This window comes from Rana temporaria, chromosome 2 (assembly GCF_905171775.1).
Source record: "Rana temporaria chromosome 2, aRanTem1.1, whole genome shotgun sequence".
Lineage (NCBI taxonomy): Eukaryota > Metazoa > Chordata > Amphibia > Anura > Ranidae > Rana > Rana temporaria.
In genome coordinates, this window is record NC_053490.1 from 174,519,593 (window position 1) to 174,591,681 (window position 72,089).

General features: G+C 41.5%; 1 long non-coding RNA gene across 1 annotated transcript; it reads left to right on the plus strand.

The window, feature by feature from the left end:
- The first annotated feature begins 26,665 nt into the window (after window positions 1–26,665).
- Window positions 26,666–48,665, plus strand: LOC120928576. Its single transcript, XR_005747236.1, has 3 exons — window positions 26,666–26,699; window positions 38,933–38,986; window positions 48,606–48,665. It is a non-coding gene; the product is annotated as an uncharacterized LOC120928576 (long non-coding RNA).
- Window positions 48,666–72,089: the final 23,424 nt, after the last annotated feature.

Sequence of the window (72,089 nt, forward strand, 5' to 3'; positions counted from 1 at the left end):
GGTGAGTGTACTAATCCTGGAAGTAATATTGCCTGGGTTAGCCAGCCCCTATTGCTAGTGAGTAGGGATGAGCTTTGTGTTCGTCTCAAACATCGTATGTTTAACCGTTTGTCGAAATACGAATGTTACGGGCCGTTCGCACCAAATTCAAGTGGCGTGTGTACTGTCAGTGTCCTCTGCACAGTGTGCACCTAAAGCTACATAAAGATGGTGTTTGTCATATTAATTCCTAGAGGCAGGGATCTGCTCATATTAATACCATTGGCAGGAGACCATTCTGCAAGTACTTTCACGTGGTGTACTGTCTTTGTCCTCTGCACAGTGTGCACCTTAAGCTACATGGTGTGTGTACTGTTTGTGTCCTCTGCACAGTATGCACCTAAAGCTACGTAAAGCTGGTGTTTCTCATATTACCAGCACCAGTGCCTAAGGCCCAATTTTTCTGCCCCTGTTTAACAGGGGCGTGTAATTACAATTTTTGATGCAATACTTTGCAGCGGGCTCATTCATGCGCTCCAACTAGAGTATCTGTGAGGGGTTGCAGTGTTGTGGCACCAGCACCAGTGCCTAAGGCCCAATTTTTCTGCCCCTGTTCAACATGGCATGTAATTACAATTCTTGATCTAATATTTCACAGCAGGGCCCATTCCTGCACCCAACAAGAGTAACTGTGAGGACTTACAGTGTTGTGGAACCAGCGCCAGCACCAAAGGCCCAATTTTTCTACCACTGTTCAACAATGGCATGTAATGACAATTCTTGATATAATAGTTCACACCAGTACATTCCAGCGCCCACCAAAACTAACTGTGAGGGCTTACAGTGCTGTGGCAACACTAACATCTAGGGTCCAAATTTATGCAGAGTATATACGGCAGGCCCCTACTTTCAAACATACAACTTACAAATGACTCCTACTTGCAAACGGAAGGAGACAACAGGAAGTGAGAGGAAATATACCCCTAGGAAGGGAAATTCTCTTCTGTAAGAGGTGTCTCCTGTCCACTGATGCTGTATCACCAATCCTTGTTTCACTAAAAAACCCAATAGCATTTGTCATTGGGACAGAAAGTGAGGTGCAATCTTCTGAACAGATGCACACAGACAGCAAAACAAACGTTACAGGGGTGATAACCCTTCTCTATCTTTTCCAAAAAGCTTAAAAATATTTTTTTTACACTTTAAAAAACTACCAGTTCAAAATTACAAACAGATTCTACTTAACAACAAACAAGTATAAAGGGCCAAAGGAGCTGGTAATGACCTGGGGGGAGGGGGGGGGATGCTATTTTTCTCAATGATTTTCATCCATATTGCAGGGACCAGACATTACAATAAAGCCGCAGGCAGTTTTAAATGACTTTTTTCTTATAGTAATATCATTTTGTGCAGGGACAGTTCTAAACACGGTAAACACGTGCCACTTCACAGGCATACTAGAGACACCCAGCAGGTACGATATTTAAAGGAATTAAAAAAAAATTCACGTTAAGCATCATTAAAATCACTGCTCCAGAAAAAAACGTCCGTTTTTAAAAGTTTTTTTTCCATTGATACATGTTCCCTGGGGCAAGACCCGGGTCCTCAAACCCATTTTACGACAATAACTTGCATATTAGCCTTTAAAATTAGCACTTTTGAATTCGAAAGTTCGAGTCCCATAGACTTCAATGGGGTTCTAAAAGGTCACGAGAATGTTCGGTCCGTTCGAAGGTTCTGGTGTGAACCGAATGGGGGGGTGTTTGGCTCATCCCTACTAGTGAGAGCAGTGTGTGTGATCTTTGAAGTCTGTACGCTAATCTACTAAAGTGCAGAGTGTACTGACCCAAGGCTTCATGAGCACAGTTTCATGCAAACCTGTTATTTATGGGTGGTGACAGCTATGTTATGTTGTTGCCTACGGGTGTTACCTGTGCCTGGATTTGGGGAACTTGGGGTTCATGCAATATTTTTTCAGCTTGATGGTTTATTTCCAAGAATGCTCAAGGGACATTAATACCTTGTGTGTCCATCAGCCTCCCTCGTCTCTGTACCTTTTGTACTTCTGTTTATGAGGTATCAGGATTTTCCCAGGGGCCACTGTTAGGTTTGCATTGATAATGACAGAATCCCTAGATCTTTAATTATATACTGAATGACCTCCAAAGTCTAATAGAGGTTAACATTTAGCATTAATCACACTTTCTAAATGTAACCCTGTCTCGGCGGCTGTTGGTGTCCCTTTAAATGCGCTTTAATGCCGGGAGGCGGAGCAGCTTCTTAATAACGTGATTGGTTCTCATGGTATGCACATTATCAGGAGCCCAGTGGCTCCCAATCAGAAGCTGCAAGCAACAACTCCGTCTGTGTGCTGGGAGCTCACAGTGAATGCGCTCCCAGCACACAACTTTAGACCACTGTGCACCGGCCTGGCGTTAAAGCCCATTTTTTCCTGCTGCTGCATATATGCATTAAGCTATTGGTAAGACATTAACCTTACACTATCTCTACTGTCAAGAGGATGTATATGTACAAATATCATGGTTTTCAAGATTTTCCAACTGTTAATCCTAAAAAAATGTAAAAAGTATCTTTAAAAAACAGAAGTTGACATTCAGCTTTTTTTTGCTGCTTTCCTTTTCATCAATGTAATTTGATTGCAAAATATTTTTAGCTTGAAAGCTCTGCTATTCTTCATATCACCTATAAAATATACATAAAACTTGTCTTTTTATTGAAATTCAATAGTCAGTTATTTAGGTGTGCTTGTTAGAAAGTCAAACAATCTAAATCCAATACAGAAAAGGAAGTCTAGCTTTCATTTTGATTGTACTATTAGGGTATTGGTATGAATTTCAATATTCTTTCATCTTAAACCACAAAGGTTCTAAGTTGTTTCCAAATCCAAAATCTGTTGTTTTTTTGTTTTTAAAACAGGAAAGCGTTTTTATTGCTGATTTTTCCCATATTTTGGCAAAATGAACCCTCTCTTAGGCCGGGTACACACGAGAGGATTTATCTGCGGAAACGGTCCGGGGGACCGTTTCCGCCGATAAATCCTCTTGCGGATTTTGATCTCATGGTTGTACTAACCATGAGATCAAAATCCCCGCGGAATTCCGTCCGCGGTGACGTGTCGCGCCGTCGCCGCGATGATGACGCGGCGACGTGCGCGACGCTGTCATATAAGGAATTCCACGCATGCGTCGAATCATTACGACGCATGCGGGGGATGGATTCGCACGGATTGATCCGGTGAGTCTGTACAGACCAGTGGATCAATCCGTTGGAATGGATTCCAGCGGATCGATTTCTTAGCATATCAAGAAATTTTGATCCGCTGGAAATCCATCCCCGGGGACAAAAATCCGCGGAAACAGATCCGCTGGATCGTACACACCAGGGGATCTATCTGCTGGAGCCGGTCCGCAGATCAATTCCAGCGGATCGATCCTCTCGTGTGTATGGGGCCTTAGAGCCCATTTCTACCACTCAGAAAGTGATAAAAAAAATCCACAATGTTACAGCCATCTCCAAAAACAGGAGGTGATGGAAAATATTTTAATTGGGCAAATCGTCTAGTGACAACTGTTAAGAAGTAGTTTCCCTCATTTTGTAGACATGTCTACTTACTTCTTAATGTGTCTCCAGGAGAGTAAAAAAAAAGTATCTGGGAAAAAAACTCAACAGTTCTAAACGTTTGCTACTTTTATGTTCTATACATATTTACATCTAGTTTAAATCAGTTTACTTGTGAACAGCTGATTTTGGTATTTTATTGCATCCTATTAAAAGTAAAACTAAATGAAAATGTATAGGGTCTGGATACTATTTCCAAACATGTATGGGTTTGCAGTTTACATTTTTGTATGCAATCATTCATTTCCTATACAAAGGGACTAGTAATCTATTCAACTCTTTCTTGCAAGCTAAGATTTTATTCGGGATATATTTGGACTACTTTGCACATTTGGCTAGAGGGAAAATTGCTTTTGTTGGAAATTAGTACTTGGCAGTATATGATGACTAGTAATTGGCCTGTAATGTTCCCATTGAGTTGTGTGCAGGAACATAAGGTCATTTAAGAACTTGAAAAAATTGGAATTGCTGTGTTTATGGTTCCTTTGTGACACCATATTTCTGTTTTGTAATGATTGTCATTATGTAGAGAGTGTGCATTTCTGAAGGTCTTCGAATTTTGGGAGGTGTCCACTGTGAATTTGGAGACATCTTGGATGTTAGGATAATAAGGATAGCTAGATGTGTAAAACATAATAAACAGCCCATGATGTCTAAACAACAGAACCTATTATAAAGTGCTTTTTTGTATCCTGTTTATGTGCAACAATATTTCTCTTTTTGGGAAGTGATTAGTTCTTGTGAAAAGGCTGTTTCAGTACTATCTATGTGAAATGCAGTGGGGGTGGGGTCAGCCTGCAGTGGGTACCGTCACTTGCTCCCACCTCTATAGTTTTGGCACCTTTGCCGTGATACCCAGCCGGCACTCCTGATATAATTTCCTGACAACAGCAGAAACAGCACATCAGCTGGGTGGGAGAGAAAGATGAATGTCTCTCAGTGAGCAGTGAGCCTGTAATTGCTGCTTCACATACTGGACACCGGTTAGGAGAACTGCTCAAATGCGCTGCCTATTGTCCACCCACCTAAGGATGACTTTCACTACCCCAGACATTATTTCCATCCTCACTGCTCATTTATTGTCAGCTCATATTCTAAATGGTCATTCTGTTTGTAGTGCTACATTACAAGTGTTTGAGACTGAGTTCAGTGTCTTGGATGCAGAAGAACACCTCTGCAATTAAACCTTTAACTTTATTTTTTACCAACACGATTATATATAAAACATTTAGACAAATACAATCTTCTGTGCCTCAAATTATTAGTAATCTTTTAATTAAATAATTACTACTGAATATAATTATTATGTATAGAGGAATTTGTGTGTGTTAAAAAATAATCTACCTCAGGTGTCAACTTTTCTATGCCTGCCACTGATTGATAGTGTCCTTAATGCAATTTGAGCCCAAGATCCAAAGCTGCAGCTTAGCTATTATGCTGCTCAATATTCAGAAGTGGGGTATTCAAATGATGCATAGGAGTTGCATAGAGAGGCATATTTGGCATTCAACATATTGGTGCTAGTGGTGATGTGAAGCTTAGTGTTCCTCTGCACCACTGCTGGCATGTACAGTAACAGGTATGTTGTAGGTCTTTCAAGTATATAGATGGCCAGAGGCAAAGGTCATAGAAAGAGTTGCCGACATCCAATATAATCGTGGAAACAAAAATACTCACCAGATAGATGAGACTTTCAGGGCAACTTAAAAAGTAAACTGTGTATGTTAAAGTAGCAATATTTTATTTAGAAAATATAGTGATACCCTGGTTCACAAACTTAATTTGTGAAACGACTCTGGTCGCAAACTAAATTGGTCGCGAACTGAGGCAAATTTTCCCTTAGGGTCAATGTAAATCAGGTTAATCTGAACCTTTATTTGTTTTTGAACCACGAAAAATATAAAAAAGTACAGTATGAAGAGAGAGAATACTAACCTTGCTTGAGACCTTCTAATCGTCTTCTTCTAACCACCATGCTTGCTCTGAAGAGTCTTGTCACCTTCATTACAGCTCCGCATTTTCTTCTTACCACCATGATTGCTCTGAATTTAGTTTGGAGCCATACTGGATGTCCAGTACAGAACTGTATGTGATAAAAAGCACACAAAAAAGCTGTACAGCAAGTGTGCACAGGTAGGTCTTCACAGTACACTTTCAGTGTCTCTCTGTGACTGCAATCTCACCAACAGGAAGTTGAGACCACGTGTCAGAGCAGGGAAGATGGCCGCCACTCATGTTCATGAACTGAAGCGGAGTTTACATACCCAAACACATTTTTGTGAACTCTTCTGTTCGTGAACCGAGCGTTTGTGAACCGAGGTATCACTGTAGTTAAAAAATACACAGAGTAAAACATGTACAAAGAGGCTGTATGTGTAAACATGTTCAACAAACAGTGTTCAATGCTGTATAGCAATATTTGCATCACAGTCCTCCTAGTCCCACTGTGACAGTCATGTATTGCTATATAGGATACAGTAGGGAAGTAGACCTAATTAATATAATATAAATATATAAGGCAGGGGTGGACGGTCCATAAGGGGTGCAGGGGGGTTGCCTCTCTAATCTCCTTGCACCTTCTCCTACTCTCCATGCGGAGCGCCGACTCATAGGTTTCTATGAGTTTTTTCTTTCTTCTGAAGCACATGATTAGAGCCTGAGGCTCTAATTGGCTTCAAAAATGTGTGTGGCTCCTATGATAGACTTTGATTTCCCAGCATTGGACCAGTGTGGTGTTCATCATAGGAGCCAATTTAGGAGGCGGGACTTTGTTTGACAGCGGTCGGTGTCTCAGCTCTAAGCCGTGATAGATCCTCTCTCTGTCTGCCCTGGCCAGCTTTCCTCCCCGTTCAGGCTGTGATCAAATGCAGCGTGTAATCTTCCCCGCTGTTTTATTTAACCACTTTACTACCGGCCGCGGTCAATTGACGGCGGCACGATAGTGCTCTTGTTCTGGGAGGACGTCATATGATGTCCTTGCCTTGCTGAGCCACTAGGGGGCTCACCTACCGCCTTACTGGGAACCCGATGCGCGTGCCTGGCGGCCGCGATGTCGCCGGGCACCCGCGATTGCCCAGAAACTGAGCAGGACTGTGGATCTCTGTGTGCAAACACAGAGATCCACGTCCTGTCAGGGAGAGGAGACCGATGCTGTGTACCTTGTACATAGAAACACAGATCGGTCACCTCCCCCAGTCAGTCCCCTCCCCCTACAGTTAGAATCACTCACTAGGGTACACATTTAACCCCTTGATCGCCCTGTAGTGTTAACCCCTTCCCTGCCAGTCACATTTACACAGTAATCAGTGCATATTTATAGCACTGTTCACTGTATAAATCTGAATGGTCCAAAATAGTGTCAAAAGTGTCCAATGTGTCCGCCTCAATATCGCAGTCACGAAAAAAATCACTGATCGTTGCCATTACTAGTAAAAAATAAAAAAAAATGCTATAAATCTATCCCCTATTTTGTAGCCGCTATAACTATAACCAATCAATATACGCTTATTTTTTACCAAAAATATGTAGAAGAATACGTATCTGCCAAAACTGAGGAAAAAATTTGTTTTTTTTATATATTTTGGGGGATATTTATTATAGCAAGAAGTAAAAAATATTGCTTTTTTTTTTTTTAATTGTCGCTCTTCTTTTGTTTATAGCAAAAAAAATAAAAAACGCAGAGGTGATCAAATACCACCAATAGAAATCTCTATTTGTGGGAAAAAAATTATTAAAATTTTATTTGGGTAAAGTGTTGCATAACTGCGCAATTGTCATTCAAATTGTGACAGCGCTGAAAGCTGAAAAATGGCTTGAGCAGGAAGGGGGTGAAAGTGCCCAGTATTGAGGTGGTTAATGAATGATCGCTTCTCCTTTTGTGGGTGCCTTAAAGTTTTTTTTTTTATATAAATACTTTGTTTATGGCTCTTTTTCAACTCGGTTCATTGTTTATTTTTCACAGCTTGAGAGCCCATTCACGCTATGAATCACAAAAGAGCGCGCTGGGCATTCCTGTGCGATTCACATGTGATCCGAGTGCAGTGCAGTACAATGGGCTGAAATCATACCACACAACAAATGCACTACAACTGGATCACATTGTACTTCTGTACCATGCAATCTGGTTGGGGCAAACGCACTGCATTTGGCCTGTCCTGAACTTTGCATTGACACCCGCTGCAGATCGCAAAGGCAGTGCATTTTGGATTGCAATGCAGGAAAAATGCAGGGAATGTGGGTTTCCCGGATCGTGTACCAATGTGAACAGGCCCTGAGAGAGTTCCCCTGCTCCACTACTTCACTATTACAGATTTAGGGTCTTTCACACTAGAATGTGGTAAGAAAAAAGCCATGTTCCAGTGTGGCTTCCCACACTGCATTCCAGTTGCACCTTGTGATCTGCTGTAGGTGTCAGTGCAAAGTTAACAAATACCCCAAACGCAGGTTGCAAAAATTATTGGGGGGGGGGGTGACACCATGTTTTACCTCACCAGGTGACACCAACCCTAATGGCATCACTGTATGCAGTGACTGAAAGTCACTGCTCTCTGCTCAAAAAGAACTCAAGAACCAAGCAATCAATAGTCTTTGATCACTAAGTTATGGATGTAGAGGCATGGTGAACAGCTGAAGCTCAAATCAATGCTGCAGCTATCTAGGTGAGTATGAATGTTTGTTGTTTTTTTATTTACGTACTTCTCTTTTGATGCAAATACATTTTAGTTCTTTAGAGCATTAGTTCCACATAATTTAGGAGTTGTCAAAGTGACAAGTAATCAAGGGAGTTTTTTTTCACAGCTTTCTAAATCTATTGACTATTCCATGAAAAGATATTGCTTGTGCTGCTTAAAAATAATTAAAGCTTCTCTAATATAAAATATTGTGTGTCTCTGTGTGGTGCAACTAGTGCTGAAGGGCAAGTGGTACTGGCAGGCAAACAGCTGGTATCAGATGGTTGGGGCCCACATGTTTACAGCCCTCAAGACATAAGAATATCAACCCATATGGTGGTGTGCTGAGCTGGTAATGTTCCCGTGGCTGGCCTGCACATCTTCATCATTTCTGCTGTAATTGTTTAAACACGATTAAGATAAAATGCAAAAAAAATAAAAAAAAAACATTTAATTGCATATGGTAACTGTACTGTCTGCCCTCATATTGTAAAGTGCTGTGCAAACTGTTGATGCTATATAAATACTGTATAAAAATAATAATATGGCAGGTTACATACAAGCAGGTTTACTTGTGGGAGAAGACATATCTCCACAAGACTAGATTTGTAGTTACCCATCAATTTTTAATCACTACCACATTTCTGTAGCAAATTTATTAAAATGTAATTATTAGATACAGTATAAACGGCTGCAATATATTAAGTGGGAAATCTTACAAAGTAAAGTCCTACTGGAAAATTGTTTACAAACTGTTCTAAATTGTTGTAAAGGCCTATAAACCAATAACGGTAAATCATTTTTTTAATCCTTTACTGAAGTCAAAACTGACCATAAGGACCCTTTCACACAGGTACCACCATGTAGTGGATTCTACTTGTTTAGCAGGGGATCGCTCTGATGATCCCTGCTGAGCAGGTGGTTGACAGGCCTGTGTCTGCTCCACTGTGCAGAGAGGACACAGTCCCACTCTCCTCTATGGGAAATCAAATGGAAACGGACCGCATGTCCGTTTCCTTCCAATCTGTAGCTCCCCAGTCCTTAGATGTGGTGGCTGAATTAATTTTATTTTTTAGAATTGTATCCTTTTATTTTCACCTTGGGATCCTGCCAGGAGTACATTTATGCCGCGTACACACGATCGGTCAAACTGATGAGAACGGTCTGATGGACTGTTTTCATCAGACCAAACCGATCGTGTGTAGGCCCCATCGGTTATTTATTCATCGGTTAAAAAAATTCAATCTTATTTTAATTTTATTTTAAATTTAACCGATGGATACCTAACCGATAGAAAAAAAAACGATCATTTGTAGGCACGTCCATCGGTTAAAAATCCATGCATGCTCAGAATCAAGTCGACGCATGCTTGGAAGCTTCGTTTTTTTCAGCAAGTCGTTGTGTTTTACGTCACCGCATTCTGACACAATCGTTTTTTTAACTAATGGTGTGTAGGCACAACTGACCATCGGTCAGCTTCATCGGTTAACTGATGAAAGCGGTCTATCAGACCGTTTTCATCGGATGGACCGATCGTGTGTACAGGGCATTAGAGTGGCATTGGCTACACTCAATGCTTCACTGTATTTCTGGTGGAGCAGTTTAGCCACTCTTAGGCCTCATACACATGACCAAGGAACTCGTCGTAAATGAAACCAAATCTCGTTGTTCTCAAACGCGGTGACGTACAACACATACGACAGCAGGGGAAGTTCGATTCCACTGGCACAACTCTTGGGGCTGATTTTGCTAATCTCATGTTACTGCGTGTTAAGTAAAAGTTTGGTAGGAGACGATTTTCACTTTTCAGTCTGTTACAGCGTGACGAATGTGCTATCTTCTTTACAAACGCTACTTTTACTGAAGGTACGCTCCCGTCTCATACTTTATTCTGAGCATGCGCGGGTTTCTAAGCATACACATGAACATGTTTCTCGTCGAAAACCAGCCTGACGAGGAACACGACGAGGAAATTGAGACTCCCGACAAGGAAAAAGAGAACTTGTTCTCTTTTTTTCTCGTCGAGTTCCTCAACAGTTTTCTCGATGAAAAACATACACACGACCGTTTTCCCCCGGCAAAAAAGCTCTGCCACCAAGTTTCTTGATGGATTCTGTTGAGGAACACGGTTGTGTGTACGAGGCCTTAGACAACAGCATTGTCAATTTGTGGAAAAGGTAATGTTAGATGAAGTAGTGCATTTACCCATATGAATTAATGCTGATCATTGTAGATACCATTGTCATGTGAAATGGTTTGTCTCAACTCTAGCTGCCATTTTGTTTCTGGATAGTTTGGCCTGCTAAAGGAAGTTTAAAAATAACAGTTCTATGGTCAGGATCATCTGGTAATACTTTTATCATTCCGAGGAAAGATGGGAAGGAACACATATATACAGAAATTGTTGTGCTAATACTAGTGGTAGATGACATTACATACTTTTTTTTTGCATATATTTCCACTTAAAGCATTGCAGGGCACTTAAGCCTCGTACACATGCTTGGTTTACTGGGCAAGAGCCAGCAAGAAAACTGCTGGCAGAGCCTTCTTGCCGAGTATACTGAGTGTGTGTACGAGGCTTTCAGGTTTCTCGACAAGAAAACTGCCCAGAATCTAGACGAGAAAAATAGAGAACATGTTCTCTATTTTCTTGTCGTGAGATTCTCTGCAGTTTTCCTGCTGAGAAACCCGAGAGTGTGTATACTTACTTGTCGTCGTGGAATCACCCAAGTTCCAGTGCACCCACTATGATTTTTTATTTAAATTGTATCTACTATTGCCATATAATATACCTACGGGTACCTTACAAGTATTATTTATATTATTTATATGATCTACTTTTAGCCTTATTACATATTTATTAGAATCCGGTACTTTCTTCCCCAACATATTTGCCAACACTAGTGTAAGGCTCCCATACCATATGGAGTGCACTTGCATCTAGCCCCATTAGGTGGGGATACCACCAAGGCATATAAAAAGGCTGTACACAGCCAATAACAAATCAGCTTGAGAAAGGTGCGCGCAGTAACTCTTATCACCTCACTGCGCATGCACTGAAGCGCTTTGCAACCTGGTCCTGACGTCATCCCGCCTCACGCAGCCGCAGCGAGACCTGGATATCATCCATTCTGAAAGAAAACCGGCTTCTCTTCATGTGGCACAGCCCAGCTAGGATTTACGGCTTTAGGGACCACCAACACGAGCAGGGATTGTCTGTCGATTGGACTCCTATATGCCTACATACAGTAACCACATAGGGCCAGATTCACAGCCGGGATACGACAGAGTATCTCAGATACTCCGTCGTATCTCTCAGAGTATCTATGCGACTGATTCATAGAATCAGTTAGGCATAGATAGCCCTTAGATCCGACAGGTGTAATTGTTTCACACTGTCGGATCTTAGGATGCAATACCGCGGCCGCCGCTGGGGGGAGTTTGCGTCGTAAACCAGCGTCGGGTATGCAAATTAGTAGTTACGGTGATCCACAACGGTTTTTCGCGTTCGCTACGTTGCTGCTAGTCTAGTTTCCCGTCGCAAAGTTAGTCGTCGTTTTAGGTGCCCTAACTTTACACAGCACACGTATGTGCTGTATAAAGTATGACCGTCGTTCCCGCGTAAAAATGTAAACATTTTTCCTTCTTGCGCAAGACGTCTGGGAATACGGAAGTACGCTACACACGTCGCCGTTCGAAAAAATGACGTCACTTCGCGCAAAGCACGGCGGGAAATTCAAAAGGGAGCATGCGCAGTAGGTCCGGCGCGGGAGCGCGCCTAATTTAAATGGCACACGCCCCTTTGAATTACGCGGGTTTACGCCGGAGGCCGCCGGCGGAAGTTTTCTCGCAAGTGCTTTGTGAATCAGACACTTACGATACGTTACGCCGCCGCGATTCTATGTGAATCTGGGCCTAAGTGAGTGCTTTAAAGCTTTTTATTATTAAAGATATACAGTTTTACCTAAGTGGCGCCTACTTTCTGCTTCTCTGTGGGATATAGTATACGGATTGATTACATTCACTAAGACTTACACCAACAAAACATTTTAATATAAAAACAGTACAAAATATATCATATGCATTGAATGCAGATGGCATCTGAATAGAATCATTTTTATTCTCACATACACAGGGCATTTAAAAAACATTTCTGAACGCTGGAAATTTGACAACTGGAATTTATGTCCTTTTTTCCCCCCACAAATAAAGCTTTCTTTTGGTGGTATTTGGTGGTATTTGATATAAATAAAAAAAGACAGGCAATTTTGAAAAAAACACAATATTGTTTAATTTCTGCTATAAAACGTGTCCAATAGATAAAAAAATAAATAAAAAAAGCAAATTTCTTCATCAATTTAGGTCATTATGTATTCTTCTACATGTTTTTAGTGAAAAAATCCCAATAAGCTATATTGATTGGTTTGCACAAAAGTTATAGTATCTACAAACTATGGGATATTTTTATGGAATATTTATTTATTTTTTACTAGTTTTTACTAGTAATGGCAGTAATCATTTTTAGCGGGCCGGCGACAATGCGGTAGACAGATCGGACACCTAACTGACACTTTTGACACTTTTTGGGAGCCAGTAAAACTAATACAGTGATCAGTGCTAAAAAAAATGTACTGGTGTCTTTTTTTTTTTTTTGGGGGGGGGGGGGTGTGACAAACAACCTGCACCCCCAGCCACCCTCTTGCAGTCAGTCAGTCATCCAGTCATCCAGCTCCGCACTTACCCCATCTAGGTCGTGGGCGGGCAGCATTCCATTGCGTCTCCTCCTCCTCTACATCACAGTGGCTTCCACCATGCTCCTCCCTCCTCCTCCTAGGCATCCAATAGGATTGCCTGTCCTTTCGGCCTATCGGGTGACTGGTCTCAGGACTCGCTTCCAGATTGGTTGGGAGGAGAATCGGTGTGACAAGAGCAAATATTCATTCGCTTTGTCACATAAGTGGATGTGCTTGGGGCGCAGTGCTCTAGAAGCAAAGTGCATAGAATGCATTAGGGTGAAAAACCTTGAGGGTTTGCAACCCCTTTAACCTATTCATGCCAGTTAAAAGCATTGTTGGTCCAATGATCTTAATTTTACCACCAAAATGTAATACGTTACTATGGTAACATTGAACTACTCTAATAAAAGTAAAAAAATAATGTAAAAAAAAAAACATTTAAAATATTGAATAAAAAAATGTTTTATTAATTTTTATTTTTTATATGCTGTCATTAGTCAGTGTCCCTGATCACTGCCACACCAGTCATATGATGATGCTCTACTGCACTCGTGATGGTATGTAAAATTAAAAAAAATGTGAAACAAAAACAAATGTATTCTATTAAATTAAACTTTAAAAAGAACTTGACATATCGCTTACTAAATGCCTCAAAAATGCAAAACGAGGCATTTAGGGAGCTGTTTGTACTCTCCTGACATTTGAATGGCCTCAAGGTTTGATTGACCATATTTTAACCACCTCAATACATGGCACTTTCACCCCCTTCCTGCCCAGGCCATTTTTGAATAGCAATTGTGCGGTCATGCAACACTGTACCTATATGAATATTTAATAATTTTCTTCACACAAAAATAGCTTTCTTTTGATTGTATTTAATCACTGCTGTTTTTTTTTTTTTTTTTTACAAAAAGAAAGGAAAGAAAAAGAAAAATTATGAAAAAAAGTTTTTGTCAGTAAATTTTGTAAATAAGGAATTTTTCTCCTTCACTGATGTGCGCTGAGGAGGCGGCACTGATGGGCACTAATGGGTGGCGCTGATGGGCAACACTGATGGGCACTAATGGGAATAGATGAGCAGCATTGATGGGCACTAAAAGGCAGCACTGACTGGCACCAGTAATGGGCACTGAATTGTGTTACTGATGGACACTCATGGGCACTGATTGGTGGCACTCATGGGCATTGATTAATGGCACTTCTGGGGCTTTACTGTAATCAGGGTAGTGATGCCCTGAATACATGCCCTGTTCTCCCCTGCAAGAAGATGCCGCTGATTGGCTCTTCTCGCCACATACTCTGTCAGTGTGAGACGATGAGAGACGATTACCCCCACTTCCCGTATTTATATGTGACCGGCTGTGATTGGACACAGTCGATCACATGGTTAAAGAACTACGTCAGCAGCTCTTTACAGAGATCAGGGTCACGCCGTGTCCTAGCAACACAGCATGCCCACGATCGTCGCGATGCGTGCACCCGTGGGCACATGGGAGTGGCCATTCGGGTGCGCCATCATATGACGTCCACCAAGAACAAGAGCCGCATTGTCCCTCCGTCATTGGACAATGGGCGGGCGGCAAGTGGTTAAATGTATACCATATTTTGTGGACACATCAACTTTCCTGCAGACTAAATAATGTACACTTTTTTTTTTTTTTTTTACCAAAGATATGTATCAGAATACATTCTGGCCTAAATGTATGACGAAATTAGATTTTATTGGATGATTTATGAAATTAGAAAATATCATTTTTTTTTTTTGTTTCATTTACAATGCAAAAAATAAAAAAAATGGGTGATGATCAAATACCAGCAAAAGAAAGCTCTATTTGTGTGAAAAACATAATAACATTTTCATTTGCGTACATTATTGCATGACCACGCAATTGCCAATTAAAATAGCACATTGCTGAATAGCAAAAAATACCCTGGTAATGAATGGGGTAAAAACTCCCAGAGCTGAAGTGGGTAATCCATTACATCTTTAGAAATCTTTGCCACTTTGTCTGCTCTTGACAGGGGAAAAACGAAAACATCATTAGATGGTAAGTCAGGCCTCCACAACATGCTTTGAGAAAGGTTTCAACTGTAAAATATTACTTTACAAAGACTGATTGTTTGAGCTAAAGTTATAGAATGTCAAGTATTAGATGAAATCCATTGAGATTTTATTTAATCTGTAATTTACTAGTTATTCATTCTTTGATGAAATAAAAGGTTACCATTTTAAACTAAGGTTGCCATGTGAACGTGTCTGATTTTCAGGAAAAAAAAAGCCATGCATCTGAGCACTCCATCATAAAGATAATTGAAAAACGTGTTTAAAATATTTTTTTGCTGTAGGGTATACACTCCAGTGATTGCATGTACACATGCTAAATGGTGGTGTACCTAGAATAAAATTGTGATTTTCTTTAATGTCTGTCTAGCTGAAGTCAGCAAGTTTAAATGCACATCTCATGCAGGAACAAAGCTGCCTGAAATACACAATGATAGTATTAACGGTAGCTGTTGAAGCTCAACTCCAAGCAGATATAAAAATGCAATTAATGCAGCTCTGTACTCATTACAACATCATTAAATGTATCCCACTTTAAGACCAGGCGTTTTTTTTTTTTTTACTTTCTGCTTACAAGTTTAAATTAGTAATTTTTGCTAGAAAATTACTAATGCCTTGTACACACGATTGTAATTTCCGATGAAAAAAGTCAGACGGAATTTTTATTATCGGATATTTCGATCGTGTGTGGGCCCCATCTGACTTTTTCCCGTTGGAGTTTAGAAATAGAACATGTTTTATTTTTTTCCGATGGAAATTGCGATCGTCTGTGTGGAACTCCGATGGAGAAAAAACACGAATGCTCAGAATCAAGTCGACGCATACTCGGAAGCATTGAACTTAATTTTTCTCGGGTCGTGGTAGTCTTTTACGTCACCGCGTTTTGGACGGATGGAATTTGGTCTGACAGTGTGTATGCAAGACAGCTTGAACGGAATTCCGAAAGGAAAATTCCATCAGATTTTTTCCCAACGGAAATTCTGATCGTGTGTACAGGGCATTAGAGCTCCAAAACATTATATATTTATATATATATATATATATAGATATATATACATTTATATATATATATTAGCAGGGACCCTAGAGAATAAAATGGCGATGAGTGCAATATTTTATGTCACACCATATTTGCACAGCGGTCTTACAAACACGTTTTTTTATTAAAAAATACAATAAAAAAAAAAAAAAAGCAAAGCTGTAAAGTTATGCTTTAAAAATGCACACAGGGGTGGGATTTGGCCTGCGGTTTGGGGCAATCATCGCTACCTCCCACCAAAGCACCATTTTGGTGAGTATGCATATATTGATACATCTGATGTCTATATATTTATAGAACATGTTTTATTTTTTTCCGATGGAAATTGCGATCGTCTGTGTGGAACTCCGATGGAGAAAAAAACACGCATGCTCAGAATCAAGTCAAAGCATGCTCGGAAGCATTGAACTTAATTTTTCTCGGGTCGTGGTAGTCTTTTACGTCACCACGTTTTGGACGGATGGAATTTGGTCTGACAGTGTGTATGCAAGACAGCTTGAACGGAATTCCGAAAGGAAAATTCCATCAGATTTTTTCCCAACGGAAATTCTGATCGTGTGTACAGGGCATTAGAACTCCAAAACATTATATATATATATATATATATATATATATATATATATATATATATATATATATATATATATATATATATATTTTAGCAGGGACCCTAGAGAATAAAATGGCGATGAGTGCAATATTTTATGTCACACCATATTTGCACAGCGGTCTTACAAACACGCATTTTATTAAAAAATACAATAAAAAAAAAAGCAAAGCTGTAAAGTTATGCTTTAAAAATGCACACAGGGGTGGGATTTGGCCTACGGTTTGGGGCAATCATCGCTACCTCCCACCAAAGCACCATTTTGGTGAGTATGCATATATTGATACATCTGATGTCTATATATTTACATCCTAAATGCAAGCTACCTGGTAGCTCTTTTAGTCTATTGGTATTATGTATTTTAATTAAAGTTTATTTCTCTTAAAAATCTATAATCTCCTGAAGAAGCAATATATTTGAAATAACGAAACATGTAGAGCTGCTTTTTAATGTTCTAAGACCTCAATCGGTTTTATCCAGGATTTACTAGTGTACCCAGCGTGAGATCTGTACCACGTTACAGCCAGCCTTGAGGCTATTCTTGGAAAGACCCTTTTTGCCTTTTTTTCTGTATATTATGATTTATTATTTGTAGATGCATCTCTGTATTTATTTATGCAATATTAAACTTACAATTTTTTATTCGTATGTGCCTACAAAGTCCAACTTCTTTTTTTGAAAAAACACTACAATGTTTTCTTCTGCAACCCATTAAAAACAAGGGACAGGGCGATTAAAAAAATATATATATTATTATTTATTTTACTTTTTATTTTTACACTGTCCCTTTGATTTTTTTTTTTACCACTTTTATTTCTATTACAAGGAATGTAAACATCCCTTGTATTATAAACAAGCATGACAGGTCCACTTTATGGAGAGATCTGGAGTCAAAAAGACCTCAGACCATGGGTTATGACTAAGCCCTTATAGGCTAAAATACGTCAACCATTCCATGGGTTGTGACTAAGGCCTTATTGGCTGAAACACGTCAACCATTCATATTTGCATTTGTCCACTGTGGCTTGATAATAAACACTACTAATTTTTAGGAGCAACGGCCGGAGTGCAGATTTTCTTTTCTTCATTACTCTACTCAGCCACCGACTATGGATCGAGCACCTGGGAACCTTGCTTTGCATGTAATGTATGGGTAGCAGCACTGACTTTTTCATTTATATTCTGAAAAGTCCAAATACCTGTACATATGCTGTTTTCTTCCTACAGCAGCACTGTGTTTCTTTAACCTGCTACTTTGCTTGATGCATTTTCATTTCATTTTTTTTTTTGCTTCAATCGTTTATTGTATCGAAAGATAAGAAATACAAAGGATAAAAGGTAGTAACACTGAAGTGCTGATAGGCATATTTGCGGACGCAGCCGCAACGTCACAGGAAACAAGTGAACAATAAACAAAGGAATCTATAAGGTACAACATTTGAAGCTAACCTGGTAGAATGGTTGCCCAAGTGCGCCAATATGCTTCATGGGAAACGGGGGGGGGGTGAATTATGAGGGTGTGAGAACAACCTTGAATTGTAGAGACATTAAAAATAAGGTTGAGGCGTCTGCTAGTGAGAAAGAGCGGGGTGTGTTATCAATAGGGAGATGTGCGGGGATCGAGGTGTGTACGGGGGGGGATTATTATAGGATGAGTGTACAGGAAATTCCAGATGGCTCAAGGTACACTTGATATGTAGAAACCTTGCAAGCTACCGATCAGGGGATGGCGGAGCAGAAGCACCAAAAGAGGGGCGGGGGGGGAAGGGGTCCAGAATGGGATAGTTAGATAGGTGTGAGAAAGGTAAGGATTCCCACCACAGCTCTCGGACATCTGCTAAGACATTATTCGTTTATATTCATCTGTCAAGGTATAGTGCATCCAGCAAGCCCAAGACTTCAAGTAATTAGACGGTGTATCGTGAGCCTGGTGGATCAGGTTTTCCATATCTGAAGTGTGATTTATGCGTCTGAACCATTCGGCCACAGTTGGATGTTCTGGGGAATGCCACTTCACGGGAATGCAGAGTTTCGCTGCATTAATTAAATGCATCGCTAAAGATCGGAAATAGACCCTAGGGGGTATGTTGGAGTGGTGGAGCAGAAACTGCGCTGGTAAGAAGTCTAGATTATAGGTCGTTACGGAGTTGGTGATACGATAGACTTCAGTCCAAAATGGTTGTAGCTTAGAGCACGACCACCATATGTGCAGCAAGGAGCCCGGTTCGGCTCCACATCTCCAACACAAAGGGGAGACAGAGGGATAGATGGCGTGTAGTCTCATGGGAGTCTTGTACCATCTCGTGAAAATCTTAAAGGCATTCTCTTGAGTGTGCACGTTCACTGTCCCTTTATGAAAGCATGAGTACATAGCTTCCCAATCATGGTCCGTGAGGTCCAAGGAAAGGTCCACTTCCCATTTCCTACTAGCCCAGTTGTCTTTAGGTTTGCAATCAGGGAACAATAAAGCGTAAGTGGAAGAGATAAGATGCGTCAAAGGGTCGGGATTCGAGCACAATGTTTCAAAGGGGGTGAGCTGGCGGGACCATGCTGGTTTCGGGCGAGGCTTGTCGAAAAAGTGCCTGAGTTGGACATACGTCCAAAACGGGAACATTTGGTTCCTCATCTTGGACATAAGGGTCTCATAAGGAAGGCATTTTCATTTCATAGCTCAGTGACAGTCATGGTGCTTGTCACCTTAGTTTTACTTACTATATTTATTGGCGTATAACACTCACTTTTTTACCCTGAAAATAGAGGGTAAACTGTGCCTGTGTGTTATACGCAGGGGGCTGTGGAATGTTTTTTTTCCTGAAACTTCCCTATTAAAGTTGGGGTGTGTGTTATACGCCTGTGCTTGTTATACGCCGATAAATACGGTATTTATTTGATATATTCAGGTAAAAGGTACACTACAATCTGGGACTGCACTGCATGCACTTATCAGTGTACAGTATTCTTGGTACAGGGATCCATTTGCTAAGCTCGCATACATCCACACACTCATGCAATACTGCAATAAAACCATACCACAACAGTTTCTTTCCTGTTCTTGCTCATTTACCTTCAGTATTTCAGTCCCGGTGTTTTAAATGTCTCTTTCCTAAGAAGTGCTGTAGTATGCATGTTGCAGCTCAAAAAAGCATGAAGGAAATACATAAAATGCTAGTTATCAGTCTATATATAAAGCTCACAAAAAATGTATATCTTTCAATCTATCTACTCATCCACCCATTGCTTACGATTTGGTCTGGTCATCCAACCATAGCAAAATATAAAAAATGAAATAAAATAGACATAGGTCATATTATGCGGCTTTTTCTGTAGCTCATGGCTGACATACAGTATTTACCCGATTTTAGAAAAGGCCATTCCATGCTTTTTGCCATTATGATCTTGTTCTTATTAACACTGTATGCTGAATATTATCTACTGCCTATATATAGGGAAACGTTTAAACTTTCACTTAGGTAAGCCATTACAAAATATTGTTGCAAGTCTTGCTAGTACATTAGACTGATAATGTTTTTGATTTAGTTACCACACATGTTGATATCTATCTATCTATCTATCTATCTATCTATCTATCTATCTATCTATCTATCTATCTATCTATCTATCTATCTATCTATCTATCTATCTATCTATCTATCTATCTATCTATCTATCTATCTATCTATCTATCTATCTAGCATTCATACTAATCAGAATACATATGCATCAAGATAAGACTCTGTATCCCACTAGGGAATAGTCTGCAATATTAGATATAAAGTAACATTAATAAGCCACTAGATGGCAATAACAATCTGTCAGTGATTTGCCCTCCACTTCACATTGCAAAAACACTCCCAAGTTTCATTTTTTTTCAGTAGAAACAAATATTCTTTCATACTGTATCTTACTGATTTGTATCAGGGAGAAAGGAAGGACAAAGCGGTGCAGCAATAATTCTTCCATCAGGAACACACTTGACAATGCAGGCAGACTTGAACATTTCTGGATTCACAATGATGAATCAAAATAGGAAAGTAAAAAAAAAAAAAAAAAAAACTGTTATGACTGGAAATTAAAGTGTATATTTATTCTATGCTTACATATTACATTGTTATCCACTGAAGACATTGAGTGGAAAAAATGCCATGGCAACACAATGAGAGATGCCAGCTCTAAAGTATATCTAAAACCAAGAACAAAAATGTTATATACTGAAGCTTACCAGTTCTTAAATAGGATGGCTGCATTTGTTTTCTTCTTTTTTTTTTCACAAATAAGTACCTTTTTTTGTAAGTATAGATGATTACATGTATATCTTGCCAATGAGCTTGTGTCCTTATAACTTCCTGTGGCCTGAACTGAAATCTTCAACAATGTTATCAGCCCTCCTAGCTCTCTTTGAACATCTCCTCCCCTGTGTAATGGAGATAAGGAAAGGGGTAGGTTTTTTAATCTAAATCCATAGTTGCCAACAGTCCCGAAATGCCTGGGTAATTCATGGAATTCAAACCAATGTCACAATCTGACCGTGTCATGGGCGAAATGCTGAAAAATATGCTTTGTCCCCGGGCAGGGGCGGACTGGGCCTGCGGGTCTGATCCCCCATAATAAAGCCCCATTGCTCCGCTGTCACCAGGTGCAGTGTGAGCATGATCGGCAAATGTGTTTTCCAGAGCCACCCACATAGTAAGCTGGGTGGGCTGGGTGGTGGAGGGAGAGGAAGGGATGTCACTGGAAAACTTTAGCCAGCTACTGGGTGTGCTGTTCACTGCCCTGTTACTGCCCGTGTTTTGGCATGGAGCTGTCTTGGAAAGAAGCTAGCTGTGTTTTGCTGATTGAGGTGAACTAGAACAAAGAACACTGGGCCTGATCCACAAAAACCCGGCGTAACTTAATTTTTCCCGTTTAAGTTATACCGCCGCAAAATCTCTACCTAAGTGCCCGATCCACAAAGCACTTATCTAGAAATTTTGAGCGGTGTAACTTAAATCCATCCGGCGCAAGGCGTTCCTAATCTAATGGGGCGAGTCCCATTTAAATTAGGCACGCTCCCGCGCCGGACGTACTGCGCATGCTCCCGACACGATTTTCCAGACGTGCAATGCGCGAAATTACATTACGCCGAGTTTTGTGAATCAGGCCCACTGTTTTTTACGGCCGAACTGTAGAGCAAGGTGCATTATGTCCGAGAACTCAGCTCGCTTTTTCTCTCTCTCCTTATTTCTTTCTTTCCTTCCTTCTCCCTTCCTCCATTCCTCTTTCTTTCCTTCCTTCTCTCTCCCTCCCTCCATCTTTCTTTCCTTCTCTCTCCCTTCCACCATCCCTCTTTCTTTCCTTCTTTCTTTCCTTCTCTCTCCCTCCCTCCCTCTTTGTTTCATTTGTTTTTTCCTTCTCTATCCCTCCTTCCCTCCCTCATCCCTCTTTCTTTCCTTCTCACTCCCTCGCTCCCTCTTTCTTTCCTTTTTTTTCTCCTTCTCCACATCCAGAACACGACAGCCAGACTGGTAACAGGTAAAAAAACGTGGGAATCTATCGCCCCGGTCTTGAGGTCCCTCCACTGGCTAGTCGTAAAGGATCGGATCACATTCAAGACACTCTGCCTAACTCACAAATGCGCACAAGGAAGCGCTCCGCAATACTTAAACAAGAAAATTAAACCCTACGTCACCAATCGGGTGCTCCGATCAAAGCAGATAACCTACAGAATAAAAAAGTGGTAGCTCCAATTTTTTATGTCACACGCTGTTACCACAAAGGTAAAAAACACACTAAAGTGAATTTTAGGGCAAACAAATGCAATAAATTACCCAACTTGTGGGGAAAATATTAAAGACAGTGGGCCGGATTCAGATACATTGTTGTATGTGCCGGCGCGGCGTAACGTATGTCAGATAGCCGTAACTTAGGGCGCAAGTTCCGTATGCAGAAAGAACTTGCGCCCTTAGTTACGGCGGCGTAACGTATGTGTGGCGGCGTAAGCCCGCCTAATTAAAATGGGGATGATGTGGGCGTGTTTTATGTTAATTCACTGTGACCCCACGTATTTGACGTATTTCACGAACGGGGCATGCGCCATCCGTGGAATATACCAGTGTGCATCGCTCTAAAGTACGCCGCAAGGACGTATTGGTTTTGACGTGAATGTAAATGACGTCCAGCCCTATTCGCGAACGACTTACGCAAACGACGTAAAATTTTCAAAACTCAGCGAGGGAACGACGTCCATACTTAACATTAGCTACGCCTCATATAGCAGGAGTAACTATACGCCGAAAAAAGCCTAACGTAAACGACATAAAAAAATGCGCCGGCCGGACGTACGTTTCTGAATCGGCGTATATACCTAATTAGCATATTCCTTGCGTAAATATACGGAAGCGCCACCTAGCGGCCAGCATAAATATGCAGCCTAAGATCAGATGGTGTAAGACACTTACATCGGTCGGATCTTAGGGAAATCTATGCGTAACTGATTCTCTGAATCAGTCGCATAGATACGACGGCCCGCACTCAGAGATACGACGGCGTATCCAGGGATACGCTGTCGTATCTCGTATCTGAATCCGGCCCAAGGTTTTTCTGAGTAAATAGATATGCAACAAGCCAACCCTTAAATTTGCGTGGGCCCGTGAAATGGCGACAAACTTCAGTACCCTATATTTTCTATAGGCAACGCTTCAAAAGATAGGTATCAGTTTAGTGCTACAGAGGAGGTCTTGTGCTAGAATTATTGCTCTCACTCCAGAGTGTGCAGCGACATGTAACATGTGTATCGCAAATGTTTTCACACGTAGGCGCCCCTGATGTGTGTGTTTACTTTCATATGTGCGTATATGTAGAGGTGGGGGGGCCCTTAACATTTTTATTGGAGGGGGGAGGCTTTTATGTGCTTTCTTTTATTTAACTTTTTTTATCACATAGGAGACAAAAAGTCCCCTATGTGATGTTTTTTAGGTGACAGGTTCTCTTTAATGAGATAAGCAGGGTCTAAAGTACCCTGCATGTCTCCTTTGGACTCCATTAAATGTTTTGCAATGCAGATAGGATTGCAAAACATTCCCTCCTGGCTAAACTAGCAGGGGACACAAAGATGCTGACCCGGAAGTGACATCTTGGATGTCGCTTTCTTGGGTCACAGCAAGAAGGGGAGGAGAGCAGATGTGTGTCTGCTCTTCTCCCCCCCCCCCCCAGATGGTCCTGGGCCTGCAGATGGGCAAGCGAAGCCTGGAAAACATGGCGGGGTGTGGCAGTGCAGGGGGACTCCGGTACTGGGGGTGTGTGAGCAATCAGGCGGCAGTGCACCTGATGGACATAAGCCACCAGATTGTGTGTAAAACCTCCTGCTGTCAGGTTTGTACGGATCTGGCAGGGAAAGGGTTAAAGGACTAAAAAAGCGCACAAAAAATATATTGTGGGTGCATTTTTGCCACATTTTTGTCGCATTTTTACCGCACTTTGCATTACTTTCAATGGGAAGGTACGTTTTTAATGCGTTTTTTTAGCTTCCCAAACATGCTCCAAAAATGCTGTAAGCAGGATTTTTTCACCACAACGTAAGCGCAAAACCCCAGTGTGAACACATTTATTGACTTTACAGTAAAGAAAAGCATTTTTCTTGAGCTTTCCAGGTACTTTTTTTTAACGCAAAAGTGCTTGAAAAACTTCTTAGTGTGAAAGCAGCCTAACCCAGCAGGAGGTATTCCTCTGTCCATGTAGTTTGTAGATGGAGGAATCTGTTAAATTAAGTTTAACACTCGTCCTGTACTGGGGTTATGATGCTCACTCACTGTACTATATTTATGGAGGAGCAACATTGTCTGTCTAGGTTACTTGCTCCTAAATTGGACCGATCAGACATGCAAATCCCGTGCCCCCAGGCCACACCAATTTGACACAAAACCCCACAGTCTCTCCTCTGGCCTTGTACCCAGCTCCCCTGGCATGCCTCTTTCAGAAATCCACTGTGTCACACTCACTGACCTTCTCCTGCCCTGAGTCCATGATGGAGAACTTAACTGGACATGCGTTCCAATAGCTTCTCCAGCCCCTGTGTTCCAGGACACCTTCTCCATCACTGTGTAAAGATGAGGCTCCCTCCCAGCTCTCCCGGGCTCCTCTGCCGAGGACGCATTTCCCCAGATGTGGATGGCCTCCTGCTGCTCTCTAGCACTACATTCTCCACGTCTCTCAGCCGACAACTCCCCTCCAGTGGGCTGTACCTAAGCTTATATGGGAGGCCTGCCCCCTGCCAATTCCATTTGGGGATTGGTCAGGGCTCCTCACATGAGCTCCCTGTCACTCCAGTCCTCAGCCCTGCTCCTCTTCCAGAACATTCTCCCTGGAAGCAGGGGAGGCACCCAAGAACTGAAGCACAGGTGGTCACACCCACTGCTACACTAACCGCTCCCTGCCCCCAGATCAAAACAAAAAGGGCCTAGCCTGAAGCATAGGCCTGCCTAAATTGACCTGCTCTGACAGCTTACCACACAAAAATCCTCACTCTAGCACTTACCTATGGTAGAGGGTGCTACAATTGGATAGATTGATAGCAGCACAACCATTAGCCCTTGCTACTGTCAATCAAATTCAATGACCCAGGCGCTGGGGGGCGGGCCGAGTCCGGAATTTTGTGTTTATGCACGCAAATGCTGGACTCGGGAGCACTCCCGCAAGGTAACCCCCAGGGAGAGTGCTTCTCCCAGGGGGTTTACCGATGGCAGGAGGAGCTGCCGGGGGTCCCAAGAAGACAAGGTTTGGGGCAAAACTAACTGCACAGTGGAGGTAAGTATGATATGTTTGTTATTTTTATTTTTTAATGAGGTTTTACAAACCCTTCAACATCGGGGTTGAGGTGTTTTAGAGACCAGTTATGGCTTACATCTACCTTAATGCTGAACTCTAGGTAGATATAAAAGACACAAAGTAATACAGAACAAAGGTACTCTGGATTGAAGGTGAATATTTCAGCTACTAGGCAATTAATTTCCATCCTTAAATTTTTTGTTGCTAGAGTTTAGCTTAATGCTGGATCAGTGACATCACAAGGGGGCGGTGCCATGGGTATCTGGGGTCCCCCTTGTTAAAGGGTGCTTCCAGATTCCAATAAGCCCCCTGCCTGTAGACCCCCACCACCACCTCCCAGGGTTGTTGGGAAGAGGCCCCCCTGCCCCAAAGCACCTCCCCATGTTAAGAGGAAATGTGGCCTAGTATGGTTCAGGAGGGGGGCACTCACTCCTCCCCCCTTTCCTGTCCTGCCAGGCTGCATGTTCGAATAAGGCTCTGGTATTGATCTTGGGGGGGATCCCACTTAATTTTTTTTATTTGGCCTGTGGGCCAAAGGGCCTGGTATGGATTGGGGCCCCAATTTGTTTCACTTTTTTCTATTGCTGGGAATCTTTATATTTTCATTTAGCTGTCAGCAAGAAAGCCTGTTGACAGCTGATGGCTCATTCATTGTTACAGACACAGCAGCCGGCTTCCCGGCCCACTCTTTAACAACCAGCTTTTCAGAAAGCTTTGCCCAACAGTGCAGTGCATTGTGTGGAGCTCGGCGGGCTTACATCCCGTCTAACTCCCCTCAAATTCGGGTGTTTGCCGAACAGGAGCTTATGCACGGACGTCACCCGCTGCCAACTCTCCGCTGGATTGATATATTCAGCTTCCACGCTTGTTCGATATTTTTGTTTTATCCCTGTGCTACCATCAGCGTATACCTTTTTATATGTCCCCTCCTTTTATTCAAATAAACATACGGAGGCCATTTAGATTGTTTCCTTTTTTTTTTTGGTCATGCATTCCAATGCGATTTCACCCAGCAACTTTTAGTGGAGATCACGGACACTGCAGGCCAGTCCTGGTTTTGCTGCTCACCAGTTTGGAGACACTCCGGGTGCATGGATCATTTGGTATTATCCCTTGTTGGATACATCCTCACATGACCTTCTCCCACAGAGAGGTCCATCTTTTCTTGGTAAGCACATTGTGTGTGTGGTGGAGGATTCTGTTGTTACGCTCACCAGCATAGGATTCAAACTCACCTTTTTCACGAAGGACTTTATCCTTACCTTGGTCTTACTATTGGGACTTTTTATATATATATGTTGTGATTTGCATATCACTGTTTAATTTATTACTTTATTTGCGCTGCACATACCCATTGTTTTTGTAATGTTTGGGCCAAACTTTTTCTCAGCTCCAACTGTTTGTCCAGAATCTAGTGATAAACTACTAATTTACAGTGTATATTGTATATTGCAATGTTTTGCTAATGGAGTGATGACTGTTAAGAGGTTAAATTGCTCTGTAGAATGACATTTAAACTGACTGTTTGGTTTAGCCTCTAGAGAACTTAAGTTTATTCATTGATTCCTTTGGTTCCGATACAAAGAGAAAATAAATAAGACGTGGTCTACTGTAGAATAAACTACATTCATAAATGGCCCTGATGGTACAGGGCCATTTTCAAAACTCTTAAACAAGTTGCAGTTGATTTACTAAAGGAGTGGAGGCTTTTCAATCTATTAAATAGGGTGAATGCGTTATTTTTTTTGAATACCCATTTGTGTGAAAGAGAAAAAAAAACAGGACTTTAGATTGCACATGATTGGATAATTGAAGTGAATACAGCTTTCCCATGCAAAGTTAACTTGAACTTTCACTTTGCAAAGGGAAGAGTCTCTAGTGCTTTATTAATTCAACCCGTTTTGTGCCTGCTGTATTATTTTAAAAGAAAACCGAGAACACCATTTTTATCCACTCCATCTGAAAGTGCCAGTTGGCTCTAATTTTGATGCAATGGTTTCATTTTTCTTATCTTAGTTACTGATTCAGAACAAGCATGCAGATTAGAGTACTTTTCAGTGCATACTTGTTGGTGTGATTGTGAAAGTGTTGAAATGAGACGCAGCCAGAACATTTTTTATTATTTTTGGAATGATAGCCTATGTATTTTTTTCAGGTTTCCTTTGACTATTATGAATGTAATGATTTTTGTGTTTAAATTATAAAATGTAACTTCTTAGTTGCAAAAATGTTGATTATACTTTTTTTGTTCTACATCATATTTGAAACTTAGATTTGATAATTAAAACCAAAAATAAAAGTGATTGAGATTAAAGAGTTGTATACAAGTTAGGAAATGGTCTTTTTAATGTGGCAGGGGCAAACAAGGGGGTGGCAAATTAGCAATTATGAAATAAAGCCCTGGTGTCTATTAGAACTGCCTTGATTGTCTCAAAGATGAACATATGAAATCATTTAAGCTAAGTTTTTTTATATAGAAATTAAGATTCTTCAAGCAAGTCAAATTAATCTATTATTTACTGTTAATGTCTTGTTACTCAATAAGCTTGAAAGAAATGTGCTCATGATTCACTCATTAAAGTAATGTGAAATAAGTGAACCAACAATATTTCTATGAGACCTCAATATACGAATTGTCACTAACTGCTTCTGCAGAGATGGTAATTACCTGTCCAGTGCTGAAACCAGCAGTGGTAGATCAGTGTGTAGTGTGCTTTGTGTTAATAGAACTTATGTTTTACAATTTCTACACCTCTGCATTTTTCCATTAGAAATGTTGTTGTTTAATCATTTTTCATCACAGACATTTACAAATCCTTCTATTTATAATTGAACTATATCTTAATATGTTATAGGACACATTCTTCACTCTTGTTTTATGTTACATAATACATATATGTTAGGTATTTAACCACTTAAGGACTAGGGATGAGCCGAACACCCCCCTGTTCGGTTCGTACCAGCACCTGCAAACACACCAAACGTTTGCGTGAACTTTAGAACCCCGTTAAAGTCTATGGGACTCGAACGTTTGAAATCTAAAGTGCTAATTTTAAAGGCTAATATGCAAGTTATTGTCCTAAAAAGTGTTTGTGGACCTGGGTCCTGTCCCAGGGGACATGTATCAATGCAAAAAAAAGTTTTAAAAACTGAAGTTTTTTTGAGAGCAGTAAATTTAATAATGCTTAAAGTGAAACAATAAAAGTGAAATATTCCTTTAAATTCCGTACCTGGGGGAGGGGGGGTGTAAAGTAAGCATGTGAAATAGCGCATGTTTCCCCTACTTAGAACTGTCTTTGCACAAAGTGTCATTTCTGAAAGAAAAAAAGTGATTTAAAACTGACTTGCGGCTATAATGAATTGTCGGCTCCCGGCAATTCAGAGAGCATTCATTCATTAAAAAAAATGGATATTTGGGGGGAACTCAACGTCATTTTTTTTTTTAATTGACAGCGGGGTTCCCCTTAATATCCATACCAGACCTGAAGGGCCTGATAATTGAATTTTGGGGGACCCCACACTTTTTTTTTGAATGAATGAATTCTCTCTGAATTCTGAGCCGACAATTCATTATAGGCGCAAGTCAGTTTTAAATGACTTTTTTTCTTTCAGAAATTACACTTTGTGCATGCATAGACAGTTCTAAGTACGGGAAACATACGCTATTTCACATGCTTACTTTACACCCCCCCTAGGTACGAAATTTAAAGGAATATTTCCCTTTTATTGTTTCACTTTAAGCATTATTAAATTCACTGCTCCCAAAACAATGGCCGTTTTAAAAAAAATTGTTTGCATTTATACATGTCCCCAAAAACGTTTTAGGACAATAAATTGCATATTAGCCTTTAAAATTAGCACTTTAGATTTCTCCCATAGACTTCAACAGGGTGTTATGCGGCTTTTCGAATTTACCACGAACACCCCAAATTGTTCGTTGTTCTCCGAACAAGCAATAGTCGAGTCGAACATGAGTTTGACTCAAATTCAAAGCTCATCCCTATTAAGGACCCCTTCACGCCGATATACGTTGGCAGAATGGCATGGCTGGGCACAGGCACGTACCTGTACGTCCTCTTTAAAATCCCAGCCGTGGGGTCACGAGCGCGGCGTGCTCGCGACCCGGTCCGAAGCTCCGTGACCGCGCCCACGGGACCCGTAGGTCTTAGGAGCTGAAGAACGGGGATAGGTGTGTGTAAACACACCTTCCCTGTTCTTCATTGTGGCAATGTCAGTGATTGTCTGTTCCCTGATATAGGGAAAGACGATCACTGACGTCACACATCCAGCCCCGCCCCCCTACAGTTAGAAACACATATGAGGTCACACTTAACCCATTCAGCGCCCCCTAGTGGTTAACTCCTGAACTGCAATTGTAATTTTCACAGTTATCAGTGCATTTTTATAGCACTTTTCGCTGTAAAAATGACAATGGTCCCAAAAATGTGTCAAAATTGTCTGATGTGTCTGCCATAATGTCACAGTCACGAAAAAAAAATGCTGATCGCTGTCATTAGTAGTAAAAAAAAATTAAAAAACGCTATAAAAAAAAAAAATTCTTACCAAAAATAGGTAGAAGAATACGTATCGGTTCTATTTTTGTTTATAGCTCAAAAAATAAAACCTGCAGAGGTGATCAAATATCACCAAAAGAAATCTCTATTTGTGGGAAAAAAAGGACACCAATTATGTTTGGATGCCACGTTGTGCGACCACGCAATTGTCAGTTAAAGCGACGCAGTGCCGAATCGCAAAAACTGGCCAGGTCCTTTACCTGCATATTTGTCCAGGTCTTAAGTGGCTAATTGAATGTCTGTTTCATATTTTAATGCACTGAACTGTCATAAATATGGAAGAGGTTCAGGTTCTTCACTACCATAGGTTCAAAATTCACAGTCCGGGTGAATAATGTGAAAATTTGCCAGGCTGAATTCCTTATAACCTAAAAACTTCTTGGTATAGGTCAGTTGGCTTAGATGGGCCAACGTGGAGGCTTTTGGATAAGCCAGTCCCGTTCCCATAAAATTGTGAGGTCATAGCAGTCATCATTTTGGCAATCTTGGGAATTAAAGGAGGGTGTGACACCCTTTAGAATTCTGCTGGGGCACAGCCCTAAAAGTGATGGTGCTTGTGCCTGATTCATGTGCCTATCAGAGACAGGCACATAAATCTGTTGGCGCCCACAATCCCACCCTCCCTCCCTGGACACTGCTCCCATCACACTGACTAGGCACATGGCTGATGGGTTTTGTACTAGGGGTGGGTGGAGCCTGATTGGGAACTGAGAGACTAGTTCCCCATCTTGTGAGCTATTTTTGACTGAAAACATACATCAGTGGCAGATTGATAACTGCCATTTAGTCTTCAGTCAACTAGCACCCTCTGTAACGAGCGATCGCGGGTGCCCAGCGGCTGGTCGGCAAGCGGTTAACAGATAGTTCTTAAAAGTTTTCATGAGAAAAGATGGTCCGAAACTCCTTGCCTTCTCTTTAACCACTTCCCGCCCGGTCAATAACAGATTGACGTCCGGGAAGTGGTTCTGAAATCCTGACTGGACGTCTATTGATGTCCTGCAGGATTTCATGCCCGTGCGTGCGGCGATCAGTGATGCGGGGTATCAGTCTGACACCCTGCATCTCCGATCTCGGTAAAGAGCCTCCAGCGGAGGCTCTTTACCACATGATCAGCCGTGTCGAAAACCACGGCTGATCATGATGTAAACAGGAAGAGCCGTTGGTGGCTCTTCCTCACTCGTGTCTGACAGACGCGTAATGGAGGAGAGCCGATCGGCGGCTCTCCTGAAAGGGGGGGATCGTGCTGATTGTTTATCAGCACAGCCCCCCTTGGATTGCCACACTGGACCACCAGGGAAGCCCACACTGGACCACCAGGGAAGGGCAAAAAAAAGGGGCATAAAAAAGTCAGTAAAAAAAACAAAAAAAGGGCAGTAAAAAAAAAGATGCCAATCAGTGCCCACAAATGGGCACTGACTGGCAACATGGATCCATTAGTGCCACCCCACAGTGCCCATCCATGCCCAGTGCCCACCTGTCAGTGCCCATCTGTGCCACTCATTAGTACCCATCAGTGCCACCCATCAGTGCCGCCTATGAGTGCCCATCAGTGCCGCCTATGAGTGCCCATCAGTGCCACCTATCAGTGCCCATCAGTACTACCTCATCGATGTCCATCGTTGCCCATCAGTGCCGCCATATCAGTGCCCATAATTGAAAGAGAAAACGTACTTATTTACAAAAACAGTAACAGAAAAAAATAAAAACATATTTTTTTTTCAAAATTTTCAGTCTTTTTTTCTTAGTTGTTGCGCAAAAAAAAATTGCAGAGGTGATCAAATACCACCAAAAGAAAGCTCTATTTGTGGGGAAAAAAGGACGCAAATTTTGTTTGCCATTCAAAGTGTGACAGCGCTGAAAGCTGAAAATTGGCTTGGCTGGGAAGGTGCGTAAGTGCCTGGTATGGAAGTGGTTAAAAACTTCTAAATGTATTGATTCTCCATAAAAGAAACAGACAGCAGATGTAAGTGCTTAAACTACCACCAGAAAATAGTTAGGGCTATTCTAAACTTTTCCTGAATATGCTATATTTGTAATAGTGAAAGCATAGGAGATGCAACTCACAAACTTCATAGGGAGAGCTTAGTGTAGGGCTTGTAGGTACTGGCAGGTCTTTTAAAGGACATGTAAACCCTTATGCCACGTACTGTACAGACGGTCGTTTTTTGTGATTAAAAAAAATGACGTTTTAAATCATGAAATAAAACGACGTTTTTGAAACTTCATTTTCAAAAACGACGTTGCCTACACACCATTGTTTTTTCAAAATGCTCTAGCAAAGTGCGGTTACGTTCAGCACTCTTTTCCATTGAAACTAGCTTCATAACTTGCTTCTGAGCATGCGCGGGTTTAAAAACGTCATTTTAAATGTCGTTTTGCCCACACACTATCATTTTAATTGACACAAAAAATGACGTTTTGAAAAATGACACAAAAAATTCAAGCATGTTCGAATTTTTTTTTTGGTCGTTTTTCAGAAGACATAAAACAACGTTTTCCCCACACACGGTCATTTTAAATGACGTTTTTAAAAACTACGTTTTTTTTTCATCACAAAAAACGACCATCTGTACACGGCATTACTGGATGTTGTAGAATTGAGGGGTTAGGGGAGGGTTTCATCTTCTCCTTTGGTACAACTCAAATGTGTTGATGATTTTTAGCTTCTTTAAAGCCTCGTCCTGTCTTCATGTACTACAATAACAACAGTCTGTGTGTTTTTCACAGAGCAAATTTCCTAATTGTTGATAGCTTTTTTTAAGTAATCGCAATAGTGAAATATGCTTGGGCTTCAACAAAACAGCTTATAATTTCCTTTAGGAGAGCTGGTGACAAGGTGATTTAAAAGCAGCAAATCTAGCAACTATTAAAAAACAAAAACAACATAAAACAAACAGTGATGTCCCTTGGAAGCTGGAAATAATATACTTCAGTTTCCCAAGTCCCAGTGTCTGTTTGGGTCCCAAGTCGAGCGGCTATTTTCCTGCATACAGACATGCATGTACACATACACATACTGTATATACAGACACATGTACACACATATAGACACACACACGCGTACACATATAGACACATGCACACACATGTACACACATACAGACACATGCGCACACACACGCACTCACACAGGCACATGTACACATATGCGTGCACACACATATACAGACACATGTACATACTCACGTGCACACACACACACATGTTCACACATACAGACACATGTACAAACACATGTAAACACCTACAGACACATGAACACAGATACAGACATGTATACACACACGCACAAACACATGTATAAAGCCCTTTAAAAAGTTCTAGCACAGTACATTTTTTTTCACACAACCGGGTACTGAACTGTAGGGGGAGGCAGAGAGCACAGTACACTCCCCCTCCTTTTACTTTTACTTTGCTGAGCCTGACAGAGCTCCCTCCCAGTGCAGATGTACAGTTTGGCTGGTGATTGGGAGCTTTGGCTCATCTGACAGCATTTCTCTACAATGATCCCATGGAACCCCTAAGGACCTCTGGCAGAACCCCAGGGTGCCACTGCACCCCAGTTGAGAAAGACTGCTCTATTTGGACAAGGTGAAGAGGCAGGATGGTACAAAAAGAGGACGCTTTGCATCCATTCAGAGAATGCTAAGCATTCTCTGAAAAGTGTCCATATAAAAAGGCTGACCTCCTGTGTTTAGAGCAGCTGCTCAGTGCAAAACCCAGAAGCAAGTGGAGATCACTGAAGTGGTCATGTCTGCTTCAGTGCTTTCCATTTGCTTCTGGGTCCTGAGCTGAGTGGCTGCTCTCCTGCATGGTGAATAGAGGAGGTCAGCTGCTTTGCATTCTATAAATTGATGCAAAGCTCTGATTGGACAAGGTGGAGAGGCAGGACAGTGCCATGTTCTTCACTTAGTCCAATCAGAGAATGCTTTGCAATCATTCAGAAAATGCAAAGCATTCTTCGAATGGCCTCCTGTGTTCACAGTGTAGAAGAGCAGATGCTCAGCACAGGACACAGAAGCAAGTGAAGATCACTGAAGTGGTGGTGTCTACTTCAGTAATTTCTGGCTACCAAGAGGCATTGGCCAGGTATGTTATATAGGTATATATAACATACATCATATATTTGGTCCACGCTGGACTAATGTAACTATGTATAACATAATAATGTCTGGAACTGGTTTTTAAGCTTCAATTCAATTTTGTGGTTTAGTTTACATGTACTTTATAAAAAAAACTATGATTAAGTCCTTTAAATTGCAGTGCTGCTGTCTACATACACAGATCTGTACTAAAAAAAAAAAATTTTAAGGACCAATATCTGTTTACAACAATTGATTTATTGCTATCTCTTCAACTGTTAAAACCTTGACTACTTTCTTTCTACGATCTGGTGTCTCCATCCTCAAGTAGTCCATTTTTTTTAATTAACGGATTTGCTGTCTCTGCCTCTGTTTGTAGAAAAGGCCTTTTGAGGAAAATGTTTAGGCAATAAATTGATAAATAATGTTTAACATATAAAAATAATGTTGGCTGTTGGAAATATGTTAATGTGGGACCTACGCAATTGAATACCCCTCACTGCATCCTTCCTAGCTGCCTTAATTTTTATACAGGTTGCATTGTCATCCATGTCTGTGTTTGCTTGACTAGGGCAGGAATTCCCTACAAGGAAAAATACATTTAAAATGTAGAACAAAATGTAAATAAAATACATATACAAATTATGGTTGCTGGGAACACATTACTGGGACCATCCATGCCAACATCTTTCCACAAAAAAATTAAGGAGTTCCAACCTCATTCAAACATATTTCTAACAAATTTTAATTGGGGCTTCAGGCCATGTTTGCTTGCCTTGGGCAGGGCAGTCTTACAAGGAAGACAAAATAAACATTGTAAACAATGAGAATCATAAAAAAGAGTGATGGCAGGTGGGAATGTAGGCCATGCTAAATATGCACTAATTATGAAAGTTATCACATCTATTCGGTCATGCAGTGTGTGCTCTAAGAGCTCAAAGGAGATTGTGTCACTAATGCTTGCCTTATCACAGACAGTTGTTTGGCATGATAAGTGGAGGACCTGCAGAGATCCACAGCTCCAGTGGGAAAACCTGTCCACAGGACAACTATTAGATGTGCACTCCTCAAATCTGGCCTTTATGGAAGAGTGGCCATGTGGGGGACACAGCAAACGTGTTGGAGAAGGTGCTCTGGTCAGATGATCAAATGTAACTTTTTGGCCTAAAAGCAAAACGCTTTGTGTGGTGGAAAACTAACACTGCACATCACCCTGAACACACCATCCCCACCATAAAACATGGTGGTGGCAGCATCATGTTGTGGGGATGCTTTTCTTCAGCAGGGATAGGGAAGCTTATCAGAGTTGATGGGAAGATGGATGGAGCCAAATACAGGGCAATCTTAGAAGAAAGAAATGGAAAATAATGTGCAACCTAAAGTCGCATGGCTAAGCGACTAATAAAAGTTTGTAATGTGCTAAACTAAAATAAAAAAATAAGTGATTATTATTGGTGAAACAGTTAATCAAACCAAGAACACCCAACATAGAATCTAGCCCTCGGAGATCATAAATCACATAAGTCCATACGAATTGGCTTGGTAGAGGGAATACTAATAGAAACAAAGTGGCAGTCCAAATAAATGTGGCAAAAAATTTTGCAAAAACAGGAGGATGAAGTCTGTGAAGGGTACACTGCCCTGACAGCTAGATTGCAAATATTTTGCTACAAATCTTCAAACACTGGGCACTTCTCCTATATAGATAAGTTGGTAGCTTACCGGAACAAAGATGAATATAGGCTCATCACAAACAGGATAGTTCCTCTGGCTCCGATCCTCCACCGAGGGCCACCCTTGAAGATGGATCACCGGAATCCTGGAATCCTGGATGCACACTCACCTCTCAATAGAGGGTGTTTTTCAATAAGCAATGGATGTGGTATTGCAAAAAAAGAGAAAGAGCTTCATGGTGCAGTAAAAGGAACTTGCTCTTTATTACAGAGCAGGTAACTAGCATCAAAAGGTTACAAACGATCTAAAAAAACAAACGAAACAGGCACACTCTGTCAGTAGCTCGGCTCACGCCTGACTGTCAGGTGTGTGTAGCGTCTGGGTCCTTAGCTCCACCCGACACAGCGTTTCTCCGTAAGAGGCGTCTACTGGGAAAGGAGGCTAAAGGATCAGACGTCCAGTACCATTAAATATCCTGGCAGGAGCCGTGACACTGGAAGAAGGCACATACTGGAAGCCAGCCCGTTGTCACCCATCTCACAGGATTGAGAGACAGCCGTGTGATGGATCCTCAGCTGCAATTATGGCCGACGGTCCCACAGACACCAGTCCTCAATCCTGATTTATTATGCATAGATAAGTAACTTTTTATGTATAAAAACTTTATATACTAAAAAAACAAGCAAAAAGGTTTAGTTAAAAAGACTTTGGCAAGTCACACATATAGAAATATAAAAATTACCATATAATAATTACCATATAAAAGGGGATGATAAGCAATGTGCACATAGCCCATTAGCTAATATCTGCTAGTACCAACTGGGTGTGATTGATCAAAAAATGCACCTCGCCGTGCTCCCCACACGAAAAATTCCTGGGGAGCACCCCACAAGGTATAGATACTAGTCAGTGTGCAAAAATGCTCATAATTCCCTCATACATATAAAATTAGAAATACAGTAAAGATAAAAATAAAAATAACAATAAAAAAACAATATTTCTTTTCAAAGCAATATTTCTTCATAACACTATATTCCTATACACAGCCTGCCTTCTCCCATGTCGCTACAAGGTATAGGAACCCCGTAATCCCAATGTGTGTAGAAAAACATGACTGGAAGATCCTCCTACTAGATGGGGGAGAGGGACAGGTGTGATGGAGAAAAGGAAGGGACAATGGGGGAAAGTGGGGATATTCACCAATGTTGGGTACCATCAACTGTTATCTATGTAACAGTTGATGTCCCATTCAATATTTAAGCCCCACAGGCTAAAACATTTCACGTCATAGATCAACCGGTCTCTCTGCGGGAGATGTGACGTGTAAGGTCACTGCCCCGCCAATGTGGGGTGTACTTTTCAATGCCTATCACCTTAAGCACAGATGGATCCCGGTTGTGACACCTGCGAAAGTGTGATGAGACACTGTGTTTGGTAAAGCCACCACGTATCCGGGACAGATGTTCTCCTATCCTAATATTTACTAGATCCTTAAATACCGTCACGCTGGGAGCTGTCTTTCCTGGATTAAACAGGGAGGCATTTCTCAGGCCTGTCCCCACTTTTTTCTCTCCGCTTGCTAGGGTATTGCTCCCCACATATGGATTCGATAGGAAATGTCGCTTAATGCTTAATTTTCTAGCATATTTTTGAACATCTAAAAACATTTGGAATTTGTTTAATCTTTTTCTTGTGGCATACTTAAGACCTTGATCCAATGTCAACTTTTCCGCCCTGGTTAGTTCTTCCCCACTTACTGTAGGTTGAATATGCCTTCACACACTATTTCCTTTTGTTTGTTTTTTGGGAGTTGCTCTGTTTTCCTCCCCTGCATTCTCTCGTAGTCTTCCCTTCTTTCCTTGGCCTTTGCCTAAAAAATTATCCATTTTGTTTTTTCAGAGGTGCTGCTCCTGGGGGACCATCCCATCCTCGAACCTGAGCTGGTCCTGTGATTCTGGGTCCAGTGTTAAACAGATCTCTTTCTTCTCTGTCCCCATATCCTTGTAGTGGTCCGTATTGATTTCTGACCAGAACATCCTGTCTTCATGGCACTTGTGGGGAGACCGGCGCCCTATCCCTATATCCATCATTGGGGTGCTGCCTGAATGATGGATCACCATAGGGCCCATACTGATCTGGATAGGATGACCTATCCATGGGATAGGTATGGTGATTAGGCTGAGGGTAAGGCCCAGGGGGATACCTATTTCCTCTATTTGCTTCAGGGTAAGGAGGTCTTCCATGATTTCTAGATTGGGGATATGTTTGTACCTGATAGTTGGTGGACTGTAGTCGATCTGTATTGTTATTTCCCTTTTTCTTATTTTTCCCTGGTGTTCTATTCTTTATTGTTCTGTGGTCACCTTAACTAGGAGGTGGGGGACTGGAATAGGATCTCGGGGGGTGGATATAAGATACTGTGGGTGCATCGCCACCCTCCTCCTCCATATTTGTACTCTCTGTAGGTTTGATAAAACTTTCACGATGGTTCTCCTGCCATTTGAAAACATTGTGGCATTTGTAGTCCTCAACGTCTCTGAGATATTTCTTTAGTTTCTTGATTCCCTCTACCAAGCCAATTCGTAGCCATAGCTACAATGGAATGGTTTAGAATGGTCCAGTGAAAGTCCAGACTTAAATCCAATTGAGAATCTGTGGTGAGACTTGAAAATTGCTGTTCACAGACGCTCTCCATCCAATCTGACAAAGCTTGAGCTATTTTGCAAAGAAGAATGGGCAAAAATGTCACTCTATAGTGCTCTAATGTGCAAAGCTGGTAGAGACATTCCCAAAAAGACTTGCAGCTGTAATTGCAGTGAAATATGGTTCTACAGAGTATTAACTCAGGGGGACTGAATACAAATGCACGCCAGGCTTTTCAGATATTTATTTGTAAAAGACTTTGAAAACCACTATTTTTTCTCTATTTGTTAATTTATTTCAGTACAATTTACATAATGTTACCTGTGTTGCAAATATTTCAAATATGTGTTCTTTTATTGATCCAGTATGTAAGTTTTATATATTCAATACACTATGAGTATTACTGATTATGTATGCATTTAATACAGAAGAAGACACCGGAACATAAGGTTACTGCTTTTCATCCTACACATATTCTCAAGGTAAGTAGATATCAATGAATAACAAATTACAGTAGGTATCGAATCTATTGTTTTCGGCTGATGGTCAGCAATTCTTGTATGCTCACACTTGAAGTACCACCACTGCACCTTAAGGAAAAACACCTGAATAACTTGCTGCCACTTTAATGATGTAGAAATGTGATTGCATTTTTACCTCTATGGATAGAGGTAAAAATAAAATCACATTGAATCTATTGTGTTTTGATCTTAGATGTCAAACAATCATCTAAGTAGAAAACTGGTCTTGTATAAGATGAATGTGTTCTTACATGCGTTTGTTGTTCCATATGTCTCCATTTATACCTTTATTTACATTACTACTGTATACTGTAATTACATAGATGCAGGTAAGTAAGCTCACAAACCCATTGTTTGTAAAGGTGATCCGATAAGTGATATTAAGTGATATTATGAACAATGCCTTAATATTGCATTATATGTGTAACAACAATCCCAGTGCTGCAAGGCGATCCAATGGCTGCAATTAATGTCATCATTCAAAAAATAAAAATTCATGCATAACAAATCGAGCACACTGTGATGACAAAACCATTAGTGCTCCACCTTAGTGCAAAGTGCCTGCTCACCTTCACATTAGTTTAAATCTGTCTTTATTGATATTTTCAACAAGTGAACAAGAAATATATTTGTTACAACCCATCAGATGTTCCGACTGGAGCAAAATGAACCAGAGAGAAGAAAATAAGCAAGACTAAACATAAACAGTCTTACAATTAGAATTAAACAGAGATAAGTCCTGCATTGTATACAACCAATATAATCTCCAGATGGGGGGGGGGTAGGTAGGGGGGCACCAGCTAGGTAGGCATTTTAGCTGTGTAGAAGAGTGAGGGTGGATAGAGAGGAAAGAAAGAAAAAGAGAGATGGACAGTCGGAAGTGGGAGGGAGTTGCGATGTAGGGAGAGTATCAGATAGTTACAGTACATTTGGGATGAGCGAGCCAGGATGACCACCTATACTTAAACTTATCCATATTAAAGTTTTTTCTAGCAACTAGTCTCTCCATTTCACATTGGAGGTTTAGGTCTGCGATTTGTATTAGAGATGGATGGGCAGTTCGAAGTTTTCCAGAGTTTGGTGATGTTCCGTTTTGCTGCTAGTAGCAGGTGTACTATTACCACTCGTGACCCGAGGGGGGGGGGGGATTTGTCTTCCCCAAGATGTAGTATTGCTAGTGAGGGATTGGGGGTGGTTGGAATCTGTGAGAATGTGGAAATAAAAGCAAATATTAGTTTCCAGAATGAACTTATGGACTTACAAAACCATAGAATGTGTGCTATGGTTCCAGCACTTCCTTGGAAGAATTTGGATAGGCGGTATGGTTTTCTGGTACGATTCCCAGTGATTGGAGCAGTGGGAGGCTGTAAAGGTGTGTTTAAAGGCACACGTCCACATATCAGGGGTGATAGTAATGTTTAGTTCTTCTGTCCATTTAGAGAGAGAAGAAATTTGGGAGTAGGGTCAGTTGTCGCTAATTGCAGAGTACATTGTTGATATACCATGTTTTGGGTAGGGTGTGTATGTGCAAAAGTTATGGATTGGTTCAGGTATTTTAACTGCAGTGGGGCTTTTAGATTTCTGAAGAAAGTGTGAAATCCTTGCATAGGTAAAGGCTTCAGACTGAGGGAGGTTGTAGTCAGTTTGGAGTTCTGCAAAGGTTTTTAGGGTGTCAGTTTTGTAGAGGTCTGATATGTAACTAAGCTTATGTTGCTGCCAGTTCTGCAGATTAAGATTTTGCAGATGAACCATTAGCGTTCTAATAGGGATCGGCAGAACGTGGGACGGGTGCGTTTTAGATGGCGTCTGGGTGAATCTCTTCCAGACTGTTAGTGAGACTGCAATTTGAAGGGGGGCTATCTGATGTGACAGGGGGAAATTCAGCTGACGTGCTCAGTAGTATGTCACGTAAATTATTAGGTTTGAAGTAGGAGGATTCCATGATCGACCAGGTCTTGGTGGGAGTCGGGTGCCACCAGTAGTATAGCTGGTCCAGGATGGAAGCATAGTAGTAGTTTTGAACATGGGGAAGACTTACACCCACTTTTGAGTGATGTCTGGTTAGAATGTAGTGCGCGCATCTCGGAGGTTTGGATTCCCAGATATATCTCGAAATTTGCTTCTGTATGGAGGCAAAGAAGGAATGGGGTATAGGTAGAATTACTGTACGGAATAAATATAGCAGTTTGGGGAGGATTAGCATTTTAAAGGAAGCAATCCTTCCAATTTTAGATAAGCCTGTTGTACGCAGTTGGTTTAATAATTGGGGGAGCCATTTTTGAAATACATGGTAGTTAAGGTCATAGAGGTGAGTTAGTGAAGGAGCTAACTTTATCCCAAGGTACGGAATAGAGTGTCTCGTCCAAGAATAAGGTAGAGAGCCCTCCAGGAGGGACTTTTGCTTGTTTGTGAGATTAAACAGGAGTATTAGGGACTTAAAGGAGTTAAGTTTATAGAAGGAGGCTAAGCTGAATTGAGTAAGGTTATCTTGAATTGCAGGCAGGGATTGGATCGGATTTGTGATCATAAGTATGACATCATCGGCAAAGAGGCTTATTTTATGTTTCATGTCATTGTGTACGATGCCCGATATGCGCTTGTCTCCTCTGATGCTCGCTGCCAGGGGTTCCATAATTAGAGCAAAGATAAGAGGGGAGAGCGGGCACCCCTGGCGAGTGCCATTAGTGATCTCAAAAGGCACCTTCACATTAGACCCATGCTTGCATATAGGTCTAACAGCGCTTATTCTTTTCTCACGAAGATCAGTCTCTTTCCCTCTGGGCAATCTTGTATTTCCTAGGTACCTGTCCCTTTAACAAGTTTTCCTTGTGTCACTGCAGATCTTAAAGAGGTATAAACAAAACTCCCAATAGTGTCATATAATTTAACTAAGAAGGACCTATCTTCCTGATTTAGGAAGTGCACTCACATTAAAAAACATATACAGTATATACTGCACAGTTAACAAAGATTGTGCTCCTCACCTAACTGGTTTCACCCTCAACCAGAAATGAGGTCAACTGGCTTTACCCGACAAGTTGCATCACGTGACTTCCTCGGGGATGGAGCTAGGTGATGTCAACCAGGGTCAAATACCACCATATTGTTTACAATCAAATACACTCAGGAAAGCATGATCACAATTAACATTATCTATGGTTACATAATAATGGCATCAAATGCATTGTTTTATTATCATAAGATCGGACACCATCCAATACAATATTTTATTACAAATAAATATTAAAATGTTAAAATAAAAGGAATTAAATAATGAAAAAATATAGTTTGTTAGTTTCACTCCACATCAGTCCACAGTGCAATCAACACACTAAGCTCAATAAATGTATACCCAAAACAGTGGGGTGCTCCTTCATTAAAAAATACCAAATGTTGACAACAGTGCTCATAAATTATCCAATCATAATATATCATGTGCAGGGGAAAAAAAACATGAAAACAGTCCCATATATTGTACAATTTGGTTGTGAATGTCCAGAACAAAACAGCCAACACAGTTCATGTGCCATCAATAAAGGTAAATCTTCAACAGTATCAGAAATCTTCCACCATGGACTACCACCAAAGAATATCAAACATGTGCCCAATTGGGTGTCTCCTCACCTCATGTAGTACACCCCTTAATCAAGGTAGCCAGAAGTGCTTTTAATCACACAACAGATCAGCAGAACTCAGGTCACATTTATATATTGACATATATTCACATATGTATATTTATCATATACATATTTCCAAAATTACTACTTGTTATGAGTGTCCCATGTATGGCTGCAGCTCCATTGAGCAAAACTGCTACTTTCATTGAGCTCCCCCACAGTACTGTAAATGCTGAACATCTGGCTCTGAGATTTGTAGTTACAGCTGTAATAAATTGATCATAACAGGTAACTTGTTGTACACCTCCATTTAGAAAAATCCTTGTATATTCTTTGTATATAAAACACATCTTTCCAATCACAAAAAGCCATGTATGTCTGGCATTTACAGTATTGTGCAGACTGAATTAAAGTAAGAGTTTTACCAAAAAGGGCAGCAGCAAAATGTGGGACCGGCATAAAAAGAGATACTTTATTTTTACATGGCATAAAATAGCTTTTTCTACCCAGAGTTCAGCTTTAAAACATATTGAAGTCACAACAAAACCACCAATAGCCATTCTTAAATGTAGAAATCAATACTACAGTAACTATTTCCAAAAGAAAAAAAACAAATATTGTAATGAATATGTTCCCAGATTATTTATTTATTCCAATTCTGATAGGACCATCAACATTTGTAACTGTGGAAATCAACATTACAGAATCAGTTATTTCCAGAATAAAACACTACAAATATTGCAGTTAGTAGTGTCCAGGGCATTTTAAGATTATAAGCAAATCATTTCTTTGCACTTAAAAGCACAAATACGTCTGTCTTGTATAATGCCGGGAAAAGCGCGCTTGTATATATCCAAGTAACACAGACACAGATACTGTTATCACGTTGAGCTTAGCCAAATCCTCCCTTGGATAGGCAGCTCCGTTTTATTTATACTGTCAACATGAATAACAAAGGAAGGTGGTGGCTTCAGAATCAGCCAGACACTTGTATTCTTTCAAAAGAACCAATCACACACATACTGTATATAAATTCAAATAGAATTCCAGTAGTGACATGTGCAGATGGTCGTGTGCAGAGCCATGCGGCAAGCGTCTTGTGAGACACAAAGTGAACACTTACTCACAGGGCTCTGAACACGACCATGTGCACACTCCCACTGCTACCAATGATGCAAGCCATACTCTATCATGGCTCTGTGGGCCATCATTTTGTATGGTTATGCTATGTTCCCATGTACGCAGATCTGCTTACTAGGAGCGTTAATGTAGTCGCCATAAAGTGGCTAGTCTCTTGGTGAGGCATAAACAAACATCCTTAAAAGAGCAAACAGATCTGCCGTGTCCACGGGAAGGTTTCCGCAGCCAATGGTCTTCCACCAACGTCTGTATGTGCGAACATGCTCATATGGGCTTATTACAGCAAAACTGACACTGGGAGACAACATACATTGATAAAAATGTCCACAACAGTAGTAGTCCCAGCTAAACTTTGACAAAACCATTGCCTTCATTCAGATGAGCATTGTAGTTGTGGCTGTAGTAGACTAATATTAGCAGGTCACTCATTGTAATGTACACCTCCTCAATTCAGAAAAAAAACCTTGTTTTCTTTTCGCTGCATGCAAAGATTTATCTGATTGGGGGGGGGGATATCACAATCTCCCCTTCTCCAGTCACAGAAAGCTCTGTATGTCTGGCCCTTATAGTACGCTGGATTTGAATGAAAGTAACAGTTTTGGCAAGTGTTCAAGCCCCAAATTCGAACAAAGGCCACATATTAACAGGATCCATAATAACCAAAAAATCAACAATTCATTATATTTATTTTGCATTAATATTTACACTGATTATACAAATATTCGAGTGAATCTTACATGTAGCCCAATGTTAAAAACATAAAAAAACACCCCTCCCTAAAACCTGAGATATAGCAGACAAACAGCAACACACAGAACTGTAGTGTAAATCTGCTAGGAAAAAATACTCTGGGGGAAGTTAATAACGTATTTTAACAACCTAACTCCAAAGCACCTACTGAGTGGGTGAAGCCTGCTGAGGAACTCTAAAATACCTTTTCCATCAGGTCTGATTTGTCTGTGTGGCAGTCAAAGGCAGTGGACAAATTCAATACCTGCTATTGGTTTGAATAAGCTATGGAATTTGCCCACTACCATCCACTGCCAATCACAGTCAAGATTGACTTGATGGGAAACTAGTCTCCTATGCCACATACAAATGATCGGAATTTTCAATGGAAAAAGTCTGACTGACTTTTTCCATCGGAAATTCCAATCGTGTGTAGCCCCATCAGAGTTTTGTCATCGGAAATTCCGATGAATTCCATCAGAGTTTAGATATAGAACATGTTCTATTTTTCTCTGATGGCATTCCGTTGGAATTCCGATTTGCGATTTGGCTGGGCAAAAGCCCGATCGTGTGTACGCAGCATTAGAGGTTCCTATCAGGCTCCTTTTTACCTTGCATGTCCCCCCTGGAATCTACAGCGACTGCACTTCCAAGTGCACTTTGTGCTTGTAGTTTGCACTTATAGTGCAAGGAGGATTTGCCTTTAGTAAATAATCCCCAATGTCTTCTATGTATTTTATTTACATTAATAATTCCTCTGGTTTGTCATTCATATTTTCCAATTTCCATTTTCTTTAAACAAAACGTGTTAGCAACACTTAGAGCAATTTTGGTGCACATGGCTGCTCCAGTGATTTGTTTGTAAAAACAGTTATTATACCAGAAGTAATTATGTTCTGGGCTAAATTGTAGAGCTTCTAGAATCACTGACTCGTTGCTTTCCTGTGGTCAATAATATTGTAATGAGTTAGCATCTGCAGGCATCAAAATACTTTGCAATGTTCTGTGCATTCTACATCAACATTTGTAGCCAATGTTTGGTGCCTTTCAGATATGCTTCAGATATGCTTCAAAAGTTGTAAACAATTGTCTACATGTTGATGCAATCTAGCACTAAATAAGTCTATACCAATAACTATGGTCCTCCCTGGGGGGGGGGCTGTTATGCTTATGTTTATGTATTTTGGGCAGGCAGTATATTACCTGGATTCTATGACAAGAAGGTATTGAGTATTTTTCTTTTTGTTCAAATTCTTTTTCCTCAGCCCTCTCTTCATTGGATCTTTAACATTTTTATACCCCAAAGTGGGATCTCTTTTTTTTTAAACTTTTTACCTACTACTATCAGATCAATAACCCTTGTATTTCAAATGTGTAGTCATCTGGCACAGGCCAATTTTTAGCTTTCAGTGCTGTCGCGTTTTGAATGACAATTGCGCAGTCATGCAACATTGTACCCATATGACAATTTTATCATAGTTTTCACACAAATAGATCTTTCTTTTGGTGGTATTTAATTACCACTGGATTTTTTATTTGTGGGTAAATAAACTAAAAAAGACTGAAAATTATTAAAACACATTTTCTTTGTTTCTGTTATAAAATCGTGCAAATAAATATTCTTTCTTAATACATTTAGGCCGAAATGTACACTGCTACATTTCATTGGTGAAAATAACCCAAATCAGTGTATGCTATTTAGTCTGTAAGAAAGTTATAAAGTCCATTAATTATGGTATATATGTAGCAGATGGTTGCTACTAGTTACTATCATCCACCATATCACCCTGCTGCCAGACCTCCATATATCATTCTCAGAGACAATGAACAGTCATTTTGCTTTGTTTTGTTTTTGCTTATTTGGTTGGGGAACTTGGTTGGGGAAAGGGGGTATGGGATGCCCATAGAACAGATCACTTTGCCATCATTGTTAAAGAATTGTTGAATCATACAAGTACTGTGAGCTAATGATGAACGCTAACATCTACAGTCTCTCCTCTGCACCAACTCATGCAGACTGTTACACCTCCTCTGCATCAACTCCTGTAGACTATAACTCCCAGGACTCTTCTCCTCCTGCACAAACTTCACTGCAACCTGTCAGCATTTCCGCCCCATCATTGTTACACCACACCAGGGATCACCCTGAATAATCCCAGGTGTTTATCTGATTTGCTGAACGCTGATAGGCCGGGGGCCTGCAGTACCGTTTCTTGGTGGCCTCGCTCACCGACCTTCTCCTGCCCTGGGTCCTTGGTGAAGAATTTACCCGGACATGCATACCAACTGCTTCTCCAGCTCCTCTGTTCCAGGACACCTCCTCCATGACCATGTAAGGATAACACTCCATTCTTCACTTCTCCCAGCCGACAACTTCCCTCCAGTGGGCTGGACCTGAGCTTACGTAGGAGGTCTGCCCCCTGCCAATTCCAATTGGGGATTGGTCAGGGCTCCTCACATGAGCTCCCTGTCACTCCAATTCCCAGCCCTGCCCCTCTTCCAGAACATTCTCCCTGGAAGCAGAGGCGATGCCTGCGAACTGAAGGACAGGTGGTCACACCCACTGCTACACTAACCACTCCTTGCCCCCTAGATCAAAAACAAGCAGGCCTAGCACGCAGCATAGGCCTGCCTAAATTTACCTGCCTGGCAGCTATCACAAAAATCCTCACCTCTAACACCTACCTATGGTAGAGGGTGCTACACCTCTAACACCTACCTATGGTAGAGGGTGCTACATCAATATATCCTCTGTATTTAGTAAGAGGCATTGTGAGTTTTTTTTGTTGTCATTGTTTTTGTAATCATTTCTTAATCTTACAAAAAACTATGTTTTCATTTATTTTTTTACATACTGTCACCAGTTCAGTACAGCACCATCATATAACTGGTGTGGCAGTGATCAGGCAAACTGACTAGTGACAGTATGTATATACATTTTATTTTACATACTGTGACCAGAGCAATACAGTGTTACCATAATAATGATTGGTCACAGCAGATCACATGGCACCAGCAGTGGGTCGGTACAAAGATCTTTCATCTACTATGTCAAGTGGACACAGCGGGTGACAGATCACACAACAGCATGGCTCATGGGGTGTGTGCGAGGCACATTCTGAGGACATCAGATGACGTCCACCCAGAATGAGAGAGCTGTGTTAAGGTGTTAATACCCTTACAAATGTGGGTAGGGTCAGGGTGTAAATTAGTAGTAGAAGTAGTTATGTGATCCTTATTTTCTCCCCTTCCTTTTTGTTTAGTTCCACTCCTTCCTTTCAACCCTGTATCTAACAGAAATGCTACTTTTATTGTAGGTCTAATTTCAACCAATGTTTTTTTATTTATTTGAATTATTCAACAGAGAAATGGCTTTTAATGTTTTTTTAGCACTAGGGGTAGAAAATGGTGATCTATTGTGATAGTTGACAGCCATAACAACCATTGTCAATGATGCAATTTTTGGCTTCTGAACTGTAGTCAGGTGGCTTGGAAGGACCAATAAATGTCAGTGTTCCCAAGAGCCTTTGGGGGGGTTATTTACGAAAGGCAAATCCACTTTGCACTACTTAAAAATTGCACTGAAAGTGCACTTGGAAGTGCAGTCGCTGTAAATCTGAGGGGTAGATCTGAAATACGGGGAAGCTCTGCCGATTTTATTATCCAATCATGTGCAAGCTAAAATGCTGTTTTTATTTTCCTTGCATATCCCCATCAGATCTACAGGGACTTCACATCCAAATGCACTTTGCACTTGTAGTGCAAAGTGGATTTGCCTTTCTTAAATAACCCCCTTTGTCTTTGTAAAGACACTTCTGAATTTCACATTTCAGACAAATAAATGACATTTGGAAATAACATGATTATGCAATAATTATACATATCATATTTGTCTTGTCAGATTTCCATTTATGGGGGGGGGGGGTGTATTTTAGCGATTATCAAAAAAAAACCTTTTCATGTGCTATGATATTTTTACAGGTATTATTTATTTACTAAATAATAAATATGGATTTAATTACTTTGACATCATATTAAGGTCATCCAAATCGGGAAATACTGCCATGTTTTCTTTTCTGTCTTTGTTTCTGCAGGGAAGGATTTGCCTAGGAGATCATCATACACAGACAGCAATAAAAACCTAAGGTGAACAATCCATGCCGCATTGTCTCCTAACAACAAGCGTAGTGCGTGCTCAGGCAATAGAGCTATCAAATATTTATATTTTTTTATGTTCATATATGGTTTTATATGGAAATTCAGGGTGCATTCATACTTAAATTACCTGCTATGTAGTGCATTTCCACATGCATACAAAAAGGTGAAAAAAATCATCAGTAGCATACTAATACTATTCCACAGTAGCACACATTGCGCTACTGTGAAATATTATTAGTATGCTATTGATGATTAGGGATGTGCCGAACACCCCCCGGTTCGGTTCGCAGCACATGCGAACAGGCAAAAAATGAGTTTGAACATGCAAACACCGTTAAAATCTATGGGGAACGGACATGAAAAATCAAAAGTGATAATTTTAAAGGTTAAAATGAAAGTTATTGTCATAAAAAGTGTTTGAGGACCTGGGTCCTGCCCCAGGGGACATGTATCAATGCAAAAAAGTTTTAAAAGCTTAAATTTTTTCAGGAGCAGTGATTTATTTTTATTTTTTTTAAAAATGCTTAAAGTGAAACAATAAATAAAACTACTCGTGGCTATGATGAATTGTCGGATCCCGGCAATACAGATAAAGTCATTGAAGAAAACGGCATGGGTTCCCCCCCCCCCCCAGTCCATTACCAGGCCCTTTGGGTCTGGTATGAATATTAAGGGGAACACTGAACCAAAATAAAAAAAAAAAAGCGTAGGGGTCCCCTCAAAATCCATACCTGACCCTTCAGGTCTGCTATGGATTTTAAGGGGAACCCCGTGCCCAAAATAAAAAATCTATACCAGACCCTTATCCGAGCACGCAGCCTGGTATGCCACAGAAAAAGAGGGGAGCGAGCGTACCAGGCCACTTGCCCTCAACAAGGGGAGGATGTCCCCATGTTGATGGGGGACAAGGGCCCCACCCCCACAACCCTTGCCCAGTGGTTGTGGGGCTCTGCGGGCGGGGGGCTTATCTGAAACTGGAAGCCCCATTTAACAAAGAGGACCCCCATATCCCGCCCCCCCATGTGAATTGGTAATGGGTTCCCCTACCATTTCACAAAAAGTGTCAAATTTTAAAAACCACAGTACACAGCTTGGCACAAGTCCTTTATTAAAAAGAAAAAAAAAAAATTCCAGCAATGTAAATCCATTCTTGATCTCCAGTGATTTAAATCCATACTTGATCTCCAGCGAATATACGAAGAAGAAGAAAAAAAAGCGGAATTAATCATGCCAACATGGGGTGACCCCACCCCCTCTGACACAACAAGGAAATACCAGGGTTACCCAGTGACATGTACGGGTGACCCCGCCCCCTCTGATGCAACACAGGTTTTTTTTAATTAATCGAATGCGCCACAATGCACAGTATTGATGTTTTGGTGTGATGCAGCAGGTGCCATTCACAATGAAGTGCACTGTGGGGAAAAAACAAATACATTGCCAAGCATTGTGACAATACTTAATAATACCAGTGGCGTCACTAGGGTTGGTGTCACCTGGTGCGGTAAAATGTGGTGTCACACCCCCCCCCCAATAACATTTTTCAAATATTTTTTACCCTACTGTTTGCTCTCTGTTCTCCTTTCTTCCCCTTTTCTCTCTCTCTCCCTATCCATCTTTCTTGTTCGTTCTATCCCTTCTTCTTTCTCTCCATTTTTCTTTGTCCCCTCCCCCCACCTCTCTTTCTCCAGATCCGGAATTCACATCTCAGGAGCCTACTGTATAGGCCAGGGGCGTACTTGGAGCATTTGGCACCCGGGGCGGATCCAATATCTGGCACCCCCCACGTTAAAATGTAAAAACACCCCACTGTGCCCCCTGCATACCTCTGCATCCTTCAATATCTTTTTGTTACTACTGTGTACCCCTTTTCACAACTGCACCTCTGGACCCCTTTACATTGCACAGCACCCTGCATCATTGGACCCCTTTAAAATTACACAGTACCCTGCATCACTGGACCCCTTTAAAATTACACAGCACCCTGTATCACTGGACCCCTTTACATCTCACAGCCCCCTTCACCTCTGGACCCTTTACATTACACAGCACCCTGCACCTCTGGGCCCCTTTACATTACACAGAACCCTGCACCTCTTTACATTACACAGCCCCTGCACCACTGGACCCCTTTACATCACATAGCCCCCTGCACCTCTGGACCCCTTTACATTACACAGCACCCTGCATCACTGGACCCCTTTACATTACACAGCACCCTGCATCACTGGACCCCTTTACATCTCATAGCACCCTGCATCTCTGGACCCTTTTACATTGCACAGCACCCTGCATCACTGCACCCCTATTACATTACACAGCCGCCTGCACCTCTGCACCCCTTTACATCACATAGCCCCCTGCACCTCTGGACCCTTTTACACTACACAGCCCTCTGCACCCCTTTACATTACACAGCACCCTGCATCACTGCACCCCTTTTACATTACACAGCCACCTGCACCTCTGGACCCCTGCATGTTACACAGACCCCCTTCAGTGCAGACACCTCCTCAGTGCAGACACCCCCCTTAGTGCAACCCCCCCTCAGTGCAAATCCCCCCTCAGTGCAAACCCCCTCGGTGCAACCCCCCAGTGCAAACACCCCCCCCTTAGTACAACCCCTCCTCAGTGCAAACCCCCCCTAGTGAAAACCCCCTCAGTGCAAACACCCCCTTAGTACATCCCCCCCACCCCTTCAGTGAAATCCCCCCAGGTGCAAACACCCCCCTCCCCATTCAGTACCTCAGATCATCGCAGGCAGCGCCACGGCACATGGACAGAAGGTCCCCTCGGCCCCTCCCCCTCTGTACACACAAACAGAGAGGAGGGGGCTGTGCCTGTGTGCCGACTGCCGACCACCGCTAACAGCCCGTGGCTGTGAGAGGAGGGGATGGATGGTGCTGCAGTGTCACCCCGCAACCCCCCCTCCTCTTGTACCGCGGCGCTCATCGCTGCAGTCGCGCGGGGGGGAGCCCCCCACATGTCAGCCTAAAAAAAATATATTTTTTTTTTAATCGGGATGGTGTCACCCGGGGCGGACCGCACCCCCCTAGCAACGCCTCTGAATAATACATGTATAAATGCACATGTTACTAAAATGCAAAGTGTGAAAAAGATTCAGTAAAATTGCTTCTTGCACATGGTATGTATGTTTTCACTTGCAATAGCAACACAACCCCTGACAAAAAGGTAAGGCTAAATAACCAAAGTCTCCACTTATGAACAGGAAGGCTACTGCATCTCTGGGAAGTGTAACATGTTTGTACACGGTGATGAGTTTGAATAGAGTCCAGCAGACCAGCAGTGTATGTACTGGGTTATTTCATCATGGCTAATGTGAATTTGTTCTTCCATATCTGTAACATAATTGGTTTAGTAGAGCCAGTATTTCCCACTGGGTGTGGTGGGTGATTTCCAGAGTCTAGGACTCACTAATTTTGCCTTAATTTAGTGGAAAAATAATCAAGAAATGTAATTGTATTATTTTTCACTGTTTTGTACAGAAAAATCTGCACATTTTATGCTCTGTGAATTCATTATAAGTTCAGGAGTAATTCATATGTAACTAACTCTCTTCAAAGAGCCAGCGGAAGCATTTTGCTTTTATTAGCAAAAATTTATGTTGGTTCATACTTGCTGCAGGGCTAGTTCACAAATGCTATAGCAGTATGCTTTTAGTTTATTTTAAAATTGTGTATAGCACATCAAACAAGGGACCAATGCTTTTTATTGTGCATTGTACTCCCAATACATCAACAGTTCATAAAATGCAGCTATTTTTAACTTTCTTTCAATATTTAGGTATTAATGAGCTCTTACTGACTATTATGTGGTGCTTTTTTGGGCCTTGCCCTGGGTGTTTTTGAACCTACTGTAGCTAACACTCTTGGTATTGGGAGAGACATCAAAATATAAACATAAACTGTATTTTCATTTTTATATGTTGTTTTAATTGATATCAATAAAACAGCGATGATAAAATGAGGCAGCATTGCTGAATACGGATTATATGTGAGAAGAATTGCAGAAAGTAATCATAAAATATTCTATAGTTTAAGAAATTATTATTCTGAAGTGTATATCCGGCCCCACTGATTCTACATTAATATTGTGGGGATGGGCTGAACACCCCCTAGTTCGATTTGTGCCAGAACTATTTGAAATTTGCAAACCCTATTGAAGTCTACAGGACCCAAACTTGAAAAGTCAAAAATCCCCATTTTGAAGGCTTATGTGCAAAATTATTGGCCATAAAAAGGTATGCAAAAAACAACTTTTGAAAAAGATAATTTTTAAAGGAGCAGTGATTTGAATGATACTTAAAGTGAAACAATTGAAAAGTGTATTTAAATGTAGTGACTGGGGTCCCCTTAGTCTGCCTGTAAAGTGGCACATCTCTACCGTGTATAGAACCTGCTGTAGCAAAACTGACATTTAAAAATAAATTGTAATTGATTTTCCCTGCAAGCTTTCTTTATTTGAACAATCTGGACTTTAGATGCTGGGCATGTGGATGGCAGGGAGTGTATTTTTTTTTGGATGTAGCAGCTGGGGCAGAGAAATCTGCCTGCTATACTCTACAGCTGGTGGTGTGCTGCTGGCAGACGTGTTTCAAGGACCTGTGAAACCCTTTGCTATAACACCATCACTGTCAGTGGAGGCTGCTGAGAGGTCATGAGATATAGCGGGGGTAGACCTGAAAGGTGAGGAGTGAGGAGGAGAAGAATTGTGCCCCTTGTGTGTAGCTTTCAAGTGCTCTTGCCAATGGGCTGAGTGGTGGGAGTTTAAATGCCTTGTCAAACATGTGGTACCCGAATAGCTGGTGTTTTTTCCAAACTTGATCTTCTTGCGGCAGAGATTGCAAAGTGCAACACTGCAATTGTCTGCACATGAGGTAAAAATGGTCCATACAGCTGGGCTGTGGGAAGAAGGCCAGGAGATAACAATCTGATAGAATAGGATGGCTGCTCTCTACTATTCCTTGATGGCTTCCTCTGAAGGACATTCTGCCTCATTGAGGTTGTGCCCCCCTCCTCATTTTCTTCTTCTGCTCTATCCAGCACCCAAGTCATGTCAGTGACCCCACCCTCATCATCCCCTCCATCCTCATTATCACCGGAGAAACCTGGCAATATGCTGCAGCTGGGGGAACATGACTGACAATTTGTTGTTTATCTGTGTTCTCCCCTCTCTGTAGGCTCATGGTACTCACTTCCTCTACCTCGGAACCAACATCAGAATCAAATAATGTCTGTGCATCCTCAAGAAGTACGTGGCTGATGCTGTGCTCAAATAATTATTCTGAATCATCCATGCATGATGCTGGGGCTATGGCAGTATTAAATGTGGACAAGGATGCAGAATAAGCCAATCTGACAGCTGCAGTGGACTGTGCACTAGTGTCAGCTTGGGTCATAGAGGATGATTTAGTAAGCCAGTCCACCATCTGTTATACATGCTGTGGCTGGATAGCATAGCAACATCACTGAACAGAGACAAATGTGCCAAGCCTGAGGTCAGACCAAGTCCCCCTTTGCCTGTGTACAGAGATGCTGCTGGCCCCCTCACAGTGGCATGGGAACACCTGCCTCCCCTTGTTGGTGTCCCAGACATGATTGGTGGGCCTTTAACCCAAGTTTAATAGAAATTGGGAAATGTGTGATTGGATGCACCATAAATTGAGGACTGATGCTGACAGAAATGTAAAAATGCTAACAAATTTGAATAACCAAAAAAGGGGAACACCATTGTTACAGTCATAAAAACTGCAGCTGACAACTTAAAAAATATGGGGCAAACAGGGGCCAAAAAGACAAACCCCCCCCTAGAAAAAAAAGCACACGCAGCAACCAAAAAAAAGAAGGGTATACAGCACTGTATAAAGCACTAAATGTTTATGTAATGCTGTGTTAAACACTGCACTACACTAACACACTACACAGACACTACACTATACTCACACATTATACTATACTCACATTATACTGACACACTATACTGACACACTACAATATACTCACACACTATATTCACACTATACTCACATTATACTAACGCTACACTAACGCTCTGCACTCAGTCACAATAAGTGAACACACTAACTCACTAGTAACAAACTGAGCTCTGCTCTATCTCCACTCCAACACACTGCAAAAGCTTCCTGTGGGAGGGAACCTTTTAAAGTGTGGGGTGGGACTATAAGCATTGATCTATGATTGGACAAAGTCATCATAACTTTGTCCAATCTGGGCTCTAACCGTGCTCTGTGCCCTAATTGGCTTAATCAAATCGGGGCCCTAGAATGCACTGTGCATTGTGGGGCGCTCAATGGGCTAACATCCTGCTGAGCGCCCCAAACCGTTCACCCAACTCTAGTGATGGCAGGTTTCCAGTCACTATTTCTTTTTACGTAAGGTCATTAAAGTTCTGTACCATCACATGGAAGGCAATATTTTGGCATCATTGAGCAATGAGCTGCAAGATCCAACTTACTGCTGACACGTAGTGCAGCAAGCATGGTCAGGGGCGATATATTTTGTTCACAACACACTGGGAAACTCTGCTTGCAACTAGGAAGAATGCAGGACAGGGCTGGAGTATGTTTGCCACAATGTCTCTATACAGCTGGTGGGGATAATGAGAGATCTGTCAGCTTCACCCTCTCCTCCTCTTCCATGCCCTTCTCTGCTGGATTGTCCTATGAACCATCAGTACCCCTAAGCGTTTAAGGGGCCATTCAGTGAGTCAGGCTAAAATATTCCATGCAGTGCTTCAGCTGGACTGTCTAGGTGACGAGAGCCAGACCGGAGCACAGATTCTTTCAGCACTGCAGGAACAGACCCAGAGGTGGTTCATGCCACGGAGCCGAGAGCCAGGAATGGTAATTTGCAAAGATGTAAAATAACCTTATGTCTGCCCTTAACAGGGCACAGCATGCCTGGCCCATGTCCTCAATTTGGTAGTGCAGTGTTTCTTAAACAGGTATCCAGGTTTGCAAGATCTTCTAAAGCAGGCCAGAAGAGTCTGTATCCATTTCAGGCAGTTATACACGGCCAGTGTTCAGTTGGCTGAAATTTAGCGGGAATTCCAGCTGCCCATAAACCGCCTGATTTGTGATATGTCCACTAGGTGGAACTCAACCTTGGCAATGCTGCAGAGGATGCACATGCAGCAGAGAGCCATCCATTAATGCCTTTGTGAGTAAGGCACAAGTACAGGCTCAGGGCACCCCAGTATTTTTTCCCCAAGCCAATGGCTGCTGATAAAGGAAGCATGCACTGTACTGTCACCATTTGAGGATGTGACAAGGATAGCGAGCCGCAACAATGCATGCATCAGTGACACAATGGGGGTTATTTATGAAAGACAAATCCACTTTGCACTACAACACCTTGAAGAGGAATTTATGTAATGCCTTTCAGACTTTGATGCGTTACAGTTTCATGGAAAAGCTAGATTTGAGGCTTCTGTTGGTCAAAGAAGGAGCAGTAAAAAAGGGGGCCGCCTCAGTAATGCATTTCAAATTATGGAAGAATATCTAAGGGTGAAAACATACATGGAGAGCTTTCCACTAGACAATCCATTGGGTTTCTGGGACATGAGAATAGACCACTGGCTATAACTTGCCCAGTATGCAATTGAGCTGCTGGGCTGACCTGCATCCAGCATGCTTTCCAAACGGGCATTCAGTGCTGCCGGAGGTTTTGTGACAGATAAAGGAGCGCGTCTGCCCACAGACTCAATTGACCGGCTGACATTTCTCAAAAATGAATCAGTTCTGGATTAGCAGCAGCTATCAAGCTCCTGATGCCAATGTTGCTGATTAAGTGTTATTGGGGTCTCAAATCTTTGCAAGACTGTCTACGCTGCCTAGCTTTGTGGGTGTTGATTTTAGCTTAAATGTATTTATTGGTATAGGTTTCATGGGCACAATTAACACCCAAGGACAATTTTTTTAGGGGCTTCAAACTACATTTTTTTTTACAGTAAGACCAATTCTTGCTTTCATCAAGAGTACCTCAGTAGGGTTACGGTGTAAAGGCACCACAAACACAAGTATTGTTTACCTACTTTTGTAACACACATCAAACATAGTTTAGGAAGATTTCCATTTATCTCAGAAATACAGTGCAGGTGATGGTTTTGACGTTGTGTTTGACTTTCTTTTCATTTCTCTGTATGCAGTTTGTCCTATTGAAGATGCCTTGAGGGAAAAGCAGGTCAAATGCAGCATATTGCATTTAAAAACATTGATATGAGTCACACTGGATTTGAATATGAAAATCTGTGTTTATCTGAAACACCCAACATCCATATACACAAGCACTTATCATGATCGTTCTTTTGGTTTCTTGATGGTCTTTCACTCCATGGTTGTATGGTATACATTACATTTAAATATATTGAAATCACATGTATCCTGGTATTGTCTTTGTCTCTTGGCTCTTTACGTTCTGTTGTTGGTTCTCTTATTTCTGCTGCTGACCTGGCAATTGGTACTTTGGCGCTATGGGCATTACCTTGATTCGTATTTGGTTTGTTGTTTTATGCCAGAGTCCTTGACATTTTCTATTGTTTCTTGACTATTTTTTGACTAATTAACCTCCCTTCATGTGTAACCAGTGTTGCCAACCTACCAGATATAAATTTACTGGCACAACCCCGAAATGTACTGGCGCAGCCACGTTTTTACTGGAATTTCACAAAAGTTACTAAATTACATTTTTAGGTGCATATTTCAGTATTTAGGCTACAAATAAGTACACTAGGCAAATATCAATGTGATTTAAGGTAGATATTAAGGTAAAAAAAACATATTTTTGTTATTTTCGATATAATAAGGGCAAATTATTTAGTCACATCACCCCAATGCCGCCATCCCCCTCTGCCACCAACACCCCCTGCCTTCACCCCCTCTGTGGTGCCACAATCTTCCTCTGCCTCCAATCTCCCTCTGCCTCCATTCTCCCCCTGCCTCCAATCTCCCCCTGCCTCCAATCTCCCCCTGCCTCCAATCCCCTCTGCTGTGCCACCAACAACCCCTGTCTCCATCCCCCACCCTTTGCGGTGCCACCACCCCCCTCTGTGGTGCCACCAACACCTCCTGCCTCCAATCACCCCCTGCTACTAACACCCTCTGCTTCCAATCTCCTCCTTCCTCTATTGTCCCCTGCCTCCATCCCCCTTTGCGCTGCCACCGCAGCCACCATCGCCCCCTGCCTCCAATCACCCCCTGCCTCCAATCTCAATGCGCAGTTCCAAGTCGAACCAATCTTGGCTATTTTTACTCGCACATTCCCGCAACCGCGGACATTTACGAACGGGGCAAAAAAGAGGCAGTTTTTACAAACTGTCCGTAAAAATACAGACAGTTGGCAACACTGTATGTAACTCACTCTAGCCTTTTTTTAGTTTTGAAGTGGGTAAAATGTACGTTTTATTTATTTTTATTTATATCTAACATGAGTGGGGAGATACCCATTCAAAATGGAAAAATAGTTGTCACTGAGAGTGGGAGGCACAGACAGCAATAAACACATTTTCTATTTCATTAACTAAAAAAAGTTTTTGTTTTGTTTTTTCTTTGCCCCTGTTAGAAAAATTTCCCTTGTCCCCAATAATGACACAAAAACATAACAGTTTCTGTTATACCAAAAAAAAAAAAACTCTATACAAAACAAAATGAAAGTGTTTTGTCTAGTCTTGGGCTTTAGCTCACAGTTTAGGACCCTCTTGCTTGCTTAAATGAAGTAACCTCTGCCCTGTATCTGAACATTTCCTCCCTGTGAGTCATGACACCCTAAATATTATTAATATACTCTATCCTGCATTGACATTTTCTGAAGTCCTTTATTTATATTGTGCTATTATATTCTGAGAAATGACAAACTGAGAACAAATGAATAGCAGCAGTTAAATAACCTTCCAAGCACCAATGAATGTTGTTTTCTTTTAATCAAAAATAGACTTTGTTGATGTCACTCTTCAAGTTGCTATATATAGCTATAATTGTGCTGAAAGTAAAATGCTGCATAGAATGTACAGTATTACCATGATTTTATAGCATCATTATACATTTTTGCAGCAATAAACTAAGTTAATGCTACTATTACTGTTTCCAGATGGGAGAAAGGTCACACAGATACAGTGCTCTTGCTGCATGTATCACTTTGCCTCCCTTTGCAAAGATGTTTTTCTTTTCTGAAGGAGCTTTTTCAAGTCTGAAATTCTTGAATGGCTGCACACAGAATGCTTTGATTAAACATAATAACAAAGAGAAATGTTTATGTTGAAGAGCAGTTTATCTAACATCCAGGTGATTTTGGACTGAAATAACGCTATAATTGAAACATGAATGTGGTTTTCTTTTTTTCTTGAATGCAAATATAATTCCACGTTAAAAATAAAGTTCAAAAGTGCAGCGCTATGAAAATCATTAATGAAATAAAACAGTGTCCAAATCTTCAAAGTGTTGAATATGAAGAACCTCCACTGAGATTTCAGTGTGCAGATAATGAAACACACCACACCCTGTGCAGTCAAACTGTTTACCAGAAGGACATCATTATAGGCATGTAGAAAAAAAAAAAAAAAAAAAGGGGATCAATGGCAGTCGCACCTCCACTGGGAAAGTAATTATTCACAAACCTCACCAAGGGTAAGGAAACATCCAAAACTCAAAAGGGTCCAAAGGTAAATATTGCGTTCATCAGCAGAAGGAAACCCAAAAATGCAGAGAGGAAACACTGTAGTGAAGCCCATATGTGAAAGCAACACACAATTTATTGTAATGTACTTACAAACAAAATGGAGTATCAAAAACATGGAGTATAGCGTACATGTGTCAGCGTACATGTGTCAGGTCAGCCTAAGAAGGTTCCATGGAGTATAGCGTACATGTGTCAGGTCAGCCTAGAAGGTTCCATGGAGTATAGCGTACACGTGTCAGGTCAGCCTAAGAAGGTTCCATGGAGTATAGCGTACATGTGTCAGGTCAGCCTAAGAAGGTTCCATGGAGTATAGAGTACATGTGTCAGGTCAGCCTAAGAAGGTTCCATGGAGTATAGCATACATGTGTCAGATCAGCCTAAGAAGGTTCCATGGAGTATAGCGTACATGTGTCAGATCAGCCTAAGAAGGTTCCATGGAGTATAGCGTACATGTGTAAAATAATTACACTATTATGGTTCAATACTACAACTAAACCAGGGGTGGACCGGAAATTTGGACTGTCAGGAGGATTTACCCTCTCATCCATGGGAATAACTTCATATTTTATTATCTTCACTTTTTTGCATTATTGAACTATTTTCCATCACGGACATTGATGGCTAAGGAGGCACGTTTTGCACTTTCATATAGAGTCGTTGCATTCAGCAACAGTTCATGTTTCTTGTTTCTAGCAACAGTTCACGTTTCTTGTTTCTAGTCACTGTTTGGCACAGAAGCACTTTACATTTGATATTTATATCTATTTATATTCATATTAATATTTATGCATATACATTTTATTCTACACGTTTGTATTATATTGCTTGTGAGATTTATTAGCACTACATCACACGGTGTTGGCACTATTTGTATGTATGTATTGACTTTAGCGCTAATCATTTATTTATGCATATCTATTTTTATGTTCGGTGAACTTAACTAGATTCAGCAGCTTTGGTTATTATTGTATCTCTACACATTTATCCACATACTCATAGTAGCGCGAGAGATTCACTTTATTCACTATAGCGTACATGTGTCAGGTCAGCCTGAAGGTTCCATGGAGTATAGCGTACATGTGTCAGGTCAGCCTAGAAGGTTCCATGGAGTATAGCGTACATGTGTCAGGTCAGCCTGAAGGTACCATGGAGTATAGCGTACATGTGTCAGGTCAGCCTGAAGGTTCCATGGAGTATAGCGTACAGGTGTCAGGTCAGCCTAGAAGGTTCCATGGAGTATAGCGTACATGTGTCAGGTCAGCCTGAAGGTTCCATGGAGTATAGCGTACATGTGTCAGGTCAGCCTGAAGGTTCCATGGAGTATAGCGTACATGTGTCAGATCAGCCTAAGAAGGTTCCATGGAGTATAGCGTACATGTGTCAGGTCAGTCTAAGGTTCTTATGCAAGAACAACAAGGCAATATTTTTAGTCTGTTTGTTAAAGAATATGCACAATGTATGGATAATATAAAGAATACGCATACTTTTAGATAAATTACACTAATCTAGTGGCCCTCATAGACTACTTTGAGTATATCTCTCAAGAATGGAGATGGTCCGATGCGACTCTATAATGATTGTCCTGGTCAGATTAAGGTAAATTCGCATCTGGTGCATGAGAGAGTGGGAAGCATTTTTCAGAGTGGCTAGGCAGGCAGGATAAGTGCACTTTATGTGAAAGTATATTTGTCATTAAATACACTTAAAAAAATAATTAGAACATCACAGGAAAACAAATGTAAGTTGGTTTTAGGAAACCTATTCTAACAGACACATGTAGATGCCCTCTCTGTCCTTCTGGTTTATACCTGGCTCTATCTGTCTTCAAAGCTTTCCGAGTCACTGTGCTGCCTCAGAAGACTGTGTCCTCCTGTTTTGTTCTAGTTATACCAACCCAAAGCTAGACACTCATTTCCTCTAAATACTTCAGAGCTAGTTATCATATAAAATTATATAAATTGGAGTGCGCATGCGCGAGCGGCGGTGATGGACGCCTGATCCGTGCGCTCCGCTCCAGGCCCGGACAGCGGCGCCCCTAGCTAGGTCTACGGCCGGCGTTGCTAGTAACGGACGACACGAGCGGACTCCTCGGGCTAACGGGCACATTTTGGCCCCTTCGGCGAACAAAACGGAGGAAGATTCGGGCTGTTATAGGAGGAGGAAAACTGTGAGGTAAAATCAAGATGGCCGCCACGCAACAGCCTAAAGCCCGCACACACAGCCTGAATGAGAAGGGGACACACAGGCCGATGCAGCCCTTCCTCTCCCCCCCGCAGTTTTCCCCAGAGGCAGTGGGGAGTTCCCCTCAGAGGTGCTCTCTGTCCCAGGAAGCCATAGGCTTATTAAAAATGCCAGAGGGGGCTGAATCACCTCCCTTACATTTGGGAGCTAACATGCTGCTGACACAAAATCCCCTCAGCCATGACACGCAGCTACAGGGCTCTGCAGCTTCAATGGATGACCTATTCCTCAAATTCTCTATGCTTCTGGAGAGAGGACTGTCTCAAACTGCTGCAAAAATAACAGGGGACTTAAAGGCAGACTTTCATTCCCTAGGCTCCAGAATTGAAGCCATTGAAAGCAAAATGGAGGAGACAGTGGCTGCTACTTCACAGAACTTCAGCCAAATTCAAACACTACAAGACCAATTGGACATCGCAATGTCTCGTATAGATGACCTCGAGAACAGATCGAGAAGATCGAATATTAGAATCCGTGGGCTACCTGAGACCATTTTAAATGTGCCAGAAGCAGTGCAGGACCTTATTAAATATCTCATCCCGTCCGTTGCCCCCCATCATTTGGAGCTGGATAGAGCCCATAGAGCCCTGGGACCTCCCAGGAAAGACGGTTTCCCTAGGGATATCATCGCCAAACCCCATCATTACTTCATAAAGGAGGAGGTCATGAGGCAAGCAAGATCTAATCAGAACATAATGTGCCAGGGACATCAGGTACAACTTTTCTCCGATCTATCTCCATCCACCATCCAGAGACGTCGATCCTTGAAGCCTCTACTCCTAGCTCTAACCCAGAAAGTGATCAAATATAAATGGTCCTTCCCATTCGCAGTCAAATTTGAATTCAAAGGCAAACCCTATGCTTTTTCCAATATACCAGACGGTGAGGCATTGCTCCTACGCCTGAAGATCATTGCACAAGAAGCGGAAATGGACACTTCTAACACAGGACAGGGATCTAATAAACGAGCCATTCCCACTAGCCCTCCATCTCCTTTATGGGTGAAGAACAAAAACAAGAAGGCTAAGGATGATAGAACAACCTGAAGTAGTACCTCTCCTGCTTGAATAGCAGGTTTTTGTTCTCCGTGATGCTGAACCTCGGCTGAGCTGAACAAACTGACTTGATTTGTCTCACTCGATTTCATCCATTGTTTGGTGTTTTGTTCTCTTCCCAATTTTTTTTTTCCCTCCTAGTCTTTACTTAAATATTGAATTCTAGGTTCAGGTGTGCTCCATACTCCAAGATATACTAGACCTGTTATCTATTTTTTATGTCTCCCTTCAGGTTATTACATATAGTAACTTTTACTAAAGCAGAACCCTTTAGGTTATTGGGAGGCTACATTTTTAGTTTACTAGTAGAACATCTCGGGGTTACTCTTTTTTTTTTTTTTTTTTTTATTATTTTTTTTTTTTGTCCCGCAGTTGGTAAAACTGTTCAGTATTTTTATGGGGGAGCTTCGCGGTTTTGTTTCAGGGTCCCCCTGGGGGCCGGAGCGGACTCCCCCCGCACCCCTATCGGGGGTGGGGGGGGCCCGTGAAGGCAGTCAGGGGTTTCTCACTCTTACTCCCCTGTGAGAGATGTATTGTTTGTCGTGCACCGTTCAATTATTTTTCTGTGATCATTTCATTTTCATGGGCGCGGGGTCCGGGCCTGGTCCCTGTGCGCCTCCTTCCAGCCTTCGGTCGACTTATGGTCTCCGAGGGATGGACGGCTCTCCCTGGTTTAGGGAGAGCTGATTGTGAATTCACTTACATAAGAGTCTGGGGCCTCTCCTCCCTAGTGCTCCTTTTTCTTATTTCAGGAGACCTTTCTAGTTCTGTCCTTTTCTGTCTTCCTCTCCCTCTTTCCGTGATCCCTAGGCGTCTTTCTGCTGGTCTAACATGTGTTATGCTTTCAGGTACCTCAGTTAACAGATTCGGCTCGGGGGGTCCAGACCTCGTGAAGGTTGCAGCGATCTGGGTCAGAGCCCTCTTGGTCCTGAGACAGCTGCAGGTGAGTGAGGGATGCTCGTGCTGGGGGGCCACCTCTGAATTCCATGGCTAACTCCTGTGATCTTAAGCTCCGCATTGCTTCCCATAATGTCCAAGGTATCAACTCCCCGATTAAACGAAGGAAGGTAATGGACCACTATAAATCTCTCCATTTTGATGTCATTATGTTACAGGAGACTCACTTTCCTATCCGATACAGCCCTACTTTTATTCACCAGCATTTTCCCCAATTTTATTTAGCTAGTGCAGAAAACAAAACGAAAGGGGTGGCTATTCTTTTCTCCAGAAAATGTGCATTTGTTAAGATTTCCGACATCTCTGATCCGGATGGGCGGTTTTTACTATTAAAAGGCAAGATAGGGGATCAAATATTCTCATTTGTATCTTATTACGCCCCTAATAGGGGACAAGCAAAATTTTTCAAGGAGATGCTTGAAGCCCTATCCCCTAATTTAGAAGGCACTATAATATTTGGTGGTGATTCCAATATGGCCCTGGATCACGGATTGGATAAAACTAAACCGCCTGGGTCTAGACTAATACGTCCATCGAGAGAAAGTCTCAAAATCGCCAGGCTTCTGCATAGCTTTGGCCTTGCGGATGCTTGGAGGGAACTCAACCCCTCTAAGAGAGACTATACTCACTTCTCCCACCCACATCTCACTTATGCTCGCATTGATCACATTCTTACACCCTCCATCACTTTACCGGCAGTATTGTCTGCTTCCATACGGGATTCTGCTATATCAGACCACTCCATAGTTCTCATTACACTTAAACTAGGCCTTAGGGAAGGCTCGCGCATGTTATGGAGATTAAATGAGTCGCTACTTTCTGAGCCGGCCAGAGTCAAGGTTCTGCCCTATTGGACTATTTTAAACTCAACGACACTGGGGAAGTGTCCGAGGAAACACTCTGGGCGGCCCACAAAGCCTTTATCAGGGGTAAGCTTATCCAGATCTCCTCACGGGTTAAGAAGGAAAGATTAGCTGACATAAATAAATTGGAAAAGGAATATTCTTCCCTTAAGGAAATGCATAAAAAGAATCTGACGGGAGTCCCTACTACCCTGCTTGATAATGCCAGGCTGGCTCTGAACCTAGCTCTGACAACCCGAGCAGAAAAATCACTTAGATGGGGTGCACACAAATTCTTTACCAAAGCTGATAGAATTGGACCCATCCTAGCATCCAAACTTTCCCCCAAAACCAAACTGATCTCCATGCCTAAAATTAAAATAGGGGGGGATCCTCCCACGACCAATCCCTCCAAGACTCTGGAAGCTTTTCATAGCTTTTATTCAAGCCTCTATGACTCTCATACGCCGCCCTCGACGAACCTACACTCACAATTTTTTGATGGCCTCCCCATCCCTTCTATCTCGAGGGCTCACAGGGAGATAATGGATTCCCCAATCACAGGTGACGAGGTGAGGGAGGTGATCAAGGGTCTCCGTAAGGGGTCAGCTCTGGGACCGGATGGCCTTTCCATTCCTTATTATAAATCCTTCGTGGATATACTCACACCCCATATGGTCAAATTCTTTAACTCCAAAACCATGGGTAGTCCTTTTGACCCCCAGATTAACACGGCTTATATCACAGTTATCCCCAAACCTGACAAGAACCCAGAAGATGTCCATAATTACCGTCCAATTTCCCTTATTAACAACGACCTTAAGGTCCTCACAAAAATTTTAGCCAACAGACTGGCGGGGTTTATTGGACAGTATGTACACAGAAACCAAGTGGGATTCATACCGGGCAGACAAGGCCCAGACCAAATTAGACGGGCAATAGACTTAATATCGATCCTACAAACCAATTGGACGGGAGGGACCCCCCAGAAGGGCTTTTTATTGTCACTGGACCTCCAAAAGGCCTTTGATTCTGTTTCCTGGCCCTACATTTTCAGCGTTCTCGAACGTTGGGGATTTGGGACCGGGTTTCTAGGTATAGTCAGAGCACTGTATGCACACCCTAGGGCGATTGTTCGGATAAATGGCCATTACTCCAAACCCATAGAAATTAAGAGAGGCACGAGACAGGGCTGCCCTCTGTCGCCATTATTGTTTGCTATTGCGATAGAATCTCTTGCTATTGCCATACGACAGAATCCCAATATACTAGGAGTCAAGTGTGGGGAACAGACCCATAAATGTGCGCTCTTTGCGGACGACATACTTTTGTTCTTGACCTCTCCCATCTCCTCCCTCCCCAACCTATGTCGTACTCTAGACGACTTCTCTAAACTGTCGGGCCTCTCGGTCAACTACTCCAAATCTCAAGCACTAAATATATCTCTAAGTACCCAAGAAGTTCAGGGCCTTCAACAATCCTTTAAATTCATCTGGAGCGAGTCAACTATCAAATATCTTGGCATCACCTTAGCAGCCAAGACCGAGACTCTCTATAACCTTAATTATCCCCCCATATACAAAAAATTGGAAACTGACATGCTTACTTGGTCTAAATTAAACCTTTCCTGGATTGGTAGGATCAACTCGATCAAAATGACCCTGTTCCCCAAACTCCTATACTTCTTTCGCTCCCTTCCTATCCCAATCAGAAGGAATCACTTAAAATCCTTTCAAAGTAAACTACTTAAGTTCGTATGGGGCACATCGGGGTATCGTATACCTCAGGATACACTCTTTAGGCACAAACGCAAAGGTGGGCTTGGACTTCCTGATCTACACAGTTACTACCTCTCAGCTAGATTAGCACAGCTCTCATCTATTTATGACAAACACAATATACCGGATTGGGTCAGCATTGAGGAACAAGCAGTCCCCACCATACCTCTGGACTGCCTTCTATGGATCCCTGTTAAATCTCGCCCATCTATCTTATCCCCAGTGTTGTCCCAATCCTTTGTCTTATGGGATCGCCTTAGACAAAACACCAACCTTACCTCTTCTATCCGTCCTTTAGCTCATATTTTTAATAACCCTGATTTCCCTCCCGGATTACGATCTGAGGAGTTTAATTGGTGGATGGATAAGGGGCTGTATCGGATAGGACAGTATTTTACCTCTAGTGGTCCTATTTCCCTATCTTTCTGTATTCACACCCTGAAACTACCGGAATCGGAGAAGGCCCACTTTCAGCAAATTTCACAATTCCTGCATGGCATCTGGAAATCGAAGCCTCTACCCCCTAACTTTACCTCATATGAAATCTGGTGCGGCCAAGCCATGGAGCGAAGAGGTGGTATTTCGGCAATCTATGCGGCCCTCACTCATCCATCAACCAAAACAGCCTATATGGAAGCCTGGGAGGCTGACTTTCAAATGGATATTAGCCAAGAATCTTGGCATAAAGCATTCTTTAGATCATTCAGGGGTATCCAGGTAACGTCCTTGATGGAGGCAAGTGTTAAAGTCATTACTAGATGGTATCTCACACCCTCCAGATTAGCGGTCATGTATCCGGGTGGAAACCCGAATTGCTTCAGGGGTTGTCAGCTGAGAGGCACTATGGCTCATATATGGTGGGAGTGTCCTAGGATACGCTCCTTCTGGCGAATCATCTTCAACATGATCTTCAAAGTAACAGGGAGCCGGATTCCTAGGTCTCCAGAAGTAGCTCTCCTGAATGCCCATATCCCTCTCCTGACCAAACCTACTCAAAAATTAGTGCACTTTATTCTGCTTGGTGCCAAAATAGCAATTGCAAAATCCTGGAAACAACCCAAGCCGTTGGTTTCGGTTGCTAAGCAAAAAATTTCATGGGTCATGACCCAAGAAAAGTTATCCAGCATACTGGATGATTCTTCTGAGATGTTTCGTGAGACCTGGGGATCTTGGGCTGACTATATCGGTGTTCCTCTGGCACCCGTTTAGGACATAGCTTGACTACCGTCTAGTCCTATGTTAGACATTTTAGATCCCCTCCCTTCCCTCTTTCCCTCTTCTTCTCTCTATTTCCTAACCTATTACCTTTATGTGGCTATCCCTTTGGTACTGGATCCTCTTGCTTTTTTTACCCAAGCGATCTTTACAGGATTACGGTCGATGATACTGATACTTTAATATCTTGTTAGACTCCTTTATTTATAGCAAGTGTTGTAGGGGGAAATTTATAGTGGGCTTTTCTCTTCCTACTGTACTCCCCTCGTCCGCACTAGTGAGAGTGGTGTGGGGGGGGGAAGGCGAATGGCGGGGGTCGGGGACCTTTCCCTTAGCACAGCAGGTTCCCATATGGGGTGCTGAGGGTCTGGACTCCGAGTTGCCCTCGAATCCGAGCCACAGTTTACTTAAACTGACCTTTTTAGGTCCTGAGGGTAGTCATTTTTACAACTTTATTTAGCCTACCAGGCTATCACTACTTCATCTGTTTTTTTCCTCTAGGATTTATTTTATTTACTTGTACTAACCGTTATAAGATTTATTTGCATTCGGCTATGTGATGCTCCTAGGAGCCATTTATATTTTGGATAAGTATATATGATGACTGTAATCCTATATGAAATATTAATAAAAACGTATTGAAAGAAAAATTATATAAATTATCATATAAAAAATGCCAGAAAATAGCATTATGCCGAGATAAAAAAAAACTATTTTCGGCGAGTTACTCTTCCTGTGAGTCTTGTAAGTCAGCAAGGTGCCACAGGTACTGCATGTTTTTTTTTTTTTTTCACAAAACAACATTTGAAACAGGACAATCATTGACCTCAAATCATAACTGAAGATATACAATATTTTTATGAGTGAATTACTCATTGACACAAATGAGTTGATTAACCACGTCAGCCCCGGACCATATTGCCGACGTGGCTCCCAAACAAAATTGGAGTCCTTTTTTTCCCAAAAATAGAGCTTTCTTTTGGTGGTATTTGATCACCTCTGCGGTTTTTATTTTTTGCTCTATAAACAAAAATAGAGCGACAAATTTGAAAAAAAAAATGAATATTTTTTTTGCTGTAATAAATATCCCCAAAAATATATAAAAAAAAAATTTTTCTCAGTTTAGGTCGATACATATTCTTCGACATATTTTTAGTAAAAAAATAAATCGCAATAAGCGTTTATTGATTGGTTTGTGCAAAAGTTGTAGCGTCTACAAAATAGGGCATCGTTTTATGGCATTTTTATTAATATTTTTTTTTACTAGTAATTTTTTTCTTTTTTTGGTTTACAAACGGTTTATTGAAAAAATAAGTCTCAATACAGTTTAAACTCGAATTGGCAAGAAGTACAAAAATACATACGAGAGCAGTGAACATCTGTGAAGAATATGCATAGCAGTTATTCGATAGGCAGAGAAATAGGTAATGATTTGTATGAAAGGCTATCAGGTAGCACAATGCAGCAATGTGAGAACTTAATGAATTAGATTAATGGCAAAAAGAGAGAAGAGAAAAAAAACAAAAAAAAAATTTGGCTTAATTTAGTGATTCAACAGAGAAAGGTCCCAAGGCTTCCATTTCTGATCATATATGTTCATAGTATCATATAAGGTGTGATGAATGCGTTCTCCTAGTTTGATGGATATCATACGATCCATAATTTGGGACCATGGCACAATGGAGGAGCGCCAATTGAGCGCTATCGCCCAGTGTATTGATGTGAGCAAGGTGTGTATTAGCCTGGTGTGGGCTATAGGGATGTCGGGGATAGGATAAAACAGGAGACACATTTTAGGTGTCAGTTCTATTCTTCTACCTGTTATCTGTTCTATTTTAATACTGACTTGTTGCCACGTGTCTTTGAGGTGTGCACATTCCCAGAAGGTGTGAATAAGGGAACCCTGTACTGGGCAGCCTCTAAAACAAAGGGGAGATGTTGTAGGATAGAATGAATTAATTCTGTCAGGGGTGAGGTACCACCTATATTGGAGTTTAATAGCAGATTCCCTAATGGAGGCTGTCTTGGTACATTTCCGTAGGTTATTTGTCATGCTGTCCCATTGTTCAGTGGAGAAGGATTCATCTAGATCTGATTCCCATTGCAGCATTTGGCGTGTTTTGTCTGGTAAACTGTGTTCGTTTAGGCTTCTATACATTCTAGAAATCAGGCCTCTGTCTCGAGGTGAAGTAAGACAAATTTGTTCAAAAGTCGTGAAGGGGGTTTGGAGTGAGAGAAAAGTTTTTTTCATAGAATAGTTTGATATTATTGTAGTCTGAGAGTTCAGTATCTCTAAGTTTATATTCTGTTTGTAAATCTAAGAATGTGCGAAAAGTGTTATTTTTAGTGAAAACTTTTAAGTTAGATAGATTGAGGAGTTGCCAAACAGTATATTGGTTGGAGTGTAGGTCTGGGGGGGTAAAAAGAGGGTCCCCTAAGAAGGAAGCTAAAGGAGGGATCTCTGAGGCGATGTTAAATTTATGTTTATGTCTGTGCCATAATAGTAGGTCTTGATGTACTACTTTATTAAGTTGGCCCATTCTTTGAGTTTTAATAGATTTGGACCATAGGAGGCCTTGGAGGTGGAATGGTAGGACAGATTGTTCTTCAAATTCTAGCCAAGGGATATGACTGGAAGGTGCATACCATTGTGCGAGTTGTGTATATCTGGCTGAAAGGTAGTATAGCCATAAGTTGGGCATACTCAACCCTCCCTTCGATTGAGGTCTATACATCAGTGCATATCCAAATCTCGATTTTTTATTTTGCCATATGAACTTGTTTATATCTCTTTGTATAGAATCTAGGGTGCTTTTAGGGACCAGGATAGGGAGTGCTCTAAAGAAGAAAAGTAGTTTTTGGAAGTATAACCATCTTGGTAGCAACTATTCTACCCATAAAGGACACATGGAATGCTGACCATGATTTGAGTAAGTCTCTAATGTTTTGAAGTAATCTGGGGTAGTTTTTGTGGTATAGGGATTTGTAGCATGGGGTGATGTTAATGCCTAAATATTGGAAGGAATCTGAACACCACTGAAAGGAAAATTTCTCCTTTAATATGGCAGTCAGATCGGGAGGGCAGTTTGTCGGGAGGGCAGAACATTTAGATAGATTTATGCCTAACCCTGAAAGGTCATGAAATGTATCCAAGGTCTGGATTAGGTTTGGTACCGATAGTAAAGGGTCAGTGAGGAACAGGAGGACGTCGTCTGCATAGAGACTTAATTTAAAATCTTTCAAACCTTTTGTGTACCCTTTGATGTTGGTATTACTGCGGATAGCGCAGGCAAGGGGCTCAATAGCAAGAGCAAACAGAAGAGGGGATAAGGGGCAGCCCTGTCTTGTGCCCTTGCTTAATGGGAAAAATTCAGAGTTATGGCCAGGTAGCTTAATACGAGTATGTGGATCGTGGTATAAGGCTTTAAATCCGTGAAGAAATTCATCTCCTATGCCGTATCTAGGGAGTAGCGAGTCTAAGTAGGACCAACTGACACTATCAAAAGCTTTATGAATATCTAAACTAAGTAGTAGTGTTGATCTTGCATGAAGGTTGGAGTCTTGGATGATGTTTGATGCTAATCTTATATTATCCATAATCTGCCTGTCCGGAATAAAACCTGTTTGGTCTGGGTGGATAAGGGGTGAGATGACTGAGGCTAATCTGTCTGCTAATATTTTACCAAAATTTTTTAGGTCATTATCTATAACTGAGATCAGGCGGAAGTTCTGTGGGGATAAGTGGTCTTTGTTTGGTTTAGGTAGGAGAGACATATTTGCTAGGAGCATTTCGGAGGGGAATTGGTTGCCTTGTAGAACGTGGTTGAATAGTTTCACAAGATGTGGAATTAACACTGATGCAAACTTTTTGTAGTATGATGAAGAAAAACCGTCGGGGCCTGGGGCTGTGGAGGTTTTTAGAGAACCTATAATCTTAATTACTTCTATTTCTGTGCAGGGTGCATTCAATGCCTCACTCTGTTGGGATGATAGAGTGGGAAGCTGGATTTCATCCAGCCATTGCGTCGAGGATTGCTTCGGCGTGGTTTGAGGAGATGATAGAAGTTTCTTAAAAAATTTCAAAAAAACCTCCATGACTCCCTTCGGATGGGATATTAAGTGGCCCACAGAGTTTCTAAGCTTATAGGTGTGGGGAGGTTTCGTGGATTGGTTCAGTTTTCTGGCAAACATAGTGGAAGTAGAGTTACTATGTAATAAGAATCTTGCTTTTGACCATCTAAGGGCTTTTTCTGCATCTGAGGTTAATAGAGTATCTAGGGCTGTACGTTTTTCTTGGATTTGTTTGAGTATATCACTGGAGGGGGATTGATTGTGTTTATGATATAATTTGTCCAGATCTCTAGTTAGTGTTTTTAATATCGGTCAGCTTAATCCTGTTTTTAGTAGAAACCAGCTTGATTAGATGGCCCCTCATGACCGCCTTGTGGGCCATCCATAGAGACGTGGGAAGAGTGTCTGGGGAATAGTTAAGTGTAAAGTATTCTTCCATGTTGGAAGTTAGCTGTTGGATATTCAGATGGTCTGTTATGTTAGTAGTGCATCATTGATGCGCCATCTGTGGGGTGTGTCAGCAAGACCTATTTTGGATGTGGTGAAAGA